At 43.3% G+C, this 71,878-nt stretch overlaps 1 protein-coding gene and 1 pseudogene across 2 annotated transcripts; one reads left to right on the top strand and one right to left on the bottom strand.

The window, feature by feature from the left end:
- The first annotated feature begins 43,293 nt into the window (after positions 1 to 43,293).
- Positions 43,294 to 55,711, top strand: Nek2 (NIMA related kinase 2). 2 transcript variants are annotated; one of them, XM_040277663.2, is made up of 8 exons: positions 43,294 to 43,540; positions 44,385 to 44,602; positions 44,989 to 45,229; positions 48,009 to 48,091; positions 49,022 to 49,148; positions 50,148 to 50,367; positions 51,736 to 51,933; positions 54,832 to 54,955. In XM_040277663.2, the coding sequence occupies exons 1-7, from the start codon at positions 43,445 to 43,447 to the stop codon at positions 51,903 to 51,905; spliced, it is 1,155 nt and encodes a 384-aa protein (XP_040133597.1). In that variant the 5' UTR covers positions 43,294 to 43,444; the 3' UTR covers positions 51,906 to 51,933; positions 54,832 to 54,955. The 2 variants fall into 2 exon arrangements, with proteins under 2 accessions (XP_040133597.1, XP_005329500.1); XM_005329443.4 differs by having other exon boundaries at positions 43,296 to 43,540; positions 51,736 to 51,861; positions 54,832 to 55,711.
- A 10,924-nt stretch (positions 55,712 to 66,635) lies between these two features.
- Positions 66,636 to 71,878, bottom strand: part of LOC144367604 (small ribosomal subunit protein uS12-like) — an 18,516-nt pseudogene continuing 13,273 nt past the window's right edge.

Below are 71,878 nucleotides of genomic sequence, written 5' to 3'. Positions count from 1 at the left end.
GGCAAACAAAATCGTATCACCATCCACAATGGCAATGTGCCAACTGTCAGAGTTCCTGGGTTTTTCTTTTCCCTGTCCCTTAAATCTTTACCATGATGGTCCCATTGTGATATATTTAACAACTTTTCTTAAAAAGCCATGGGCTACATTTTTGTATTGTATCAACATATGTCCTGACTCTTTTTGGTTTTACTGGGGTGTCTCCTTTTTCTAACAATTTACTCAACATTTTTTTGGTTTGTTTTTTGTTAATTTTTGACCCCATATTTCTGCTACAAGGGTAACGCAACTCAAACAGATAACTCAAAACAAAGCCGAAGCAAAATGAAACAAAAACGGAACAAAAAAAATTGTTGTATCAATTTTTTTTTTCAGGGCCAAACAACTTTAAACCTTGAGCCAACCATTTTTCCCAGTTTGCCTGAGAAATTTTAGGGATAGGCAGCTTGAAACAAAAACAAAATAAATCAAAACAAGAACACATTGTTTTTTGAAATGGTCACCCATTCTCTCGCTCTCCCTCAGGGGCGAGCAATTTCACTTACCCCCAAGATTCAGGCATTCCCCGTACGGGCCACCAATTGCCGCAGTCTGGCTGGGCACAAAATCATGAGCCACTCAAGCAGGAACAAACTTTATTTCCAAAACTCCCGCGAATGCCACACACGCGGCCTTCTCCTGGGACACACCACACCAACTGGGAATCCCTCCTCAGGAAATCCCTCCTACCGCACTTCCCCAACCAATGGGAACTCTCCGGGAATCCCCACAAGAGCTCCAAAGTAGCAGGCTAAGGCAGACAGCAGGGGTCTAATATCCAATTGAATACACATCTTAACATAACCATTATCATCTCAATGGCTTGCTGGCGTCACCTTTCAACCAAAAATGCCATGCGTCATTCCTACTCGACTATGGCTCTCAACACTGGGAGAGACTGAAATCCCTGAAGCTAAACAGAAAGATACGTGAATAGTTCAGATAGCTAAAATCAAAGGCCAAGGAAAGTTCTCTCTAATATGCAGGTGCTAACACACAATTGGGGGTGGGGATGGGACTAGAAGTTCATTGGATTCAGCTATGGGGTATGAATGGAAAGGAGGGAGGATGGGAATAGGAAAGAAGGGAGAATGAATCAGACATAACTTTCCTACGTTCACATATGATTACATGACCAGTGGAACTTATGCTCCACGTATATATGATACGTCAAAACCCATGATACAGTGGGTATACTGTCATGTGTATCTAAAAAGAACGAGTCAAAAAATAAAATTAGGGCTGGGGTTGTGGCTCAGTGGTAGAGCGCTTGCCTAGCATGTGTGAGGCACTGGGTTCAATTCTCAGCATTGCTTATAAATAAATGAATAAATAAAGTCCATCAATAACTAATAAACACATTTAAAAATTAAATTAAATTAAAGGACAGACAAGCTCCCTACTTTCCTTCTCAGAGGAGGTTCAGGATCAGGGAGATGGATAAAGAAGAATCATAAACTACTAGTTAGCCTTAGCTGGGAATCAGTCCCAGAGTACAGCTATGCTCTGGGGACCAGACAGCACAAGAGCAGGAAGGAGGACAGATGATGGAGGTGGCCTGGTCCCACACCTTCCCACCAGGAAGCTCACAGAAGAAGAGTAAGATGAGAAAGTATAAAGCGAAGACTGGCAGTCTCTCCAAATCATGGCTCCAACTGACTTCCTGCAGTGTGCAGGCAAGCACCGATCTGGGAAGCAAGAAGGGAGGACATGGGTTTCCCCTTCCATGGAGGAAACAAAGAACCCTGGGGAGTTTTGAGGGAATGCAATGAAAGTGTGTGGAAGAACAAGGAAGGGAGTAGCCCTGTGGTCTCTCTGAAGCTGAAGGTCCCCACAGATGTCAGGAGTGGAGAGAAGCTGGACTTTATTATTTTTCTCCTTTCCTCCCTCCCTCCCTCACTTTCTTCCTTTCTTTCCCACCCCCACTTTGGTCACTATGTTCTGAGTCCCTACTACATACTAGGTACTCTGCCAAGTGCTGGGTACAACAAATAATGTAACCAACAAGGCCTCCCAGAACTTACATGCTGGTCAGGAGAAACAGAAACCTGCACCCAGTGTGTCTGTTCTCCTCTGGGAGGACATTGTTCCTGTGGCCACCAGCAGCTTGATCTCTCAGCTTTGCCACTAGAATGAGCCTAAGACTGGTGTTGTCGGGCTCAAGTCTACACTGCAAAGAGGCAGCTCTGTTTTTCTCAGCTGCCTCTTTTTTCTCACATGCCCATTTCTAAATCTGTGGAGGTCAGTCAGGGGTGTCCATTGTGGGCCCCAGGTGAATTCCTGGGCCTGGGAAGGGGCCCTGTTGGAGCCGGGTGCCTCTGCAGAACACACAAGTGGGAAGGTCCAGAGCCAGTTCTCTAGAAGGTGAGAGAGAAGAGCTGGACAGATAAGGACCAAAGCTCCTCTGCCCTCATTGTTTGCCTGTCTCCCACGTAATGTCCCCATAAGGTATATGTGCAATAACACTTGGATGGCGAAAGGATGCCGGAGAAGGAATTTCAACCTGGGATCCACTCCCACCACCTGGTTACATGACCTTTGCCTCATTCCCATTAGTACTCAATGTATAAAATGGAATGTATAAAAGGGAATGACAGAACTTATCTTTCTTTCTCCAGAGGCCACTGTGAAGATAAAGTATAGTGGGCTGAGCAGTGCTCCCTTCCCTGAAGTTCAAGTTTACTCCGAATGTGACCTTACTGGGAAATAGGGTCATTACTTAAGGATCTTCAGATGAAGTCACTCTGGGTTCAGGCTGGGCCCTAAATCCAGTGATTGGTGTCCATGTCTTTGTAAGAGGAAGAGAAGGCACTGAGAGACTCAGAGAAAAAAATGGAACGGAAGAGGGAGTTAGAGATGCCAGTGTGTGTCAAGCCAAGGATTATTAGAAATCACCAGAAGTGAGGAGACAGGCATGACTTGGATCCTTCCTTATAACACTCAGTAGATTTCACCCTTCCTGATCCCTTGACTTCTGGCCTCCTGATCTGTGAGAATAAATTCCTGTTGTTTTATGTCACCTGCTTTGTAGCAATTTGTTATGGCAGCCCCAGGAGACTTATGCATTGGGTCGAATAAAAAGTGAAAAATACAGAGTGTCTTGGGATGAAGGATGTTATTGTAAGAAGCCCAGTGATTATACAGAACCTATTAAACGCAGTTATTTTGTCTAGTTCAGGCTGCTCAGATCTGTCCCCAAAGCTGTTCCCATGGCGTGGTTATTTGAGCCAATGTATTTCCCCTATTGCCTAAACAGGTTCATACTTGTTTTTTGTCATAGGCAACCAAGGAAATCTGAATTATCATCCCAGCAACAAAAGCAAACATCAGCTCACTCTGGCAATCAGGAGTTCAGTAAACAAAGTGAGAAATCATGTTTGGTTTTCTATTTAATGTTTGAGAATAAACTATTTAAGTAAATCGGTATGCTTTTAATCAGGGGATTAACACCAAAGTATTGATGGAGCTCTGTTTTATTCAATGTAAAAGATATCAAAGGTGACATTTAAATACAGCAGTTTCACTTTTTAATGACCCTACTTTGTGGTAGGCTGACTTCTAAGATGGTCTCCAGGGACCCTCACTTCCTGGTTCTTACACCTTTGTGAAATCTCTTCCTGTCAATGGAGCCAGTAACTTGTCAAATAGAATACAGCAAAAGTGGTGGAATGTAACTTCTGTGATTATGTTACAAAGGACTGTAATGTGGAAGCTCTCTCTTGGTGGCTTTGATGAAGCAAACGGCCATATTGGAGAGGCCCATATGGCAAGGAACTGGGGGTCACCTCTGGCTAACAGCCAGTTAGGAACTGAGTCCCTCAGTGTATCAGCCCACAAGGAATTGGATCCCGCCACAAACTACATAAGAGAGCTTAAGGGAATCAGGCCCCAGATGAACCTTGGCTGCACCTGGGTAAGAAGACCTGAGACAGAGGATCCAGCGAAGCCACGCCCAGATGCCAGACACGTAGAAAGTGGGTAATAAGACATGTTGATTGAGGGCTGGGGATAAAGCTCAGTTGGTAGAGTGCTTGCCTTGCACGTTTAAGGCCCTGGGTTCAATCTCCAGCACCACAAAGAAAAAAGAAAAGACATGTTGGTTGAAGCCCCTAAATGCTGGGGTAATCTGTTACTTTGACAGATAACTAATATAACTTAAGTAATAAAAAGTCTTGTATAAAAACTTCCTTTAAAAATCAACATAATAAACAAATAGAAGTAAAGTCAAGGAATTGCTCTGTGTAACTTCCTTGATGCTGGTGTTAATTAGCTTTGACTGGGACATTCTCAGAATAACTCTCCTCTATAGTTCAATCCTCAAGAAGCAATTTCTAGGGTAGACTTGGAACATGCTCTTTATATGATCAAATGGGTTATTAGTAGTGACATTAGTCATAGAGTCCTGAAGTGTGGAAATTATTTCTTTTTTAAAAATGAAATGCATTGAAGACTACCCCTATAATTTAATTCCATGTGGTTACCCTTTGAAAAAAGAATGGAATGTGTTAAATGCATTAGTGCTCATAAATGTCATAGTTCCATGTGCTGCAAAGGAAAGATTCTGAGAACATCTTTTCTTTTTTCTTTTTTCTGTTTGTGTGTGTGTGTGTGTGTGTGTGTGTGTGTGTGTGTGGTGCTGGGGTGGAACCAGGGCCTTGCATGTGCTAAGCAATAACTCTACCACTCTAAATCCCTGAGAAAATGTTTTCCTGTTATACACTATTGAGTTCATAGGGTTCAATTTAGTATATCCTTAGAAAAATACTTGAAGGGCCTTATATCAGTACCTGTATCATGGATTACTGTGTGTGTGTCTCTGTGTGTGTGAGTTTGTGCATCTAGTTTGAAGGTATTTTTACACCTCTGTGTTAGGAATGCAAAACCTCAAGGGATAAAACTCTACCAAGGGCTTCTATAGTATGAAAAGTAAAACTCAAACTCACAATTCAGAAAAAATCACATGACCATTCACTCTTAAATTAAAACACAATAACAAAGTATTTCATGTACACATACATGACATACACACTGCAGATTTCAGTTCCATGTTATGTATGGCTAGATAGGTAGAGAGAGAATATAAAGAGTAGAGAAAAAGAGCATGAACATTGGAAATTAAGACCGTAAACATTTTCTATTTTTCAGTTATGGGTGTGCTTATATTTATCAGTCTTAGTGGCAGGAAGTGGGGCTCATTTACTCACATATCCAGTGTCTACAGTATTCTGGGGACTCTCCCTGCAGTTGGGGTCAGAAATGCCCTGGGATAGCCACAGGGCACATGCACACACAGCATCTGGTGCAGAGCCAGATGCAACACCATTGCAGTGCTCAGTGATGACTGCTAAGAGGGATGTGTGCTATGGAAGCAGAGAAAACCAGGTCAAACCCAACCTGGAATGAAGCACAGAAAACTCCCTGGAAGAGCAGATGCCTTGATTTTAATTAGGAGAGACCAACACAGGGGCAAGCACAGACACAGGCCTGCACTCGAGGTAGTGCCACAAAATAGGGAGAAATGGTTAATTGGGAGGGTCTAGGAAGGACTTGGTTAAGGAAGATGACTCCAAGATGCCCCTAATTTCTGGCATTGGCAGCATGGGTGTACCATTAATTGAAATAAAGTAGAAAGGAAAAGAGCAAGTCTATGGGCAAAAATAATTTTTCCCAGATTGTATAAATATCTGACATAACATTTTTCAAAGATTCCCCATAGCTTTCAGGATAATTTTCAAACTCTTGTTTAACACATATAGTCTTGCAAATTCTTTCTTCTCTAGGTTAGTTTCTTGTCTCTCGCCCAAGTTCATCCTTAGATCCAGCTATATAAAACTACTAGTAATTCCCATGCACCATGGCTAGTGCATATGTGGTTCTTTTTGTCTAGAAAGTTCTCTATGATGCACAGCTGTTGTTGTTGTATTCTCAGTGCATTACTATTGCTCTAACTCCATGTGGTCCTGGTGGAGTTTCCAATCACAGTGTCCTGCTTCCTGGCTCCAGTGCTGGGTAGGAGGTCCAGGCCTGGTCAAACACAGTATCTCATCCTCTAGTCACACTGCTTGGCCCAGGATTGGCACGTGACCCACACTGGGCCAATCAGAGCCCTTCTGTGAAATTTTATATGTGAGGTACTGGGAGAGTTCTTTCTTTCTCCTAGGACTGAAAACCTGAAGTGACATAAGCCTGGAACTGCTTACGGCCATGCTATTTCTGCTCCGTAACCTCGGAGGGAGTTTGACTGATGAGGACAGATTGAATCCAGTGCAGAGGCAGAAGCAGCAGAGATGAGTGGGAGAAAAAGATCAGTTCCAAAAATGACTTGCATGAGTCTGAAGCCACTTTCACCTAGTTACCCCAGCTGTGTGGATCTCTGGTTTGCACTGTTTTTTTTTTTTTTTTTTTAAGACAGAGAGAGAATTTTTAACATTCATTTTTTTCTTAGTTTTCGGCAGACACAACATCTTTGTTTGTATGTAGTGCTGAGGATCGAACCCGGGCCGCACGTATGCCAGGCGAGCGTGCTACAGCTTGAGCCACATCCCCAGCCCTTTTTCTTTCTTTCTTTTTTTTATATATAACTTAAAATTGAAGGAGTCTCACAGCTGAAAATTTCAATTTCTTCTTATTTCCCTCACATCACTCAAAACTCAGTTCTAGCCTCACTCCTTCCCTGATCAGTTGCTCCTTCTCTTCCAGTTTGATGCTTTTCCTTGGGCTCCCATAACATCTGGACGTATCTCAGTTGAATCCCTTAGCAATCAAACTGGTAATGGTTGGTTTGTGTCTCTCTTCACCATCAAATCATAAGCTCTTTGACCCTGATTGTTCTCACTTTACAGTGCCATGTCTGCACAGAGAAGGTATTCAAACAATTTTTGATGCATACTAAGTTCAGAATTTGCCTGTGGAATATTAAGCTGTCCAGGACGTATTTGGGGGTCTATCAATCACCATGGAGCTTCTGCTTCAGTGGAGCAGAGGGTGGTGGGGAGCCAGTGGGCAGTGTGGTGAGAAAATGGGTCATTCCCTCTGTGGCTTTCAGTGACTTAGCCAAGTAGCACAGAAGTAGATCAGGCCCTGGAAGGGAAAGATGGGTGTGGGTGTTTTAAGATGCCAAAGACCTAAGTATGTTTCTATGTGGAGGGAATGGAGCTGGCAGAGGGAGTCCGGGTGTAAAGGTAGGAGGACCAAGAACACAGGAAAAGGACAGGGGTGGGCCTGGAGCCCAGGTGAAGGAACACAAATAAGAACGACCAGCAAAGGCTGCGGTGTAGATATATGCTAGAGAGGAGGTGGGGGATGGGCATCCAGGCTACTTAAACTCATTCTGCATCCCCAAAGGCTAATGAGAAACAGGTTAGTGAGAAAAATCAGGTCTTTATTGTTTTCCTAAGGTTCCCAAAGCATTTGGCTTCCTTCTTCTTAATTATCCTCCACCTCCCAACAAGTGAAGGCCATTGGTAAACTGAAGCAGCCTTTCCAGGTCCCTGGAGCTAGGTCCAGCTCTCCCGGGTAGCTGGCCAGAGTTCAGAAGAATTCTTGGTATTATGCCCCTTGTTGTTGTTACCTGACCCAGGAGATGAGATTACCGGTTACCACAGGATAATGTTCATTGACTTTGTTCAGGGTCATGGGATCCTGTAAAGGGAGGAGAACGATGTAAATTATTAAGGAAATCTCAGGTTCTCAACAATTCCCCAGTGGTTCCAATATGCCAAGAAACCCGAGAGGATTCAGTCCTTGGGGTGCTGTGGCTTGTGTTGAGCAGGTAATCACTTCCCAGCCTCTGGGCCTGCCACCAATTGAAATACAAAGGTCTGGTGGCTCACTAGAGCCCCAAGTGGAAAGTTCTCTGCAGACAGTTTCCCAAAAGATCTGTAGGAAGGGGAGAGAACACCAGCCCACTGAGAGAAACCCAGCTCAGAAGCCACACTCATTCAGGGCCCTCAGTGCATGAAGACAAGGAGAAAGCAATGCCTGTTTCTCACTGGAAGGGCCCAGGGGAGGCATGGTCTCTCTAAAGAGATGCTCAGTCTAATTGTGAGATGAATGATCCTTATCCTCAGAGAGCTTCTTGCCAGACAGAGGACACGTGGGTGGGCATGCACATAATCCCCGTGATTATAATTGATATCAGCTGGAAAAGGTATCAGGAAGGTATAAACACTGAGCAGGAAGCCAAAGCTCACCAGACCTCTGTGAGGCTATAGCTCACAGGATAAGATTAGTATGGAAGTTGCTGACTCTCCTGTGGCCTCCCTCCCATCCAGTGCCGAGGTGTGCAGAGAAAGTTCTGAACTGGCTTGATGCCTATTGGGCATTGTCACAGGATGCAGGATGCTGTGGTTCATTATAGAAGATAGTGCCTGCAGTGATCTTGCTTGCCTATTGCCTTAAGTCCTAAATTACAGGTGGGCACAGTGGCACAGGCCTAAAGTCCCAGTGGCTTGGGAGGCTGAGGCAGGAGGATAGTTAGTGCAAAGCCAGCCTCAGCAACTTCAATCCTAGATTACTTTCTGGAAAAGAGAAGAAGAAGGTGGAGAGAAGGGCGAGGGCAATTCAAGATTCAGCGACTGCAGCTTTCTTTGACTTTGGTTATCAAACCTAAGTGTTTGCTCAGGGCTGCTTGCCTGCCCTTTAACTTTTATCACAACCAGTTGTTTTACTTGGACCACAAAGATTGTTGAGTGTGTGTATGAGTGTGTGTTCAATTAACAAGTATTCTACATTCAACTCTATGTGCCCAGATATCCAAGTGTATATTTGCACATCTCCATATGGGCGTGTCCACCTATGCTAACTCCTGTGTTTGCCTAAGTTGTCTGTGTGCATATGAGTGTGTGTATTTGTGTGTGCTCCAGATCCTCTTTAGCAAGCACACTGATGCTTTATCCTCCAGGTTTTAAAGTTCAGTGGCATGATGACATTGACACAGCAGGCTGCACATTGAACTTAGTCTCACCACCCCTCTGGCTTTGCCAAGAGCTGACCCATACATCTTAATGTCCAAATTATCCTCCTCCCTGTCAGTCTATCCTGAGTCCCTGAGGAACTTTTGCATGCAATACCCAAGATGTCCCCCACAGGCTGAGAATGCCTGCTTTTTTGGTTTTTCCACTGAATCTCAGTTCATTTGTTTTTTTCACTCCTCAAACCATCACTGAGCTTCTGCCAGGCTAAGCCTCATGTCCACAGTCAGAGATACAGAGTAAGACGTGGCTTCTGCCTTCATGAAATGTGACATTTGTCAGAAAAAAAAAAGGCCTGGTCACCACTAATCAAGTTCAAAGGCCGACTCTGATAAACTGTGAAAATTCAGAGAAAGAGGGTAGCAATGTCCCCTGAGCAACCTGAGAAGACTTAATGAGGTCACATTTGACTAGGACATGAAGGTTGAATAGAATTGTGATAAGCAAATGGGCAAAATAGCCTTCCACGCAGAGCAATGGTGTGGCCAGAGATCTAGAAATGACAACGCCTGTGGGGTGTCAATTTGCAAGCTCTTCCTTGCAACACCAGGGGAATGCCTGTCATAGAGACCGCAGCGGGTAGGGAGCCCCTGAAGCTGTGCAGACTGTGGTCCTGTCCTTCATCTGTGATCTTGTCAGTCTGTGCAGACAGCCTTACTTTTTACATTAATCCAATTCCAAATAGGAGATCTAAACTAAAGAGGAGTTCAAAGAACATGAGGTGTGGGGGCAACTGAACAAGCAGTAGGAGAGGACTTTCAAAAGTGGAGGCAGTGATTGGACTCAATATTGTAAACACATCAATTCTCCCCTGGTAGATTCAACATAATCTCAAAAAAAAAAATTCAACAGCGTCTTTTCAGAAATGGACATACTGATTCTAAAATTTTATGGAAAATATAAAGAACCTAGAATGGCCAGAACAACTTTGAAAAAGAGCAAAGTTAGAGGACTAATACGACTTGATTTTTAAGACTTAATATAAAGCTATAGTAACCAACACTGTGTGTTGGTGTTGGCAAAAATAGACCAATAGATCAATGGACTAAAGACAGCCCAGAAACAGACCCACACATAGATGCATATTTTGGGTTGATTTGTGTCCCTTTGCCCAAAGCACATTCACTGCGACCTCTGAATATCTTTTGGAAAAAGATTCTTGGCTGATGTGATTAAGTTAAGATCCTCACATGAGATCATCCTGGATTTAGAACAGCCCTTAGATACAATGACAGATGTCTTTATGAGAAAGGGAGATGACATGAAGGGACACCTGGAGGCCTTTTAAAAATGGAGACAGAGATTGGAATGATGCCACCACAAGCCAAGAAATGTCTGGAGCCACAGAAGCAAGAGGCAAGAAAGTGTTCACCCCCAAGCCTACAGAGGGACCACCGCCTACCCGGCACCTTGATTTCAGACATCTGCCCTCTAGACTATGAGAGATTATAATTTTCTGTTGTCTTAAGCCATCAAACTTGTGGTAATTGGTTATGGCAGCCCTAGGAAATGAATACAATGCACACGACTGATTTTTTTTTTTGAACCAAGTTATAAAGTCAGTGCAAAAAAATAGTCTTTTGACAAAAAATGCTGATACATATACAAATAAATACATATTTTTTTATTTATACCTCTCAACACATAAAAAATGGATCAAGGAGCTGGGGTTGTGGATCAGTGGCAGAGTAATTGCCTAGCATGGGTGGGACCGGGTTTGATTCTCAGCACCACATAAAAAATAAATAAATAAATAAAGGCATTGTGTTGTATCCATCTACAAAATAAATTCTCTCTCTCTCTCTCTCTCTCTCTCTCTCTCTCTCTCTCTCTAAAAAAAAAAAAAAACACCTAAATGTAAAACCAAAGTTATGAAATATCTGGAAGAATTCCTAAGAAAAAAACTTGGTGCCCCATCTGCTAAGCAAAGATTTCTTAGGCATGACAGTAGAGCATGATTCATATAATTTTAAAAAACCCTGAGAGCTGGGAAGGGTGATGTGTTCCAATAATCTCAGCGATTCAGAGGTGGAGGTAGGAGGATTGCACGTTCAAGTCTAGACTGAATAACTTAGTTAGACCCTGTCTCAAAATAAAAAAGGTTTGGGGATGTAGCTCAGTGGTAGAGCACTAGCACGTGTGAAGGCCTCAATCTCCCGGGCTGCCTCCAAAATAATAAATACATAAATAAATTAATCAGTTAATTACTTAATTATAAAAATGATTGGGGATATAGCCTAGTGGTAGACCACCTTTGGGTAAAATCACCAGTACAAAAAAAATTGTACTTCTTGAAATAAAAATCTTCTGTTACTCATGAGACACAAAAGAATAAAAAGTCACAGATTGCAAGGCATATATTCAAGAAAGTATTGTTGAACCCTGACACAAAGAAAAGACTACCAACTCCAATTTTAAATCAAATTAAAGCAAGCTTGTATTCGTATACACAAAGAGAGCTGATCAGCAGCTGTCTCTCCTAAAGCAGGCTAGAGATCAGCACCCCCAGCTCTCCAGGAACAAGATTTTATAGCACAAAAAGTTGCAAAGGGGTGTTCTTGAGAACTTACAGATATCAGGATTTTGACAAGCATAATACAAAGGCAGATAGTAGGTTAATGATCTACATGGCATGATATTTCAAGATAGGGAATAAATTCAGATCCCAACAACAGAATTTATGAGGCACCGCTGAGGTTTCAGAGAGGGTTGCTATCTGGTCAGGGAGAGCCAGGCATGGGTGAGTTCGAGGCATGAGCAGGAATTCCAAACAAGTTTAGAAATTGCAGTAATTTATAGTAAAACAGAAATTAACTTTTCAAGACTTTGTGATGAGATGGCTCTCAATCTTAAGATGGAATGAGGCTGGGTTCATCGGTATCTGTTTTAAAAAAATTCTCAAAACTCATCAACAACCCATTTTTTATTATTTATTTTTTTTACACAAATGGAGCACAACTTTTCATTTTTCTGGTGGTACATGATGTAGTCACACCATTCATGCAATCATACCTATGTATAGGAATAATAATGTCCATCTCATTCCATCACTCCTCCCACACACCCCTTCCCTTCTTCTCCCTCCCCTCTGCTCAATCCAAAGTTCCTCCATTCTTCCCTTGCCTCCCCCTCCCCCCCCCCCCCCCCCCCCCCGTTTATGGATCAACATCCACTTATCAGAGAAACCATTCAGCCTTTGGCTTTTTTGAGATTGGCTTACTTTGCTTAGCATGACATTCTTCAACTCCAGCCATTTACCTGCAAATGCCATGATTTTAATCACTTTTAATGCTGAGTAATATTCCACTGTGTATATAAACCACAGTTTCTTTATCCATTCATCTATTGAAGGGCTTCTAGGCTGTTTTTACAGTTTAGCTATTATGAATTGAGCTGCTATGAACATTGAGGTGGCTGCATCACTGTAGCGTGCTGCTTTTAAGTCCTTTGGGTATAGCCCTAGGAGTGAGATAGCTGGGTCAAATGGTAGTTCCATTCCAAGTTTTCTAAGGTATCTTCATACTGCTTTCCAAAGTGGTTGTCCCATTTGCAGTCCCATCAGCAATGAATCAGTGTACCTTTTCCCCCACACCCTCACCAGCCCTTATTGTTACTTGGTTTTTTGATAATTGACATTCTGACTAGAGTGAGATGAAATCTTGGTTTTGATTTGCATTTCTCTAATTGCTAGTGATTGTTGAACCATGACCCAAAGAAAAGACCGCCAATTCCAATTTTAAATCAAATTAAAGCAAGTTTGTATTGTGTACACAAGAGCTGGCCAGAACTGTCTCTACCAAACCTGGGCCCTCCAGGAATGAGGTTTTATAGAACAAACAGTTGCAAAGGGAAGTTTTTTAAGATCCTTACAGCTAACAGGATTTTGATAAGCATAATACAAAGGCAGACAGTAGGTAATGATCTACATGGCTTAATATTTCAAGGTAGCGAATAGATTTAGATCCCAACATCAGAATTTATGAGGCACCGCAGAGGTTTCAGAGAGGGTTGCTATCTGGTCAGGGGGAGCCAGGTGTGGGTGAGTTCAAGGCACAGGCAGGAATTCCAAACAAGTTTAGAAATCTCAGTAATTTATGGTAAAACAGATATTAACTTTCCATGAATTTGTGATAAGATGGCTCCCAATCTTAAAATGGAATTAGGCTGGTTTTATCAGCGATGTTGAATAATTTTTCATAAATTTGTTGATTGCTTGTTTATCTTCTTCTGTGAAGTGTCTGCTCATTTCCTTAGCCCATTTATTAATTGGATTATTTGGGTGCTCTTTGTGTGTGTGTTAATTTTTTTGTGTTCTTTATATATCCTGGAGATGTGTGTGTGATAAAAACTTGCTCCCATTCTGTAGGTTCTCTCTTCACTTTATTAATTGTTTCTTTTGCTGAAAAGAAGCTTTTTAATTTGAATCCATACCATTTATTGATTCTTTTTTTTTTTTTAGGTGTAGATGGACACAACACAATGCCTTTATTTTTATGTGGTGCTGAGGGTCGAACCCAGGTCCCGCCCATTCTAGGCGAGCACTCTACCGCTGAGCCACAATTCCAGCCCTCCATTTATTGATTCTTGATTTTACTTCTTTTGTTTTAGGAGTCTTGTTAAGGAAGTCAAGTCCTAAGCCGACATGATGAAGAATTAGACTTGATTTTTTTTTTTCTATTAGGTCTAAAGTCTCTGGCCTAATTCCTAAGTCCTTGATCCACTTTGAGTTGAGTCTTGTGAAGGGTGAGAGATAGGGGTTTAATTTCATTTTGCTGAATATGAATTTCCAGTTTTCCCTTCATCCATTTGTTGAAGAGGCTATCTTTTCTCCAATGTATGTTTGTAAGAGATAACTGTATTTATGTGTGTTTTTTTTCCATATCCTCTATTCTGTACCATTGGTCTACATGTCTGTTTTGGTGCCGATACCATGGTGTTTTTGTTACTATAGCTCTGTAGTATACTTAAGGTCTGTAATGCCTCCTGCTTCACACTTCTTGCTAATAATTGCTTTGGCTATTTTTTTTTAAATTGTCAAATGATTTTGGTAGACTTTTCATCAAATAAGATAAACAGATGGCAATATGCCCATGAAAAGATACTCAAAATCATTAGTTGGTAGGGAAATTTAAATCCAAAACCACAGTAAGATCCTATTAACACAAATCAGAGAATCTACATTAAAGACCAGCAGTGACAAAAGCTAGCAAGGATACAGAACAACTGGAAATCTCCTGCACTGCTGATGGGAACTGCAAAATGGCACAATGACATTGGAAAGAAGTGGACTAGTTTCTTAAAAATGCATGTACATGAGGGGTAGGAAATGTATAATTTTTTCTCCTCAATCTTCCTAAATTCTTAACCAGGACAGGTTCCTGGCTTATAAAAGATAAATTAACAGGAGAAAAACAAGTCAGTTTTTGTGCATACAGTACCTATCACATGAGATAGAAGTCAGTCTCTTAAGAAAGAAATTCTCTCAACAGTGTTTTGGGAACTTTGCTTCAACTGTGTTGTAAAAAAAAAAAACCAAACAAACAAAAAAACATACACTTTAGAGGAATGAGAAGACAAAGGAGAGACCAGTCCCAGGGTTTCTAAAGGTGGGAAAACTGTAATGAAGAAACTAAGTTGAAATCTGCTCGTATCTTTCTTTGGTCTCTGGGGTTCGCTGGTGTGTGTGTGTGTGTGCTTGGACTGGGTAAGCGGCTCTCAGAGGATTTATGTCCTGCCTTTAGGTAGACTTCTGAGAGCAGAAAGTCCCTGTATTTTCTAACCTTTTTCAGCTAAACAATCCTCAATAATTAGGGACACAAACCAAAACATTTTGGTTTCCTTCACATTTATCATATGGTCCAGCTATTCCACTCCTAAGTACTTACCAAGAGAAACGAAAGCACATGTTTATACAAAGACTCCAATACAAAAGTTCAAAGCGCCTCCCTCTGTAATAGCTCCCAAACTTAAGATAACCCAAATGTCCATCAGTAGTTGTTTGGACAAATCATGGTATATTAATACAATGGAATACTACTCAGTTATAAATTGAATTATCTATTGTTACAAGATTTATACAATAATGGATAAATCTCAGAAGAATCAAGCTGTGTGAAAAAAAAATATGATCCAAAAAGCGTACATTGTACCATACATAAAAAAATTATAAAATGAAATTTATCCATAGTGGCAAAAAAAAAAGGCAGATAAGTAGTTACTTGAGAGTTGGTGGTAGGGGTTCAAGGGTTGATGGGTACTACCAGAGGAGGAGGAAAAAATTAGAAAGAGGGTCTTGGAGACTTTGGGGTCAGATGTATATGCACACTATTTTGCAGGGACAGTTTCACAAGTGTGCACAGACATGAAAACTTATCAAAGTGTTTACATATATGCAGTTTATTGAATGTCAATTATACTTCAGTAAAGCTATAAAACAAACAAACAAACAAAAAAAGATAAAAGAAAAGATAATATCCCCAGCATCCCCAGCATTGATGCTGCACACTGATGAGGCAGAGGGGCGCTTCTGGTCCTCAGTCCCAGGCACATACCCTGAGGCCTGGATGAACCAACAGCAGGCAGACCCTCCATGCCCCTCTCAGTGCCCTCTGGATTTGCCAGTCCTTCACCTTTGGGACAGTGCCCTGTGCTTGCCTGAGGGTTAGCTGCAGGGGAAATGAGGCTATTAGATTTCTCAGAGCAAGATCCCAGGAGAGTCCGTGCAAATGTCAGAAACCATTTGATCCAACAGATGTTGTAAAAGCCCTTAGAGTAATCTTCTTTCTTTGCTTCATTTATTTTTTGCTGCCCATCAACAGCCAGATCTTTCCTTAGAACTCAGTTCATTTGCTGTCCCTCCCAGTCACAGTGGGGGCTATTGGGAGGAGGAAAGTTCAGGCCCAGGGCTCCTGGCTTCATGAGAGTTGGATCCCAATTTGGGGTTTATACTTCCTAGAATTTCAAGAGCGGGATTCTTTTCTTTTAGTGCATTTTTAACTAAAGGTGATTGCACTTTATGGTTTCATCAGACTTTTTTAAAAGCACATTTTCAAAAATTGCACATTATGAATATAAAAATTACTCAGTACTTATTACTACTGAGTTGCACACTTAAAATGATTAAGATAGTAAATTTAACATTATGTGTATTTTACCAAAATCAAAAATACAAAAGATTTTGAGGAATTAATTAACTAAAAAAAAAAATGCTACAAGAGTCTGCTTGCAGAAGATGAGAAGATTTCCAATGCTATTCCTGGAACCCCTTGCTAAAGACTTTAGAAGCAGATTATTCTTTTTTAAGAAATCTCTGTTGTAACCAATATTGATGAACTCCTCCATCTTGCAGGGTAGACGCGAGGGTCAGGGAACAGAGCTGCTTCCCAATATGCCACCCCTCCACATGTCATCCTGGTCCCCTTTCTCAGAAAAGTCAATCACTAATACACCTCCTTTGTGCCCTGCTTGACATGAAATAGTCACAATAATAATAGTGTCAAGAGAACACTTAGATGGCCAAGCACCACTGTGAATTATTATGCAGTGAATTCTCCTATTTTATTAATAAGGAAATTGAGATGAACTTAAGAGTAGGGTATCAGGGCTTTCTATTTTGTTTATTTATTTAGTGGTGCTAAGGGTTGAAACCAGGGCCTCATACATACTAGGCAAGCATTCTTCCACTGAGCCACATCACCAGCCCTTACAATCTTTTAATTGTGGAAAAATACACATAACATGCAATTTATTATCTTAACAGTTTTTAACTGAACAGTTCAGTAGTATTGAGGACAGCCATACTGCTGTGTATCCAAGCCCTAAACTCTTTTCAACTTCCCAAACAGAAACTCTATATCCATTAAACAGCAACTCTCTATTGTCGCTTCTACTCAGCCCTTGACTGCTGAGGGCCATTACCAAGTAGGAATGACGCATCGAAATTTCCTTGCCAAGCGTACCCCATGCTGCTTAGAGGACATTCGATGGGACATTGCATGCATGCTTTAATAAGGTGACCTTGCTCAAGGACCAAGGCGGATCCGGGTTTAGAGCTGATCAGGTTTGAGGAAGTAACCAGGCTCCTTGAGTTTAAGGTGTTGCCAGTTTAAGATAATGGGTTTTAGGGAAGTTGAAGATTATTGCTGGGATTAGGGTGTTCCTGCTGCTTGTTCCCGTTGAGTTCTCGTGAGATTAAAATGAGATTTGGAGATAGCCTCAGTGGAGTAGGTGAATTGTGCGGGAGACGGCAGAACGGGATTGCCACTGGACCTGTGTGGAGGCGGTGTCAGAGCGGGAATAAAGAATTGCTGTTTGAACCTACAAAGCTGTGTGGTGGCTCGTGATTCTGGTGCCAAGCCGAGACCTTGGCACTTGACAATTGCAATTCTACTCTCTTTTGCTTTAATTTGATGACTGTAGCTAGCTAGGTACCTTATACAAGTGGATTCATATAATATTTTTCTTTCTGTGACTGGAGCTAACATAATTCTTCAAGTTTCATCCATGTTGGCCTACATATCGGCATTCCCCAGAGTTGTAGTTTTGCAAGACGACAAAGATTTCTACAGATGGATAGTGGCAATCTGCACAACACTGTGAATGTACTTTTCTTTTTGTTCAGATATTCAAAACTTTATATCTAAAAATGGCCTTTAATACAAATTTAAGTCTGGGTAGCTCCTTCCCCTCTCCCCCATGCAAAACTTCATATATATGTACAGCAAAGCAAACTCGTTTTTTTTTAAAAGGGGACACTCCCCAATCCCACTGTTCTTTTTTTTTTAATATTTATTTATTTATTAGTTATTGGCGAACACAACATCTTTATTTGTATGTGGTGCTGGATGATCGAACCTGGGCCGCACGCCTGCCAGGCGAGTGCGCTACCACTTGAGCCACATCCCCAGCCCCGCAAACTCATTTTTAAAAGAACGTTTTTAAAAAGGTAAAAGAACATCCATAGGCATTGGTCCATCTTCTAAGAGGCAGTGCAATCCTCGGATCACTGGAGTCCCAGGGCTTGTCGGCTTGTCTTCACCACCAGAATCTATAGCTTAATTCCTCCACTTTACACCAAGCAATAAAAATTAGACAGTCCAAGGAAAAACTAGTCCAATTTGATGTTCCTGGGGGAATCCCCAAATTTTCCACTTCAGATGTTGAGTCTTTGGTTTTCACTGGCCCTTGGGTTTTTTCCCCAGACGCAGTACTATTATTTTGTACCCATTTTTTGTGCAAAGGTGAATGAAAACTTTCTTGAAATCGTGCATGATATTGGAGTGTCACCTCTGATATTTAAAAACACTGGTTTGTATGTAATAAAACTTTCAAGGAGAATGCCCCATGGGCGTTCATATTTCCTGATGCCACAGGAGGTGAGAGCAAAAATGAATTTGAAGAAGTCAGACAGCACTCTGCGTACTGGACAACCCGTTCCTAGACAGAACTCAGAGACTGTGGCAGCATCTCTTTCGCAAAAGCTATCCATCTAATTTTGACGAGGAGCCAGAATTCAGAATGGTTCGTAGAACAAATGATCAAGGTCACAAAAACAGGAGGAGCAGAAAGCAGGAGAAGCCCTCCTCGTGTGACAGAGACCTTCATCACTTCAGATGGCAGATCAAGGTGTCACAGAAAACAGGAAATAACACTGTGAACGGACTTAATGCCACTAAACTGTGCACTTAAAAGTAGTGAAAATGGTAAATTTTATTTTGTGTATTTTACCTTTTAGTAACAACAACAAAAAAAGACAAATAAGATGATTTGCTCAAGTGACCAAAAAAAGTGAGTAGCAGATTCAAGCCCAAATAGTGGGCTCCTGGGCCAACTGCTTTCAGCACTGTGCTGTGGGGGGGGGGGCTTCCATGGCTATGAGTTCTGCATCCACTGATTGGCAAACAGAGGGTAGAAATATTTTTAAAATGTTACCTTGTTGCTGACATGACAGGCCTAGGTGGTTGGGTCTAAACCCAACATGTAGAGATTTAGTTTTCCTTTTCATTATTCCCTAACAGTGCAGTAAGACTATTAACATAGCATTTATACTATATTAGGTATTGTGAGTAATCTAGCGATGACTTAAAATATATAGAAGAATAGTTTATCTAAGGACTTGATATTCCTGTGGCCGGAGTCCTGGAATCCATCCCCTGAGGGTAGTGAAGGACGACTGCACAGCCTTTCCAAACAGCAGTTACACAGATGTAGAGCCTGAAGGGCTAAGTTCATCCATGATGTGCCTGCACAGGTATCTGCCTGGCTGTAGAGTCAGGATTAGGGGCCTCATCCCAGCAGGCAGAGACCCTAAACTGGCCTGTGCCTCTTCCTCTGGGAAAGAATGTCCCTGATGGTTCACCCAGTGATTCACCTAGCCCCTGGGGAATTCCTGGAAGGAGTGAGGAAAACCTGCTCCAACCTCCACCAACAAGGCTGAGCAATAGTGTGGGAGGAGGAAGAAAAGTCTGGCCCATTGCCGTAAAGCAGTCCTAGGAGTTTAATGACATCGAAGCCACCTCCAGTATCACCCAGTTGAAAGTATTAGAACAGGATGCACAAGTTCTGAAAATCAGCCCAGTGTGTTTGCAAATCTCCCTTGGCCTTTCTCACCTGTGTGGGGTGGCTGTCCACAGCAACGACGGGGCTCAGACCTTTATTACAATTTAGCACAACCTCCTATTTGTGTAGACAAGTCAGGTTGCTTAAAGGGACAAGTGAGTGAAAGAGGCAACATGAACACTAAGATTGCACTCCTGCTCACTGGCACAGAAAGCCCGTAGGTGTCTGGCCTTCTCTTTGGAAAACCTCTTGGAACCACTGTTCACATGCACTGATTTAACCTTACCCTCCAAGGCCCTCTTTGCCTCAACATCAACGCCCTTCCTTGTTTAGAAGACAGGGAGGAGGTTACATTGCCTCCAGTCATGATGACAATTTGCATATGTAACCTGACTCCTGGGCTTTGGTTCCTGAGGCAAGTTGAGGCCCAGATTTCAGACAACCTTTGTCCCACAGGCCCTCTGGGCCAGAAAGCACAGAGCCAGGCAGCCTCTCAGGCTTCACCAGTGCTCAGAGTGCAGAGCCAGCCAGCCCAGGCCAGTCGGAGAGGGGGCTCTGGTTACACTGAGGGTTTTTTTGACGACTTCCTAACTAACACTCTGACAGTCTGGATAGGTAGGCCTGCTTCCCACAAGCTCATAGGAGAATTCTTATTCCAGTAGAGTATTAATGTTTATGTACCAGGGCCCTAGCATTTGGCATGTGTCATTTAATATAATCTTCACAACGTTAGAAGTTGGTACTAGGAGTTAGGTGCTATTTTTACCCCCTTATTAAGGATAAGAGCACTAAGCCTCATAAGCCAGGAGAACAGTTGTCAAACAAAGATCTTTCTGTCTCCAGAACCATGCCTGTACCCTCTTCCAGTGTTCTCAGCTTCCAGGAGCATCCCTCCTTCATCAGAATCCCCCCCACAATGACAATGGCATGCTGCAGTTGAGTGACAGTTGGGCCCCACCCTTGGGTTCCAGAGTCCCCAGTTCTAGATGGAGCCTGAATCTGTATTTCTCATAAGCTCCCTCGAAGGACTGTTGGCGGGGACCCACCCTCTAAGTACCATTGCCATGCACCATCCTCAGGCCCCAAACCTCCTGCAGGCATCTGGGTCTCTCACACTTTATTGGTGTTGTCACCTCTTGGTTTTTATCCAAGAAGTTCAGCCACTAAGGAGTGTCATACATCACTGCCACCTCGGCCAGAGAGCCCCTCAGTCCCATGCAGAAAGCAGGGCTGCAGAGGAGGCAGAAACTGACACCCACAGCTGTGATCAAGATGCCACGGCTTTCACAGTGGCAAAGCACTCGGCATTCTCTACAGAACTTGACCGTCCTTGTCCTCACAGGAAGCACGGGCGTCACAAACAGGCTGGGGTCTGTATCAGGGTTAGCTGGGAGATAAGGTCCCAGCTAATGGCTCCCTGGCTCTGGGCACCCTGTTTCTGTTGTTGCGCTCACCGCCAGCATCATTTTACCCTGATTTCAGCATTGTTGAAACAATGACCTTGCTCCCACGGTAATGATTACACCAGGAGGACAGGCTCTTTCAGGTCTGTTTCCGTCCCCACTGTGCCCGGCACCTCGACAGCACGCAGGATAGGGGCAAGAAAGTTGTGTTGGCTGAACAAAAAACCAAATGGACAGATGGACATGTGGACAAATAAGAGAAGAAACAAGGGCCAAGAGAGTCCTGGGCAGGCCATGGAACAGGGATAGAAATGACTCGTTGAGGTGGATCTGGAATAATTTCCCTGGATAGAGACCAGGAGGAAGACCCAGTGGTGACATTCACCTCCCTCCTTTCTGAAAGAAACCACCCTTCATTGGGGTGAAAGATGTGGCCTTGTGTGTCCCTCCCTCCCAGGAATGTGGGCAGAATGTCCGCGAGGGTGGTCCTAACAAAACACCACAAATTGACTTACATAATGGAACTTACTGTCTCGCAGTTCTGGAGGCTGGAAGTCTGAGATTAAGGGGTCAGCAAGGTGGGTTCCATCTGAAGGCTGTAACAGAATCTCTCCCAGGCCTCTTCCCTGGCTTCTAGTGGCTTGCTGGTGATCTTTGCCCTTCTCTGATTTTGTGGATAACAGCTTGTCAGTCAATCCTGTCTCCATCGTCACATGGCCCTCTCCCTGTGCAGTGCATGTGGCCGCCTCTAAACCACCTCCTCTTTTCATAAAGACACATTAGATTAATAAAGATCTATTTTAATGTCCATTAAAATGACCTCATTCTTAAATAAATATGGCTGCAATGACCCTATTTCTGATTAAGCTCACATGCTGAGATACTAAGGTTAGGGGTTATGAAGTGGCACCCCCTTTCTCCACAGAAAAGCCCTCTTCACCATGACTCATTTTAGGACTGTTAGCAAAAGAGTCTCTGAGAAAGAGTCCAATGTAGATAGACTTCCTACTTTTGTGTTGCCCTGTTTTACTTGGCCACTGGCAGGGAAGATACCAGCACTCCAGGTGCTGGACACCCCTTTACTAGGTTTTCACAAACGTATCCAGTATAGTACTTTGTAGAAATGTGCAAACAAGGCCTCTGGCCTTGAGCTGGGCTTCACAGAGATGTGTACATTTTTTAAGATAAGTTACCAACTGGACTCCATGGTAACAACTGGCAGGGGGAGGAAATAAGGGGAGAAGAAGCTCTCCCCTTCTCAGGTTTGAAAGGTTAACTTGCCCAAAACAGTGAAAGAAAAAGCTGCTTTTATGTGAACTTCTGCAGACTGTGAACTTCTGAGCCCCTCCCCTTACATACTGGTATAAAACTGAAACTACTTGAACTCGGGGTTCAGGGGATTAATTGATTACAGCAAAAGCTGTGCCCTCTGAACCTGGCTGCAGCCAAATAAAACTGTTTCCTGGCTGGGGATGTGGCTCAAGCGGTAGCGCGCTCGCCTGACATGCATGCGGCCCGAGTTCGATCCTCAGCACCACATACCAACAAAGATGTTGTGTCTGCCGAGAACTAAACAATAAAACATTAAAAATTCTCTCTCTCTCTCTCTCTCTCTCTCCTCTCTCTCTCTAAAAAAACAAACAAACAAAAAAAAAACACTGTTTCCTGCTATCTTCAGTGCCTTGCCTCTTTTGTCCCTACAACAGTTAGGACTCCAATATACCTTTTTTGGGGGGAGGGGACACAATTCAGCCCGTGACAGGGGTGGTTGGCAGCAATGCTTGCTGGCACAATTTGCAGCAGCAGATCTTCCTCATTCATTCCTATGGGTCATCTGTCAACAGTGCATTTAGGTCTATGAGGAAATCACACTAGAAGTGTCTGGAAAGGAAGCTGGTGAGAAGAGCTGCTGAGGTGAGAAGGTGGTCAAAGGTGCTGGCTTCCTGAGGCGATGGGAGAAGCGGAGGGTAATGCCCAGGTGGTGGACTTGCCCACACGCTTTCTTCCGCAGCTGCTTCCTGGGGCTGGTGGAGAAGAGCCAAGGGCATGTGGGTGGGGGTGAAGCCCCGCAGGCAGGGCTGCAGGTTCTGGGACAGCTCTCCTCTCAGGGTCCGTCTCAGTGGACCTGCCAGCTTGCATCCCTGGTGACCAGCCAAAGTCACCAGAGGACCAGCTGGGGCTTGAATTTCCAACTTCCTTTTCTGGAGTTTCCTATTGTGGGTGCAAGTTACAACACCTGCCACCTCCGCCCTGCCACCTCTTCCTGTGGCACAAGAAACGAAGGTCATCTGGGGGCACAGGCCCACTGGCCCAGGCTGAGAAGGGGCAGTTCTGACACTTCCACTTCCCCTTGGGCCTCAGCTGTGTTCTTATCGACCCCCTTCCCCACCCCATCCTTCGCTCCAGGGCCCATCACCATCTGAGTGTTTATCCTAGTACATGCAGAATGGGGAAGGGCAGGGAGACACCTCAAACTTGCTTCTATAATATCTCTGTGTTTTTTTTTGGGGGGGGGCACCAGGAATTGAACTCAGGAGCACTGAACCACTGAGCCACTTCCCAGCCCTATTTTTTTTTTTTTTGTATTTTATTTAGAGAAAGGGTCTCACTGAGCTACTAAGCACTTGGCATTTGCTGAGGCTGCCTTTGAACTAGTGATCTTCCTGTCTCAGCCTCCGGAGCCTCTGGTATTACAGGCATGCGCCACCATGCCCAGCTAATTTTTTTATTCAATCGTGCTTCTAATGAAAGGAGCTGGCAATAAATACATAGATCACCTACTTTGCCAAATCCCTGTTATGTTCAACAGAACAGTGATTTGGCAAAGTCCTTAAAGACAGGGATCTTTCTCCCCATGAACGCTGCTTGGCTGGTCTGTCTCCTGTGACCCTCTGCTCACCTCACACAGTCCCCCCACAGTCTCCTCCCCGTAGCCCGCATTATCCATGCCCCATCTGTGGCTTCCACTATCATTCACCTGCGGATGACCCAGGTGTCCAGTCTCTCCTTCCCAGATCATCTATCCACTGCTGCAGGGATTCTCTGGCAGAGGGCTGCAGGACCCAACCCTCCTCCCAGACCTGCTCCCCTCCTCCTCATATCAGGTGCCACCATTCCAAGAACCTGGACATTGGCCTCGGTACCTCCCTCCCATTTATGGGCCACATTCTTATCACCAAGTCCCAAGTCATTCTACTTTCTAACTGTGCCTTGATGGCTGCCTCACCTCTCTAAACCCATCTCCATGGCCGTGGTTTAGGGGCCTTCCTGTGCCTGGTGGTAACGTCTTATCTGGATACCCTGCCTCCAGCCATAAGATCTCTTTTGGTCTTTGTGGCTGTATATCTGACTGTGCCGACACCCTTTGCTGAGAACGCTTCATTGCCTCCCTGTCTCCCCCAGGGTGCAGCACCCCTCCTCAGCCAAGATCCAAAGACCCAGAAGCCTGGATCAGACTCCAGGAGCTTCTTGGCTGGCACCCAGGGCTCCCCAGTTCCCTCTGTTGTAACATTGTCCCTGAGACAGGAATTTAGGGATACAGAGAGAACACTGAGTCTCAAAAGAGAATTACCCATAATTGTCGAGAATTACCTATAATCTGTTGCATGTAGAACGACCCTTGAGCAACCCAGGCCATGTCCTTGCCATGGCTTGGAATTGGCTGGTGAAAAAAAACAGCAAAACCTCCAAGATAACCAGGAGGCATCTGGGGGAACCACTCCTGTAGGGAGCATGCACATTAGAGGCTTTGGTGACCGAGAAATGACCCTAACCTCATTATACTAATAAGATGCGCTCCTCCCCCAGCCACTCCCTGGGAGATTGAAGATGCTAAAGAGATACATGATGCTAATGAGATACGTGATGCATAGAGCGAGCTGGGTCCTGCGCAATCACAGGGAAATTGCATAACCCCACCCTGACTCCTCCTCTAGTCCTGCCCCCTAGGTACTATCCCTCTATAAATGTGAAAATAACAGACTGTGAGGAGGAAACTCCCCGCCACCTCCCTGCGCCCCCCCCCCCCCCCCCCGTGTGTACTTTCTCTCTATAATAAAACTCTTGCTCTGTTGCTGAAAAACCTGGAAGTTCTGGAAGTTTCTTCCCCTCCCAGAGACCTCCGAAGTCCCCTATATGGTGACACCCCCACTGTCTTTTAAGTGTGCGTGGTTTTTGTCCCATTCCTTGAACAAGGCTCCCTAAACCCTTGGAATTTCCTGAGGTGTAGGGATGTCTGTTATTCATAAAAATCCCTTTTGATCCTGTTTATGCTAATGAGGTGGGTTAGGTAGAGGAGAGGCTAGTAGCCTCAGGCCAGGACTAATCACCACAAAGACCAGAGATTAAGGGGTCTGAACTCCCAGCCTCTCCAGCCAATCTCTGGGAAGGGAAGATTCAGATCTATAAAATGAGAGTGAGCATGAGATTTGACCAGCTTCTAGCTGGCATCTGTCTGCCTGAGACCTTCTGCTCACTTCACTTTGGCTGGTGTCTGGGCTGGTGAACACGTAATAGCAAGAACTTGGATTCTTCATTTGGGCCTACACATGCCCAAAGGGTAACTAAAAGCAAGATAAAATACTTGGCATCTCTGCCTCCATTTTTAAAAAATATTTATTTATTTTTTAGTTGTAGGTGGTGAACATAATATCTTTATTTCATTTTTATGTGGTTCTGAGGATTGAACCCAGTGCCTCACGTGAGCTAGGACAGCACTCTATCACTGAGCCACAAGCCCAACCCCTCTGCCTCCATTTTTTAAAATGTATTTCCTTTGTTTATTTTTATGTGGTGTTGAGGATGGAACCCAGTGCCTCACATGTGCGAAACAAGTGCTCTATTGCTGAGCTACAGCCCCAGCCTCTGCCTCCATTTTGTGCCCGTCTCTCTTGCTCTGAGTCACCTTGGACTTCAGAAACCTCTTGTGATGAGTGGAAACCACTTCCTACCCCTACCCAAAACAGCAACATCCTAATTGCTGACAAGTCCCCTACTGACCAATCCTGAGTGAAGGACAGGCCAAAGGGTGCAAATCCCCAACCCCTGCACTCATCCCCCTTTCTAAAAGACCTCAGAGTCATTGTCAGCCCCTCAAAAACAGGGCTAAGGATGTGGGTCCCCTTATTTTTCTGGTGTGCCTATACCAATTAAAGTTCCTTTCTTGATTTTCACCATTACTTTTTCCATTTGGTTTTGGGGTGCATGGTCAGACCTGATTTGTTGGAACCCCTAGATTCAGGACTCTGGCCTGAGACTTGAGTAACACACAGAAAGAAATGCTGGGAGGGTGGGGTGCCCAAAGAGGACATGGAAGCTCCACTCCCTACTACCCAGTCCCTCTCGGACTCACCTGGTTCTTTCTTGGTTGCATCCTCTATAATAAACCCAGCCATACATGGACAGTTTTTCCTTGAGATCAGTGAGCCTGTCTAGCATGGACTTCAAGGAGGGAATTTGGGAAGAAGTGTAACTGGTTGATCAGAAGTCTGGGCTTCTGACTGGCATCTAAAACCAGGACAGTTTGTGGATCTGAGTTCTTAACCTATGGAATCTGATGCCACATGGTAGGCTAAAATGAAATACATTATAGGATACCCAGCTGGTATCAGAGAATTAGTCAGTATAGGAAAAAATCAGTAACCCTAGTGTCAGAGATTATATATAGCCGGGTTTGGTGGCACATGACTGTAATCCCAGTGGCTCAGGAGGCTGAGGCAGGAGGAAAGCAAGTTCAAAGCAAACCTCAGTGACTTAGTGAGGCCCTAAGCAACTCAGTGAGACCCTGTTGCTGAATAAAATACAAAAAAAAGGGGGGGGGCTGGGGAATGTGGCTCAGTGGTTAAGTGAGTTCAGTCTGTGGGGAAAAAAATAATTACTAAATTGACACAAAAATTAGTGAATTCCTTAAGAGACATAATTTTGAAACTGACGGGGTTTTGCACCCCTAGTTTCAATCCCAGGTTTTTTTTTTTAAATAAATGTAAAGAAACTTTCTCACCTACTCTAAACTTTGTTTCCTGGCTAACTCCTACTTGGCTTTCAAAACCCAGCTGAAGGGGAGCCTTCTCTACGTGGGAGGCAGGTGTTTGCTTTTGCACATTCACTGAGCACAGAGGCTGACTCTGTCAGAGTGCTTAAGATATTTTTATCGTGATGATTGATTTTGCTTTCCTCAGCTCAAACTGAGTCTTAGAGAGCAAGAGCTATGCCTTGGGCATTGTGGGATCCCCAACAGCCAAGACACAGCCTGGTACCTCAAAAACAGATAGTTTTGGTTTATCCGTGCATGGGATTCTATCATTTTGGCCCAAAGTAAGGCATGGGCATGGGATCACCTCATTGCTGACATGGGCATGGTGCACTGGTACTGGCATATGCTCTGAGAACAGCCAGAACAGCCAGAATCTTCACAATTCACTAACTGCATGACTCTGAACAAATGTCTTAACCTCTCTGAGCTTCAGCTGCCTAATGTGTAAAATGAGAATAAATGATGATGTGGGGTGGGAAAGGAGTGGGATCTGGAATATATGTTGATGGCTCTCCAGCAGTTTTATCTGTGCTGATTATGCTCCAGAATTTTAAAAATAAATAAATAAATAAATAAACACAATCAATGATGACAATGTCAGAAACCCCAATGTGCCTAGTGTTCCAGAAGAGCTCAACTCACTCTCAAGATAATCAGTTATATGACAAAGAAGTGTCAAATATTTTGTTAGTGTCAAAAATATTGATTTAAAAGCCAATCTAAATTTTGTTCCATATTGAGATGTTAGTTCTCAATGGACACATACTTCATGTATTATGAGCCAAAAGTGATACAATTGGCCCATGCTAGGGTTTGAATGTCCCCTCAAAAACTCATGTTGGAATTTAATTGCCATGGTGATGGAATTAAGAGGCAGGACCTTTAAGAGGTGATGAGAGCCCTTTTCTCGGGAGTAGGCGCCTGGCAGAGGAGAAGTCTGGCCCTACCCCATCTGTCACACTAGCTTGCCCTTCTGACTCCTGTCAAGGAATGACAGGCCCTCACCAGGTGTGGTCTCTTGATTTTGAGCTCTCCAGTCCCCAGCACTGTGAGCCAGGTAAACTTCTATTGTTTCCTATTTACAGAGTCTGTGATATTCTGTTAGAGCCACGGAAAAGTACTGAGATAGCCCATTTTTAGTTCAACAGGGAATAGCTCCCAGCTATTTGGTACATCTGATAGTTTCAACTGACATTAAACTTTCTTCCAACACTGAAATAAAACCAAATGGGATAAATTCTACTTCCTCATAAGCTCATGGAAGGATAGAAAGAGATAAATGTGCAGGGCCCTGGTGTGTGACAGTCCTCATTCCCCAGTATCAAGACCATTGCTGGGTTGGGGGCAGCCTGCATCTGCAACAGGGAAGAAGACACAGTGAATCTTCCCCACCAGATCCCTCAGAACTCATATCCTAAGAGGATGCTCCCATGGATGTGTCCTGTTAGAGTTCCCCACTGGTGCATTGGTGCACGGGGAGCTTGTCCACATATAACCTCTCACATAGTCATGGCTGTGAAAAGCTGGGCTATATCCCAGAAACCAAATGGACTGACTCACATCACATAAAGAGGAAAATTGAGGCCTGGACAGAGGAAGGGATGACCTGTGGCCACACATTTCACAACCTTTTGGGCAAACTTAGGCTAGAAGGCAGGATTCCTGGTTTCCCATCAGTGGAAACCCCTTCGAGTCTCCTTCTCGTGCTGCCCAGGCCAGCTCCTTCAGTCTACAGCTGGCCTCGGGGAAGTGGTGTGTGGGGCTCACTGTTCACTTGTAGAGTCCCTGAAGGCGGTGAGAATGGTCTGTCTGCAAAGACTTCTGGGAGGAGCTTTTGTGGCACATCCAGAGAAAAAAGTCTCACAGTTAGGGACTGCACCTGGGCCCTTCTCAAAGTCAAGTCACAGCAGGTGGGTACAAGTGAAGAGAGATAAGGGCTCAGAACAAGCCGCTCTCAGTTTGGGCAAACAGGTCCCGAGGCCCCTTCAGGAACATCTCTGCCCATGAAACACAGCAGTTTGCTATTACTGTCGCAGTAACGGGGTCAGCATTTCTATATTCAGACACTGCAGTCTCTAGGCCTCCCGAGGGTTTTGGATTCTCTAGAGTGCAGTCTCTCATAATCCACACTCCCTCAACCATACCCCCACCCCCAAGGATGTGCCAGTCAGAAGAGACAAGGGGTGGGTTGTTCCATTTCCTTCAGTGATAGTAGGACAAGGGCGCCCCCATCCAGTGACAGGCAGGATGGCAGAGAGGGCAGGGCTGATTAGGAGCACAGATCATCTACTGACACTCTTTTTTTAGATGTCCCCCAAATGACAGAAGCCCAGCCCTTCACCAGAGAATCTGGAAGAGAAGCTCCCAGGCTTGGCACAGGCATTAAAAATAAAACCATAAAATAAAAAAATGAACTCCATGGGACTTCTGATCAACACCCAAGTTGAGAACTGCAAGGTCAAGGTGCTAATATTTTCAGATCATTTGTTGTTGTTTGTATTACAAATGAGAGCAGATTGGAGGCTGTCCTTCTAACACTCCCTTTCCCTTGTAGTCCCAGAGAGAAAAGGCTGGCCTGGTGGCTCTGCCAGGCACCCTGCAAACATGCAGCCCTCTAGAGTCTTCCCTGAGATCACTGCTGACACCTGCTCACAGTTGGGATGGCTTCAAATGGCTAGTGCTTGACTGGTCTCCCAAAATCTTTGGACCAAGTTGAATCGTGGGAGTCCCTTGGAAGAAGTGACTTGAAAGCAGATGGTGGCCATGTGGAGCTTCTCAGCAGGAACTCACCCCTTGAGGGCAGAGGAATCCCTCTGGGACTGTGTGAAGAGCAGGTTCTGACTCAGGAGAGCTGGGCAGGGCGCCAAACTGCATTTCTGACAAGCACCCAGGGATGCTGGTGCTGCTGCAGAAGTTGAGGATGATTCACTCTCAAATAGGACAAATTGGTATCCTGACTATTCAAGATAAAATTGCTTGAGCAACTATGATTGCAGAAAGGACGGCTTGACCTATCCTTTTCCACATGTTGCAAGCTTGTACAAATCCCTGCATCCCTGTACCAACACAAGGAGATAACCCTGTTTCTAGGGACTAGGAATTGATGCTGCAATGGATCTGTAAAGATAAACCTACTTAAATAACCCTTGTCTTCCACTAGCTTCACAGCCTCCGGATATTTCCTGTGACCACTCTGGAATTTATGCTCCCTAGCTCAGACTCTTCTGCCTCGTTACTTCTTCACAAAAGTAATCATTGTCCAAAATATAAAAACTTTCTGCTTTGGCCATTTCTTCAGACTTTCTTTCAAGTAAGTCAAGTAAAGACTTTCTTGTCAGAATCCCCAGGTACATGAATTTATTTCTATTAATCTGGCTTGTGTCGATTTGGTTCCTAACTCCAGAGATCCCACTTAAAAACTGTATTTGTCTGTTTTCTGTTGCTAAAAACACCATACACAGACTGGGTGAGTTTAAAAACAGAGAGGCTTATTTTTCTTATTTTGGTTATAGTTCTGGTCCAAGGTTGAGGAACCATGGCTGGAGATGATCTTCTTGCTGCAGGGTCCCAACATGGTGCAGAGCATCACATGAGAAGGGACAGGGAGACAGAGTGTATGTGTGTATGCACGTGTGTGTGTGTGTGTGTGTGCGCACACACGCGTGTGTTCTGGTCTCCCTCCCTCTATGTTATAAAATCACCACATCGAATCATGAAACTTTGCCCTCGTGATCTTATCAAATCCCTACCTCTAAACACCATAGATTGTTTTTGCCCTCTCATACCTCACCATGGTGATTAGACTTCAACATCACCATAGCAAGGACAGAGATGGGTAGAGGTGAAGGTTAGCCCCCCCCACACACTGCTGCCCTCCAAAGGCCACACGTGAGGACCCATGCCACACACTACCAACGCTGACCTAGCTATGACTGGGCTGGGGTGCTTCCCATGAGGGAGCTCCATAACTAACATGACCAGCTGTCCTCATCAGCCTGAGGCCCAGGGGTTTCAGACAGTCCTAGGCCAACCAGGATGCTTGGTCACTGGTACACAGCCAGTACAATTGATGGAGGTGAACTTTTGACAAAGACATCTGGGAAAGTCTCGCAAAAGAACAGATAAGTTGTTGTAAGTTTTCCTAGTTTAGGAAACATACTTTCAAAGTACCAAGGGAAGGTAGATTCAACTCCTGATCATCATGAAGTGGGCCCTAGATTGCAGAGCTCTGAGCAGGCTAGGGGCAGGGAAATGAACCAGAGTGCTGAGAGCCATAGCCAAGTAGGAATGACGCATGGCAATTTCCTTGTCAGCCTACCCAATGTTGCTTAGAGGGAGGACTCTCCATTGTGGAAATGGGCTTGCCTTGGACCCAGGTCATTTGCAGTGACATTGCATGAATGTTTGAGAGTTTTGGATTGAAAGGTGACCTTGCTCAGGGATTAGGGCGGCTCTGGGGGTTTAGGGTGGATCCTGCTGGGAATAGGGTGTATCCTGCTGCCTCAGGCGCCTGCTCCTTGAGTTCCCGTGGAGTTCTCACAGGGTTCAGAGGGTATTTGGGATGCAGAGCCCAGTGGGGGGTGTGTATTTTCCCCAGAACGTGCATGTAGAGTGCAGGTGAGAGTTCAGGAATAAAGAGTTGCTGTTGGAATCTACAAGGCTTTTGTGGTGGCTCGGTTATTTTGTGCCCAGCCAGACTGCGGCACCAGAGAATGATCCAGGCTTCAATGATGGGAAGGAATCCTATTCCTCCATAAGCCAGCTTGGTGAGCCTTGATTTCATGTGAAGCCCTTCCATCTGCGTGTCAGAACCTACTAGACCATTAACATCATATTCAAGTGCATGCTGATATATTTATATTAAATACTCTTATTTATTTGTGTGTTTTTTGTGGTGCTGGGAATTGAACCCAAGGCCCCACCCAAGAGGCAAGTGCTTTCCCATTGAGCCACCTCCCCAACCCTTTTAGGTCATTTTCTCTCCCTTTATGTCCATGGCAATCGACCTGAGCTGCATGTAGGTTGCCCTGGTCTCCCTGCCCAGGTGGCTTCTAGAGAATGCCACACAATGTGGTAATCTAATGGCCTCACCTGGTAACCACAACTCTGGTCTGCATCCTGCCACACGCTGAGTGATTTGAGTAGCAAAGGAGTCATTGTCTCCTGGCCATGCTTGTCCTCTTCCCCTTACAGGAATAATTAAAGGATAGGGACTTTGACAGTCCCTGGAGACACACAGGACCTTGCCAAAATTTTAAGAGTCTGGGAAAACTTTCCATTTGCTCCGTGAAGATACTTTACTACGAAGACTGCCACAATATTTTTTTGGAGTACAACCATACTCTGGCCTACTCTGGTTAAGTCCTAGAACTTAGAGTGTGTGGATTTCCTGAGTATGTAGAATCCTGAGATGTGGCAATAAACTGTACCCTCTGGAACAAGGAGACTTCTTAATTATAGCACATATCAAAATAAGCACAGCTTTATTTCCTTAGAAATGGTGAAGACTTGAGCTTTTGGGGATATAGCTAAATTAATAGAGTGCTTGCCTCTCATGAACAAGGCCCTGGGTTCGATCCCCAGCACCACACACACACACACACACACACACACACAAAGACTTGAGCTTTGGAGTCAAGGGTGTAAGCCCAGCTGACATTTTCTAATGGTCTGATCTTGGCAAATTACCCTCCAGAGCTTTGGTTTTCTCATCTGTAACACAAAGATAGGCATAGCACCTTCTGGGCAGGGATGCTGTGCCTTGGTTGACACACAGTCAATGCCCTGGGACAGTGACCACATTAGCATTACGGTTACATTTCACAGACTGCAGGAGGATGATCACCTAGCAGGAGCCCCACAGGGCCCACTTTAAGGAACCAGTTGTTATGAGCACGTGGCTAGCAATTGCAAGCTCCAAGATGCTGCTAACTACTTCTTTTTTTTTTTTTTTAAAGAGAGAGAGGAGAGAGAGAGAGTGAGAGAGAATTTTTTTTAATATTTATTTTTTAGTTCTCGGCGGACACAACATCTTTGTTGGTATGTGGTGCTGAGGATGGAACCCGGGCCGCACGCATGCCAGGCGAGCGCGCTACCGCTTGAGCCACATCCCCAGCCCTGCTAACTACTTCTTGAAAATAAGTATTAGGTATCTACATTTGGTAAAGAACAAAATTCTCACATCACAGAGCTAAGCCATAAGTCCACTCTTCTCCCTCCTCCTTTTCTTTTTTGTTTTTTAGTAAATTATTAATTTTTGGTGCTGAGAATTGAACCTAGGGCCTCCTGCATGCTAAGCATGGGCTCTACCACTGAACATCTCTAGTCTCAAATAATGTTTTTCCTTTTGAAGAATTTTAGATTTACAGAAAAGTTGTAAAGAGAATACAGAGAGCTTCCATTCTTTTTTCAGAGAGTTCTGCTCTGGCTTCCTGCCGGGGCAGGGCTTGTTGCTGTCCCGTTTCTTTGGTTTTCGTCTGGCTTCCCCTTTTTTGGTGGTGAGCATTCAACCTCCAAACCAAACCATGGGGAGGCTGCAGCTTTTCTGTTAAAACGACCCATGTCCCCACCTGCACCCTTTCCTTGAGTGTGCGCAAACACCTGCGCACACAGCCCACTCAGTGTGAGAAGCACACGCACAGAGCCAGGCTCAGGGCCTGTCCTCCTACAGATCCTCTGGGTGGTCTGGATTTGGGGGTGAGGACTGGGTTGGGGGGGCTTTCCCAAGGGATGATTGACCCAGACCTCCAAGAATATGGAGGGTAGGTGGGCACATTGGTGCTTTCTCTGTTTCAGGCCATAAGTAGTCATAGGGGCCTGAGACTTGAGGCTTAACCTCTATGGGCCTTGATTATCTTTCCTGGAAAATGGGAATAAACTTCATTTATGGGATGTGGTGAAGAGCGAAGAAGAGAGACTAGCATGGGCTTGGCCTGGATGAGTGGGTGCTTTCCTCTTCTGAGCTCTGTGGGCCACATTAACCATGCCAGATGCGCCTGTGACCTCAACTCACTCCTTCTGCAACTCTGGGGCTGCCCAGGTGGAGGACAGTGCCAGGCAACTCCATGGTGCCTCAGTCCAGCAGGAGCCTGAATTGTTGGCTATATGTTTGAAAATCATCAAGATCTCCTCAAATTAGACCTTCCCAATTCCTCCAGGAAACAAAACAAAATAAAAAGGGTGCAAAGAACCTCTTCTCTTATAATTTAAAACATGTTTTGAGAGTACTTTGGAACACCGGTATTTTAATTGAATTAATTAGTTAATTAATTATTTTGGAACCAAGGGTGCTTGCTTAACCACTGAGTCACATCCCCAGCCTTTTTTATTTATTTTCCCATTTATTTATTAATTTATTTATTCTAATTTGGTGTATAATACAGCAGAATGCATTTTAATTTCTATTACACATACAGAGCACAATTTTTCATGCCTCTGGCTGTACACAAAGTAGAGTCACACCATTCATGTCTTCATACATGTTCACAGGGTAATGATGTCCATCTCATTCCACTCTCTTTCCTACCCTCATGCCCACTCCCTTCCCCTCCCTCCCCTTTGCCCTATCTAAAGTTCCTCCATTCCTCCCATGCTCCCCATCATCCCCATTATGGATCAGCATCCTCATATCAGAGGAAACATTTGGCATTTGGTTTTTTGGGATTGGCTTACTTCACTTAGCATGATATTCTCCAACTCATCCATTTACCTGCAAATGCCATGATTTTATTGTCTTTTAATGCTGAGTAGTATTCCATTATGTATATATACCACATTTTCTTTATCCATTCATCTATTGAAGGGCATCTATGTTGGTTCCACAATTTAGCTCTTGTGAAGTGTGCTGCTATTAACATCGATGTGGCTGCATTACTATAGTAACAGGTTTTAAGTCCTTTGGGTATAAACCAAGGAATGGGATAGCTGGGTCAGATGGTGGTTCCATTCCAAGTTTTCCAAGGCCCTTTTTATTTTTTATTTTGAGATATGGTCTACTAGGTTGCTTACAGCCTTGCTAAGTTGCTGAAGCTGGTTTCAAAACTGAGATCTTCTTGCCTCAGCCTCAGGAGCCGCTGGGATTACAGGCAAGTGCTACCACATCCAACTGGAAGACTGGTATTTAAATTATTCAACAGCAAATATTCAAGATGATGAGTGCTTTGTGTCACACAAGGTCCCCTTCCCAGAATTACTCTGCATGGTTAATTTTGATTGCATTGTACTATGGGTTCAGTGTACTACATATTTGGGAGAAAGATATGCATGTCCTTTCTTATAATGTCCCCAAAATGAAGAACTTAGAGAATAGACAGGAATCTAAAGTGCTGTGCAGGCCTTGTGGCAGATCTATCCCAAGAAGGTTCCAGATATTGCCAGATATTTCTTGAAAAATAAGAGGAAGAGGGAGCTTTTTAATAGGGTGCCTCAGACCTGACTGAGGTCAGTTCTGAAACCTGAGGCTTGTGAAGGAAGGAATTAGGTCTGAAGGGCCAGGGAGCTGGGCCTCTCTTCTCACCAGCTGCAGCTCAGCCACCTCTCTGTCACAGATGAATAGCTGAGAATGATGTAGGAGAGAGGAGGAGGCAGAGGGCAGAGGCGGAGACAGACAGAGGTGGCAAGGGCAGCAGAGGAGGGGTGTGGCCTCTCAGAAGCAGTTTGCACCTGCTCAGTGGGAAGTAGATCTGACATCACCCAGGAGCACCTCACTCTCCCTGTCAGGTTACCTAAAGAAACAAATATACATTTGCATGCTCCTGAATGCAGGCTTGAGAATCCATCCACCCAGGTGCTTGGGGACAGGTAGAGCAGAAGCCAGGTGAAGCCAGGCAGTCAGCTGGGGCAGTATTTGCCCTAAGAAATGCTGGCCTGGAGGTTGTGTAAGGTCTCCCTGGTGGAGCCTCAGCAGGCAGTGGAAAGTCAGCACACTGGGCTTTCCTCTAGGACTCCACCTGGTAAGAGAATCATCCTAAAAACCATAGTAGCTGTCGTGTCTGGAGCCTCTAAGCAGATCAAACACTGCATACTGCATTTCCTTCAACCCTCCAGGACCTGGGCAGTAGGTGTTAACTCCAGTACACAGGGAGGTACTATGGGCTCAGGGGTAACTGCTCCTGGTCTCAGCTGCCTTGTGCACCCAGGGCTGAGCATCAGGCTCAGGTCGGTGTGACTCAGGAGCAGGAGCTCAGAACTCCTGCCCTCTCATGAGTCCTCACTCTCCACACCGTTGCAGGGAGCCAGCTCCCTGGGGCCCAGCAAGGATGGTGACCTCTGATCAGAGGGCACTTGCCAGGTGTCATGGCAAAGCTGCTAAAATGGACCCTAAAGTAGAAATTGATTTCTGTTTTAACCCCTCTACCCTAAAACAAACTAGACAAGTCACATGAACCTGCTTCTAAGATCTTGGACCCCCAGCTGGCGTTTAATTTGTATCTGTCACTCACATCCTGTGTCAATTATTTTAGGTCTTTGGGGCCTCCAGATCCTCACTGGGAGGTTTCCGTGTGGGCTCTTTTGAGGGGGAAGGAGTTGGTCTGGCCTAGCACCTGGCCTGAGAGCAGTAATCCAGTTCTGAGAACTGGAGGGAACAGGCTATAGCTTCAGGCTTTCGTCTGCCTTTGCCCAGGGACGTCCTCCCAGCCAACAGCAGCACAGAGATTGTGGTCCCTGCCAGGCCACATCAAAGGGCCATCAAGAGGCAACACCAAAAGCAGGCGAGGAGCTCTTCCAGCTGGGCTGACTCTCTGCTCCACAGTGTTGCTGATGGGAGGCTGCTGGGGGCTCGCCACCCGCCTTGTCTGTGGAACAGGCTCATGCTGGTGCCAAAGACTCTCAGTTCTGTCCCCCTGAGTCAAAACAAAAAATTCCGCCTCTCACATCCTTTGGAACCCTCCTTCCACAGAGCAAATGCCCGCCACACCTCCCGTGATGCCCCCTTGGCCACCCACTGCCCTGTCCTCTCTCACCTAGCCCTTCCTGAGACCTAGGCTGGGCTGCACTTGGATCAACCGTGGTCACAGCCTTGCCCGTGGCCCAGCCAACTGGGGCCCTTGCTGACAGCTGACATGGGGGAGGTGCACGCAGCCCTGAGAGGTGACACAAGTGTGTCATGTGAAGTCAGCCACGGCTGATGCCAGGAAAGGGGTGCCAATGAGGGCAGGAGGCCTCTGGGGCAGGATACTCATTCTTGGGGGACACAGAAACAAGGGACAAACAGGCAGAAAGGCGGGGCCTTTCTGGAAGGCTGCCTAGGGTTGTCCACACACACACTCCATCAACCCTCCCTCACCATCTGGTCCTGCTGCAGGCTGGCTTCTGTCTCGCTCAGATTGTAGATGCTCTTAGGGATGTCACTAGATTCTCCAAAAGACAAATGCAGTGTTCACATGTCTTCTGGTGCCTTATTTGCTACAATGTCAGGCACTAGGGACCACCTCTCCGTCCTTGAAGTCATCTCCTCTGTTGGAACCTGGGCTATGAATTATTTCCGTGTTCTCTTCTAGCCCTCTGGTCACTTTCCTTGGTCTCCTTGGCCGACTTTCTTCTTCCTCCTATACAGAATAACCTCTGGGCTCTTCCCATCTTCCTACTTACTCTGCCATTTGTTGGGTACATTCATCTCCAAACCTGGTTCTTGTCACCACTTGCTTTCTGTGTCACCTAGCTTTCTGTGTCCAGCCTGGAGTGTTCTGTTGAGATCTTGTATCCAGCTGCCACTAGTCAGCTCCCATCAGGCCTTGGGCTCAACTGAACTGAGCACCACACACTTGCTCCAGGTTTTGCTCTGGTAGCACCGTGCAACCCATCACGTAAGCCAGGATTTATCCTCCCCAGAAACTATCCCCAAGCATCTCAGGATGCCTCCCTCCTCTGTCCCCCTGCATTGCCTTAGTTCAGTCAGTACCACTCCCTCTGAGCCTGGATTTCTGGGCCTGAGGGCTCACTGCTCTCAGGCCCAGAAATCCAGTGTTGCCCCAGTGGAATAATTTAAGGTATTATTTAAAAGTCATAAATACATTAAAGCTGTTTCTTAGGTTTTTCATGTTACTATAACAAAATGCCTCAGACTGGGAATTTATAAATAACAGAAATTTATTGCATACAATTATGAAGTCTGGAAAGTCCATGATGAAGGTGTCAGCAGATTCTGGCGAGGGCCTTTGACTCATAGATGACACCTTCTATGTGTCCTTACCTGGCAGAAGGGGTGAACAAGCCCCCTCAGGCTTCTTTCATAAGAACTTCAATCCCATTCCAAATCACCTCCCAAAGGCCCACCTTTTAATGGCATTACCTTGGGGATTTGGTTTCAACGTAAAAAATTTGCGACACAAACATTCAGGCCATTATCTGTAACTCATTTTTAACGTTCTTCTAATCAATTTATATGATTAATATTCTTAGATGCAACAAATATCCTGAATTTGCCTATAACATGAAAAACCATGTACATTTTGTGAATGGCTCTTTGAAAGTGTATTCTTGTATCGAACAGAAATCTGCTTTTCCTTAATTTGTACCCTCAGGTACAAGTTTAAAATCATCCCTCTTTAAAATGTGGTACATAAAAAAAAAAATGTGGTGGAACTCTAAACTAAACACTGTCTGGTTTCAAAGATAAATTTCTTCTCATCATACTTTTCCATCAGTTGCCTATCATTAAGTCCCAAACTCACTTGGCCTGCATCTTGTCCTTGTTATATCTAGTGGAACGTCGTTATTAGGACCTGCCTCCATTGTATCTTTCTTTCTTCTAGAATATGATCTTTTTATTAAGCATTTACTATACTATGCACCTTAAAAAAATCTTTTAACTTTTGATTATTACGAAAATGTAATTTTTTTCTTTCTTGAAATCTTTATTAACCACCTCAAAGAATTTCCGTAATTATTGACTTCAGATTGCTCCAAGGAACTGTGGAGATAAAACTTATATACAAAATATCTAATTTTAGATCTTCAAATATGTAAATCTTGGGGGTTTCCTGTAAGGATAGGCCTCTCTACAGGTGGCCCAGCGCCCATCGACTGCCTCCTGGTTTATTTCACAGCGATGTACTGCCCTCTAGTGGACCTTTCTTGTCACATCAAAAGGAAGGCTGAGAGCAAGGAGATGTCTTCATGTAATGTACACATGCTCATTGAGTGCACTTTAAAGAATTTCCACAATAGTTGCTGGGAATACCGAAGTGAAAAAAACAAAATACAATAAAATAAAATGCACTATTTGTTTAAGACAAAGGAGACAGCTGAAAAATTGGGGGCAACTATCATAAACCCCAGATTTGTCCGAACCTATTAAGTTAGAAATGTCGTCCATAAGTGTGAGGGTTCTTGTGGGTAGAGTACAAATCTCTTATTTGAGATCTCACCAATTTAAATGAAAACTGACAGAAGCAACACATTTGGAAAAAAATAAAAATAAAAAGAGTAAAGTATGAGGACAATGAATTCATTAACGGCTGACTTGGGGAGAGTGGATATGGGGGAGTTTTAAGGTTGGTCCCACCCAGGTGGAGCTCTTCATCCCTTAGCTGTCTGTTGAAGTGTAATCAGCTCTTTCTCAATCCACCACACAATTCATAATGGTTGAATTTCTCCACACATTTTTTTTTTTTTTGGTACCAGGATTGAACCTAGGATGTTTAATCATTGAGCTTCATCTCTAATCCTTTTTATGCTTTATTTTTTTATATTTATTTTTTAGTTGTAGTTGGACACATATCTTTATTTCATTTTATTTTATTTTTTTATGTGGTGCTGAGGATTGAACCCAGGGCCTCTCGCATGTGCTAGGCAAGTGCTCTACCGCTGAGCTACAATCCAAGCCCATAAAGCATAAGCTGAGCCTGGCTTTGAACTTTCCTCCTGCTTGTGCCACCGCTCCCTGCCTCTCCATGCATATGTTCTTTCTCTCCGGGACTACATGTCTGTCCTTATTGCAGAGTTCTCAACACCTGACACTGCCAGGGCCTCAGTTCATATTTGTTGAAGGATGACTTTTTGATTTAGTGGGGCAGATAGGATAGATATACATGAGAGGCTAATAATGTAGCTTCATCTGTGGCAAATGTACAGTTAGCTGCTTTGGGGAGTAAACAGGAGATGACAATAAGTTGAGGTCCATTAGGGAAAAACCAAGGAAGAAACTGGATCTGAGCTGAGTCTTAAGGACGAATGGAAGAAGCCAGGCACCATGGTGCACAGCTGTATTCCCAGGTACCCTGAGTTCAAACCCCAGGACTGAGAAAAACAAGAGAGAGGGAGAGAGATAGAGGGAAGGAGAGGGAGGGAGGGAGAGAGGGAGGGGGAGAGAGAGAGAGGGAGGGAGGGAGGGAGAGAGGGAGGGAGGGAGAGGGAGAAAGAGAGAGGAAGAGAGAGAGGGACAGGGAGGGAAGGAGAGAGAGGGAGGAAGGAGGGAGAGAGAGGGAGGAAGGAGGGAGGGAGGGGGAGATGGGAGAGAGAGAGAAAGAGAGAGAGAGAGAGAGAGAGAGAGAGAGAGAGAGAGAGAGAGAGAGAGAGAATATAGATGGGATAATAAAGGGAGGGGTAAGGAGTGATGGGGAGAAGTGCCGCAGTTTGGCTGGGCACAAATAACCAAGCCGCCACGAAGCACTTGTAGGTTCAAACAGCAACTCTTTATTCCTGAACTCTCACCGGCACTCCACACACGCTCCCTGGGAACACCCACCTCCCTCCACTGGGCTCCATGTGTACTCTCTCTGAACCCTCGAGAGCTCCAAAGTAGGGCAGCAAGAGCCGCCCTATTGCCGGACAGCAAAGGTCTATATATAACTGAATACACAGCTTATCTTAACCATCAACATCTCAATGGCTCGCTGGCATCACCTCTCAACCACTCCCTTCTGGCAAAATGTCATGCTTCATCCCAACTTGGCTGTGGCCCTCAACAGAGAAGTGTTTCCTGTAACATGTCCCCAGTTGATTTCCACATGCTCCTGAGTCTCCAGTGTCTGCTGTGGAATCTACTGGTTTCCGCTGAGCTATCTTGTATGCTCCTTCCCACAAAGATGTGGTTAACTCTGGGCAGTAATTAAGTTTGTCATGCCATGTCTATACCACTTTTTTCATTATTATTGTCATTATGGCTTCATTGTCTCTTTCTCTACCCCCTCCCCTTTGGTACTAGGGATTGAGCCCAGGGGTGCTTAACTCTGAGCCATATGCCCAGCCCCTTTTTAATGTTTTGAGACAGGGTCTCCTTAAGTCCTTAAGGCTGCCTCAAGTTGTGGCCTTGAAATTGCAATCCTCCTGCTTCAGTCTCCTGAGTTGCTGGGAGTCTGAATCAATTTTTTTCTTTCCTCCCTCCCTCTCTTTGCTTCCTTCCCTGCTCCCTCTTTCTCTGTTCTTCATGAACACATAGCATATCAATGCCTATCATTATACCTGGATCATAGTAGGTGCTCAGTACTAGCTGAATGAACACATATACCTAGGAGCTGCTTTCCATACTCCTGGGATGGCTTTTTCCAGATATTTCGTCTCTGCCACGGAGCCATTGGCATTTGAAAACTAAGTAATTGAGGGTTCACTCCAAATCCTTGCATAATTATTAGTAAGCAGATTTCTCAGAGTTTTCACTTAACAAAACTTTATTTCATGCCTTCTTTATTCCAGGACTTATGCTGGCTACAAGGAGCTTGGGGTTTAGCTACTGTGAAACCAATAATGCCAAAAATAAGTTAGTGTTGATTTATGTACAAAGTGGTCACTGAATACTGTAGATGGAGGAATTGACTGTCCAGGAGGATTCTCAGAGTAGAGGAGAAAAAGGTGGAATTGAATCTTGAAAGACAAGTTGTGCCTGTGGACAGACATGATGGGGGTTGGGGAGTGAAGAATAGTAGATGCAAAGGTGGTGATGGTGATGTGCATCCCAGGTAAATTATTTGAGAAAGTGCTGGATTTGGGGCAGAATAAGAGCATAAGAGTGGCCAGAAAGAAGGCATAGGACTGGATTTGGGACAAGCCAACAAAAGAATACCATGGATACCAATCTGTAAAGAGGCACTGAAAAAAATATGATGCCCATGACCTCAGTCATTTGTAACTCCTTACATAACTTTCAAAACCTAAATGGGTCTTATTCCTCTGAGGTAAGACGGTGCCCTCGAATGTTAATTTAATAATTCTCCTGGCTAACAATTCCAATTATGTTGTATTTGGTGCATGTAATAAATTATTTATTTTTAACATAAAGAGGTTTGTAATTCTTATTAATAGAAAGTCAGGTTCCCTTCAATCCCATGCTGAACAGATATTTAAAGAAAATTGACCTATTTACTCATTACCAAATTATTAGCTTTCTGACAATGCATGTATTTCTTCAACAAGTTCCAGATGGAAGCCTCTAGGTCCCCTCTCCCAGGTAAAAATGGGACTGTTCTATTTGGCTGTGTGAGCTATGAGTACGATGATTTCTGTGGATGCCCAAAGGAGACTGTATTCAATGAAGTTACGTGTCAGGCATCCCAGATACATTATTTGGATTATTTGGTAGTCTTGACTTTCCCTGCCTTAGGGCCACCATATTCTCCTGAATATTTCCATACATCAGGGACTTCCACATTCTATACCTCCTTTGTAGGTTGAACAGGCCTGTAAATCTGGTGTTCAGAAATAATGTATGATGACTGACCTCAAAGTTATGTGTAAACTTTAAATCACTGCTATGAGTATTGACTATTTTTGCAGCAATTCTTCTCTTCTTGGCTGTTGGACCTGAAGCGAATGATTAAACCTTTCTGTGCCTCCCTTTCCTCATGGGAAATAGTAATAACATTCATTTCTTCTTTATAGCTTTGAGTTGATGAATACATAATAAAGATGTAGTGTTTAGTACAGCCCTGATAGCATAGTAAACACTGGTCCACGCATCCTTCGGTGAGGGTTCTAAGTTTTCACCTATACTTATCTCAGGTTCAGGGTTCCGGAACTTGCTAGAGGCGGGCGTTGTGCAGAGGAAGGCAGGTAGTGCGAGCTGTCAGAGTGGAAAAGTCTGAAGGCAGTTGGATCTGGTGGTGTGCAACGGGGGCTGAGAGGCCTTCGGACCTCAGTTAGCTCGGCGACCTCAATCAAGGGACAGAACTGTCCAAGGCTCCCTGCGGCGATTGCTTTTCTTCTCCTAGATTCCCGCTTTGGCTTAGCTCCGCCCTCTTCTCCTAGGGGTTGAAGGCCGGACACTGACGCCGACGCGGTTGCTTAGCGACACCCTTTTCCCAAGATGCCTAGGGTGTTGTTTTTCTTAGCCAATCAGAGAGGCGAAGATACCTCCCCGTCTGCCAATAGGTTGCGAGGCCGGGGCTGGCGACGGTTAAACGCTGCCCGCGGCCTGGGTGGCGGGTCGGTTCCCTTTCCGGGACTCTGGGCTGCCGTGGCTGTGGCGCGACCTGCCGGGTCAGCGCGAGTCCCGCGGCGGCCCGGCCATGCCGTCCCGGGTGGAGGACTACGAAGTGCTGTACACCATCGGCACGGGCTCCTATGGCCGCTGCCAAAAGATCCGGAGGAAGAGCGACGGCAAGGTGAGCGCGGGGCCCCGGCGTGTCCCGGCTCCAGCTGAGGTTTCGGTAGCCCGGGGCGAGGGCCCTGCGCGAAGGAACCGACGGGCTTCTGGTGGTGGGTGCCGGAAAGTCTCGGCTGTCGGTCTCCCCGGGGTCTGCGATTGACAGATTGACAGCTTGTCCTGGATCGTTCAAGAGATGGGAGGCCTTTTCTTTTTATATAATACATATATCCGGTTTTTGTTCGTTATTTTCTGTCCCGTTTCCTCCCTTTCTCCAGCTTTGGCTTGCTCCTGGTTTTCCGTCGGTGGCAGCTAACTCAGTCCTGAGCTATTCTTAGAGATGAGAGTAGGACCCACGTGCCATGGAGGGGCAGGACCACCAGGCCTGAAGCTTTGTATCTGCAGCCAAAACTCATTTAAAACACCCATCAGTCCGGTTAGCAGACTCCTCTTTCCCCATGCGTTTAGGTAGAGCTTGGGCAGAAAGAAACATTGGAGAGGAAGCTGCCTGACCGATTGGAATAGTCAGGGACTTTGGATACCCGTCCTCTGACTGTGACCAAAGTACTTTTTGGCCAATTTCCTATTAAGCAACTGAGAATAAGGGGTTGAGGGAGTCCCCTTGTGCCTCATCCGCCTCCCTCCCCCTGTAGCATCATTTACTGCTTAAAAAGTAGAGGAAGATTATGGCAATAATCTGGGCTCATGAAGTTTATTTAACTACATAACATGATCATGACTTTGGATTGTGGAATATGTTTAAAAAGGAGGCAATTTTTTTTTTTTTTTTAGTTTTTGGAACTTCCATTCTTTGTTTTGAGCATAACAAATTCATTCATACCTCGGACATTTTCTTATTTCAGATATTAGTTTGGAAAGAACTTGACTATGGCTCTATGACAGAAGCTGAGAAACAGATGCTTGTTTCTGAAGTGAATTTGCTTCGTGAACTGAAACATCCAAACATTGTCCGCTATTATGATCGAATTATTGACAGAACCAATACAACGCTGTACATTGTAATGGAATACTGTGAAGGAGGGGACCTGGCTAGTGTGATTACAAAGGGAACCAAGGAAAGGTAATTATAATCTTCCATTTTTTAAATGTCAGCTCTGCCATTTATTGCCTATATAATCATTTTAAATTAATTCTTTTTTTCCTCATAATTATAAATAATAGTGGGAAATATAATATTAGATGTAAGCTGAAAAGGGGTCTAGTTTTGTTGCTGTTAAGAATCTTATGTTAGGATCAGGGGCAAAGTACTTAGTAACATAGAAGAGTGTTCTTGTATTTGGTGGGTTCATGATACTTTAGAAAAATCACTCGTGAATCAATACCCATATTTTGCATCAAGTAATTATTTCTCTATTAGTATACAAGAAAAACTAGATAATTCACATCATTCCTTATTTGTAATGATTTATTCAGACATTATATGCTGTAAAAATGTTTTGGTTTCAGACAATACTTAGATGAAGATTTTGTTCTTCGAGTGATGGCTCAGTTGACTCTAGCCCTGAAGGAGTGTCACAGAAGAAGTGATGGTGGTCATACTGTGTTACATCGGGATCTGAAACCAGCCAATGTTTTCCTGGATGGCAAGCAAAATGTCAAACTTGGAGATTTTGGGCTAGCTAGAATATTAAACCATGATACGAGTTTTGCAAAAACATTTGTTGGTACACCTTATTACATGTCTCCTGTAAGTATTTCAGAATTTAGATGCTTTTTAATTCCTTAATGCTAAACATTCAAATGCAAGGTTTATTATTGGTTTCTTTGCATTTAGCCAAGAATTAATAATACTGTTTCATTTTAAGTTCCAAACTAACCACCTGACCCTTATATTCCTCTGTATCAACAATTCAATTTTTATTGAATTCAGTTTTTATTGAACTATTACCATGTTCAAAGCTCTGGAATTAACAAAGATGAAATGGGTTTTGTCCCTGCCTTCAAGAGCAACAATGCTTTCCAAAGCATGGGTCCTGGGCACACCTACATCACACTCATTCTGAAGTTTTGTTAGTCCTGGGTCCTGAGTTCATACCCAGTGAATATGGATCTCTGGAAAGGTCCTTGGACACTGTATTTTATCCCTAGTTGGATTCTTGTACTTGGATATATGGGACTCACAAAGCTCACTTACTTCAGATAACATGTTTTTACAATTTCAAAAAATTTCCAAAAAATTTTTCTTATTGCCTTTTCCTGAAATTCATTTATAGAAAGTCTATCACTTTACTTTATCCATTGCCTCTATTGATGGATATTTTATTTCTAAAGGAGCACTGTATGCATATCCTTGTATGTATTATATCTTTCTTCCTTTTTGATTATTTCTTTGGAGTGTTTGTGGCTGTCATTAGATATTATCTAATGGCTTTTATTTATTTTCCCTATTTTTTTATTGGTGCATCATAGATGTACATAATGTTGGAATTTGTTGTTACATATTCACATAACATAAGATTTAGCTAATATTGTTCCTCAGTATTTCCCCTTTCCCTCCTTCCAGCCTCCCTCCTGTCCCTTTCCTCTACAATGTTGTTCTCTCTTTGATTTTCACGATGGTCTGATGGCTTTTAAAGACCTTAAATCAATAAGGAACAGCATCAATGTATTAATATATGAAATCTGAGCAGATATTGATGAAAAGGTTTTTTCTTTTTTTATTAGCTTACAAACATTTCTGGAATTTTCCAATATTTTATAAATTATGCTAACATCTGACTGCAGTATAAAACTGCAAGTTTATTTTATTATTTTTTTTTATTAAGATCAGACATAGCCAGAACAGTGCCATTTTCTCACTGTATCAAATTCCAAATTGAAAGGCTTTAACATAGAGAAAGATTATCCAAAAATGGTGGAAAATTTGAAACCTATGCAATTCTTTTGTTCCCTTTTTTTTCCTGTCCTTGTAATTAGATAAGTTTGGTTCCTCTAAGTCATTAATTGTCAAGGAGTGATATCAGACTCACCAGCTGGGTTTTAAAACACTAATCGGCCTCCTGGAGATTTTGGTACTTGCCCTCAGTCCCTCCTCAGCTATGGTAGACTATTGTTACTATAGGTATAGAAGAAGGGCAAACAATTAAAATAGGTAATGAGAATATTAGTGATTGCTTTGACTTATACAGTGGATTAAGGAAAAATATATAAATGAATATATAAATCCAGTTAGCTATTTATGTATGCACTTAAATGTGGGCTAAATAATATGTTTTGGTTATTCTGGAATTTCTCTGTTTCTTTTAAATTGAAGTTTGTGGCTGGACACGGTAGCACTTGTAATCCCAGCTACTTAGGAGGCTAAGGCGGGAGGATCACAAGTTGGAGACCATGTTGGGCAACTTAGTGAGATCCTGTCTCAAAAAATAAGGGGTTAGGGTTGTGGCTCAGTAGTAGTAACGCTTGCCTAGCATGTGTGAGGCACTGGATTCTATTCTCAGCATTGCTTATAAGTAAATAAAAATAAAGGTCCATGAACAACTAATAAAAAAAATAAAAAATAAATAAAAAATAAAAGGGACTGGAGAGGTTGGTAGCTCAGTGGTAGAGAGTGCCCCTGGATTCAATTTCCAGCATTGTAATCAATCATTCAATAAAATAAATGAGGTTTCTAATTAGACTCAATGGTACACACCTATACTAGTAGTCCTAGCTACTCAGGAGGCTGAGGTAAGATGATTTGGGGGGGCCTTGGAGTTCGAGTTTAGCTTGAACAACCTAACAAAACCCTTTCTCAAAAAAATAGAGTTTCTAGATTATGAATGCCTTGAGGATAGAGATCTTTTATATTCAATTTTGAATGGTTAATATCTATCCAACAGTAAACATTTTCACTTGTGAATGGAAAATAAGAGAATGAATTATATATGACAAAGTATATTGGGACAAGATTGTTGTTCTTTTCCCCTTATAAATTTTGCTTTTTTGGTGTTAGGGATTGAAACCAAGGCCCTGTACATGCTAGGCAAGCACTCTGCCATTGAGCCACATCCCTAGCCTTTCCATTATAAATGTGAGGATAAAGTATACACTTTTGTTATTGTCTCATAAACTGAATTAGTCTTTTGTATTTGAAGTTATTGCTATAAATAAAATATTTATAACATTTTTCTCCTCTCAAGTAAATACTACCAAGCTTTGAGTTTCGTTTTCTACTCAGGTATAATTTTTAAAAGTTTTATAAAATTTTAAAAACCAAATAAACTTTTTTTTTTTTTTGTATAGGGGATTGAACCCAAGGATGCTTAACCATTGAGCCACATCTTCATCCCTTTTAAAAAAATATTTTATTTAGAGACAGAGTCTCACTGAGTTGTTTAGGCCTTGCTAAGTTGCTAAGGCTGGCTTTGAATTCTTGATCTTCCCACCTTAGCCTTCTGAGCCAGTGGTATTACAGTCATGCATGTGCCACCATGCCTGGCCAACAAGAACTTTTATTTAACTTTTTTACCTTTTCCCCCTTCTAGGAACAAATGAATCGCATGTCCTATAATGAGAAATCAGATATATGGTCACTGGGTTGTTTGCTGTATGAATTATGTGCATTAATGTAAGTATAATAAAGTCAGATTCCTAGTCTAAGGTTTACACTGTCACTTTTCATTGGGTCCAGCTTTTTGAGCATCTATGCTAATTAAAACATATTCACATCTGAAGAACTATCAAATTCTTTTTAGTAAAGTAGATAAACATTTTTTTAAAAAAGATATCATCCATGAAGCTGGGTTCTGACTTACTTTTTAAAATGTTTTTTTCTTAGTTGTAGATGGACACAATACCTTTATTTATTTATTTATTTTTAAGGATCGAACCCAGTGTCTCACATGTGTGAGGCAAGCCCTCTACTGCTGAGCCACAACTGCAGCCCCTGGGTCCTGACTTTATTAAAGGTCTTGACTATTAGATGCTTTCTTGTTAGACTTATGCTTATTCAAGGTCAGGCAGATAATGTAAAGCTATTACAAGGACAGGAAGAAATAAAACAGATCAAGAGGAGAGGTCTGGGGATTTGGAGGATAGGAAAGAGGTCCAGTTCTTTTCCTTTTAAACTATTCTATAGCACAGTGGTTCTTCTACAGGATTTGTGGGGAAGCAGTTTTTGTCCCCCATGGAACATTTGGCAATATCTAGACATTTTTGGTTGTCACAATTAGAGTGTGCTAGTGGGTAGAGAGAGGCCAGGGATACCACAAAATATCCTACAAAGCACAGGATAACCCCCACCCCCGCCAGCATGACTTAACAACCCAAGGGGTCAATAGTACGAAGGTAGTACTATTAAAGTTATCTGTAGAAGGAAGTCCCAGAAGTAAAAAGAAATACAATGGTGCTTATGCTTTTGATTCAGTTACTATTATCTATTTTCTTTTAAAAATTTTTCTTCTTTCCTTCCTTCTTTTCTTTCTCTTCCTTCCTTTCCATCATTCGTTTTTTTTTTTTTTTTTTCATCATTCGTTTTTACTTATATTTTTTACCCCAGGCCTCCATTTACTGCTTTCAACCAAAAAGAACTAGCCGGGAAGATCAGAGAAGGCAAATTCAGGAGAATTCCATATCGTTATTCTGATGAATTGAATGACATTATTACGAGGATGTTAAATTTAAAGGTAAAGGCTATAAGATTTTATATCGTCTGATTTTATCTCTCAATTAAAATTTGGAGTATATATTCTCTCTTTTAAAGTGATAGAGACTAAAGAAAATATTTCCTTAGCTAAATATACTCTGTTAACACAAGTGAAAACATGTAAATCTGGTAAATCACAGGTGCTTGCCAGCCTACCTTTTGTGCTTGCTTTCTTTTTCCTCCACTCTCTTCCTTGCTAACAGATGGTCTGTGGTGAGGAAAGATTACAGAAAGGATCCAAATCCTCAGTTCCCCTGGTTGTTGCCTACATGAATGTAACAGGTGGTCAGGAAAGGGGCTAGAAATAATTAGAGTAGAAGAAAAAGAACTTGAATAAAGAGATTTTGTGGAAAAACTCAGACCGTGGGATGGTGAAAGATATGTTCTGAGACTAGGCTGATGTGAAGAGTGGAAGGGAAGTGCTATAACAGGGATACAGAGGAAGTGAAGGTTGGTGGGAAGGGATCCTGTTACCTGTGGTTTAGACATTCAAAGGTGGTGCTTCTTCTACAGCAGACCCAGCCGTGCTGTGAAGCACCAGCACCAGTGTACCAAAGGGACTGAGCCTTCTTACAAAGGGGGAGGGTAAAAGGGGAATAAATTAAAAATCTGCATTACCTTATGGACTCAGAACTTCAAGACGAGTGAACTTATTTTTTCAGATGTTTAAGACCTATTTCTGTAGCTGGGCACAGTGGCTTGAGAGGCTGAGGCAGGAGGATCACAAGTTCAAAGCCAGACCCAGCAACTTAGTGAGATCCTAAGCAACTGAAGACCTGTCTCAAAATGAAAATGGGCTGGAGATTTGGTTCAGTTGTTAAGTACTCGTGGGTTCAATTCCTGGTTAAAAAAAAAAGACCTGTCTCTTTGAACAATCTTCCCTTTTGCCTTGGAAATATATACCCTTTTAGTGTAACTACTTTCTCAGGACAAATATTCTGTTATGCAGTCTGACTGTATCATTGATATTTTTCCCTAGGATTACCATCGACCTTCTGTGGAAGAAATTCTTGAGAACCCTTTGATAGCAGACTTGGTTGCAGAAGAACAAAGAAAACATCTTGAAAGGAGAGGGCGACGATTAGGAGAGCCTGAAAAGTCACAGGAGTCTACTCCTGTCCTGAACGAGCTGAAACTAAAAGAAATACAGTTACAGGAGCGAGAGCGAGCCCTCAAAGCCAGAGAGGAAAGGCTGGAGCGTAAGTCCACGTGGTGTGGGAGGAGCAGAGTAGCGCTATGAGTGGGTTGCTCTGATGTGTGTACATAACACAATAGTTTCTATGTATAGGTCCTACTAGAACCTTCTATCAACCAGAACATTTAACTAAATAACCAAGCTTGATGACGCTTTCATGTTGGACTTCTTTCTCTGGAGACAGTTGTTAGTCATATATTTCTTGGGTATTAACTGGGTTGGACCTAACACAACAGTCATTGTACTTTATTGTGCAATTACTTATTTTTTTCATCTTTGCTATAAACATCTTAAGGTTTGTTCCATTGTAAAGGAAGGTCTTCCAATGTGCTGCCTTCTGTCAAAACGGTCTAAAATGCGACAGTATTAGACTGGGTATGTTTAGGCAATTCTGTGGAGAATATAGGTGCAAGATATTCTAGAATTATAAATATTACTGTGATGAGTGTTAATATTGATGTGATTAGTATTAACTGATTTGATGCTAATTAGTTTTTGAGGTTGGAAGTCTATCTATTCCACTAGGATGAAAGTTAACTACCAGCGCCTTAGAATCACACCAGGTAGCAATAGCAGTGAGTCTCCATTTTAACATTCAGAGACAGGGATGGAACTATGTGCGTCTCCTGCTATCCTCATGACACCCCTGATTTCACTTCTGTGGCCTTATGCCCTATGCAGACTTCAAATGCTTTTCTATTTAAATATTCTTATCAAGCATTCAGTGTGTTCATTAATGTTTTGCTTCCTAATGATAATAACATTGTATAGTGCTGTGAGATATGCTCACTGTATAGGGATAGCTTGTGCTTATCTGGAGACTTTTTATTGACTCTCTTGTCAAAAGAACTCTTTAAACACACACACACACACCTCTTTCTCTGAAGTCTGGGCCATGAATGAAAGTAGGCTTTGTTTCTAACCTAAAGAGTCGCCCCTTAACTCAGTTATGTTTTTTCCCCTTCCAGTTTGGTGCTACCGCTGAACCAGAAGAAAGAGATTTTGTGCTATAAGACCAGGGAGTGCCCTGGAAACTAGCTTTTGCCTATTTGCCTTGGAGAGCAGAAATGGCTTTTGTTTTTGTGTTCCCAAATGAATTATTTCCACACAACTTGACCAAGTAAAAACTTTGTATTTGTACTTAAACAAGTTCCTAACAAGAAAACATACAATAACTTATGACCTACTATTACACTAAATTAAAAATGCAGGATCTGGTTGATTAGGTTAAGAAACCAGTAAGAAACCTTTCACAAAACATTACTCTGCCGTGGTCAGGCATGCTAATTAGAATGATAAGAAAAGATTACCAAATGTAAATTGTTTTATAGCCAAAGCTCTTTGTTCATTTTTTCCTATTGCATTTTTAAAGAGAAGGAACGTGAACTTTGTGTTCGGGAGAGACTAGCAGAGGACAAACTGGCTAGAGCAGAAAATCTGGTGAAGAACTACAGCTTGCTGAAGGAGCAGAAGTTCCTCTCTCTGGCGAGTACTCCAGGTATGAGAGTCAGCTCGGTGTGCAGAAGTTGGTGCTACAAATGAAGATGTGCACATCAGTGATACCCTCAAGGTGGCCTTGGTAGCTCTTTTTCATTTTACAAAGTCTCAAATCTTAAGATAAATTTCACTGAATATATATGCTTCAATGGAAATAAAATTCTATTATAGTAGTGATTTATTTACTGGGTTCATAGACTTGAGGCAGTGAGTCATATGCTTTCATCTTCAATTTTATTTACCTTATTAAACTACATGTTTAGTATTTGATATTCATTTTTTAGTATGAAGACATTTTTACAACAGTATGTTTCAAATTTTTCTTTGGTTATATTATCAAAATTCTATTTCTATTTTCAAGCAAAAACCCTAACACTTTAATACTGCCACACCTCAACAATAGAGTGTGGCTTAAAAGACATAGAAGTCAAGTGCAGAATTGACCATGACTTTTGAATCTTTGCTTTAGACCCTTTCAAATTGAGACATGTATTTGTTGAAATATGATTAATGTGTGCACAACTGTGCGAGCCGCCCCACTTCAGAGCTTGGGTGCAGACAGCCTGCTCACTGCGCTGCCTTCGTGTAGCGTTGTCCCTGCTCTGTCCTTGTGATAATTGGCTACACCGACGGATCCTCTCACTTGCCTTTTTCCATTTCATTTTTTACAGATCTAATTTAGTCTGCTGTCTAGAATTTTGGAAAATGCAGAATGCTAGATGTCTTTTCTTTTAATTTCTTTATGACACAAATTATGTATTCAAAGTTTTGTGTTGGTTTTAAAAATTTAGCATCTGCATGTTCAATGAAACTTCATCAGAGTTCTTATGACTCCCTTATTCCATGTAGAATAGCATGCATATATGAAGGCTGCCATTTGCATCTTTAATAATTTGGGAGAGAATCAGATCAGTTTAGTGTGACAGCATTTTGTAAATGAGGCAAATAAAAAACTTGCTTAAGTTAGTCTGATGATTGCAATAACTTTAGTGACTAAGTGATAGATAAACTCTTGATAGAAGTAAATGAAATAGATTATATGAAATATGGGCTTCATCCCTTAAAATGTTTCTTTTTTCTAACTATCACTCATTTCACAGTACGCAGTTGCATCTTTGCTAAAGCTATCCTTTGTTTAATAAAATACTCATTTTTTTCTATTGAACAAAATAGTATTCTTTTTCTAACTATTCTCTTGTAAACCCTATGTTAATTTACAAATGTGTAAGTATTTGTGGTTATAACAGGTGGATGCACATGCTTATCATCCCAACTGCTGGCCTGTAATCTCAGCCATCTGCGAGGCCGAGGCACAAGCAAAGATTGCAAGTTTGAGGCCAGCCAGGGCAACTTAGTGAAACTGTTTCAGAACTAAAAAAGGACTGAGAATGTAGCTCAATGGTAGAGCTCCTCTAAGTTCAATCCCCAGTACTTAAAAAAAAAAATTTTTTTTTTTTTTGAGCCCATGGAGTTAAAGTCTGAAAGCAATTCCTTTGCTTTGAAGTAGAAACAATACATGGAGGAAGTCAGGGGACTGGGGAAGGAAGGGCTCTGTGTAGCAACCTTTCTGTCTCTTCTTTATCCAGACAGCTCTGTGGTTTCTTTCTTCCTCACCCTTGTCCTGTTTTTTGCTCAGCATTCACCTGAAGTTTTCTCTCAATATTGCCACCACCACCCAGCAGGCCATGTTGGTATTATCTTCCTTATAGCACACCGATCACATCGCTCCGCACTTGTTTGTTTGTTTGTTTGTTTATCATTTGTCTCCTCCTACTAGAATAGGGCCTTTGTTTGGTTCACAATGGCCCATTCTATGAACTCAGTAAATATTTAAACATATTTCCTTTAAGTGACTACAAAGGAGAAATAAGAAGCCTCTTGAATTGAAACCTGCAAGCCTCTAATCCCCACCAAATTCTGTCAGTGGTTAATAGTGTTACTTTTCTAAGTAAATACGATTATTTTTCCATAAGAAAAGCACAGGTTGCATTTTTTAGTGCACCATTACTTGATTTACCTTGTCCATACAGCATTTTAGGTTCTTTTTGAAACAAATTTCTGGGTAGTTGATCTACTTTGAACTACACACTTGACCCAAATTGCAGGTTTCCCCACAAGCAAGAGCCTCTGCTTCTGTGCTTTTCTGAAAGTAAGGTATCCTACCTAGAATGGCACTGGTTTTCCAGAGCAGAGATAAAAACACTGATTTCCAGAAGTATTATACTGTGCGCATCATCCCCAGTGGTTATAACCCTAAGAGGAAAGTTGACTATTGTGGGAATAAAACAGGCTGAGCTTAGCTTGGTGGTAGAGTACTTGCCTGGCACACACTGCATTCCTAGCACTGCAAAATGAATGAATGAATGAAATGTTTGTTCCTTATGTTTGGTTTGTTTTTAGTCATATAGATTAAAAGGCTAATTGGTACTGGGAGTGATGACATACCTGAAATCCTAGCTACTCAGGAGGCTGAGGCAGGAGGACAGCAAGTTCAAGGCTAGCCTGGACAACCTAGTGAGACCATGTCTCAAAAAGGGGATGTAGCTCAATTGTAGAGTGTCCCTGGGTTTGATCCCAGTACCGAGGAAAAACAGCAACAACAGCAAAAAAGACTGGCTGGTTTCTGTCCATGCCCTTAACCTCTTATCCCAGAGAAAATCAGACAGGTACCCACATTTCAAATGTGAGCCAGAACAGTAAATTTTATTTAATTTTTTTTTGAATACCGGGGATTGAACACAGGGACACTCAACCACTGAGCCACACCCTCAGCCCTATTTTGTATTTTATTCAGAGACATGGTCTCTCACTGAGTTGCTTAGCACCTTACCGTTGCTGAGGCTGGCTTTGAACTCACACTCCTCCTGCCTCAGCCTCCTGAGAGTAAATATTTTTTGAAAATTATGATTCATGTATAGGAGTTGAACTCCCATTCAAGTAACTCAAACCTGTTTTCTTTTCCTTTCTAAAGAACTTCTTGACTTCCCATCCTCAATAATTAAGAAGAAAGTTCATTTCAGTGGAGAAAGTAAAGAGAACATCATGAGAAATGAGAATTCGGAGAGTCAGCTCACCTCCAAATCCAAGTGCAAGGATCTGAAGAAAAGGCTTCATGCTGCCCAGCTGCGGGCTCAAGCTCTGTCAGATATTGAAAAAAATTACCAACTAAAAAGCAGACAGATCTTGGGCATGCGCTAACTTGGCAGAGAGACAGAGCTGTGTGCATTACTTAATAGAGCCAACCCTTTAAAGATTGATATTCAACTGCTGTAGCTTGATATACTTGGTTCCATGAGCCACGCCTTTTTGTATAGTAAGCATGGTATTTTGGGATTAATATTGCTGTTTTTCAGCAACAATTGTATAAGATGTCTATGTCTTTATTTTTATTTTTTTTCTCTTAGGAACAACTTTATAGAAATGATACTTTCTTGGTTGGGCTTTTAATCCTGTGTGTAATTACTTCTAGGAGTATGAGATGTGACCTTTGAGATCTTGGGGAAAACAATAATGTTAAGGGGGAAAAAGGTCTTTACTCAGGAATAGTAGTTATTAAGAAGTTTTAAATGAGGGGTGTGTGCTTACAATTGTCATGTATAGTTTTAAATTTAAAGTCTGAGGTTTTGAACGTTCTTGAACTTAGAAAAAGAGATTGAATATAAATTGGTCACTAATATCAAGACATCTTGTATATAAATATTCCATGTGGTGTAAATCTATTGTCTGTGGAAATTCATCACTGTGATGTCTGCAATCTTTTATTCCTTTTTATTCTATTTAATAGCATATGAGCTGGCTGTTGTTTGTCCACCTCTATCCCACTAATAAAACAATTCTTTAGTTTTCTTACATTTATGTCTCTTGTATTTGTTGATCTCAGTTGGAAGCGTGTGAGTTTATGATGATAGGTTTGTAAGGTAGGAAAGAGAATATGGATCTTTTATTCAAGGGAGCTACTCTAGAACCTTAACATCCATCTTGTTAGTCCATAGAAGCTAGCAGTTTTAAAGTGGGTGATTCTGTTCCCTGGGGGGACATTGGCAAATCTGGAGACCTTTTTGATAATCATGACTCAGGGAGCTTATGACCAGTGGGTAGGGTCCAGTGATACCACTCAACATTCTACAGTGCACAGGACAATTTCTGACAGCAGAATGCCAACAGTACCACTCATGAGAAACCTGACCTGTGTAAAAAAATTGCTGGGACATACCTCCCACCCTTGAAGGAAACTAATTTGGATTTTAATGAATTTTTTAAAGTTTGACTTTTAATATGAATTAGCAGTCTTTGCTGTACCTGTCACATTTTTTTTTTTCCTGGCAATGCTAATCCTTTTAGTGTATAATGAAATAAGATGAAGTCATCAAGAGTTAATAATAGACCAAAAAAAAAAAAAAAGTTTGGACAAGCAAGAAAGCAAAAATAAAACAAAATCACCCACACAAATAATTATAATAGTAGACAAGAGAAAATAGCTTCTTTTATATGTAGGTTTATTATATAGTTGGTATCATCATTCCATCAACGACAAGTGACACTAGCCAAACACAGTTGGAAACTGATTATTATGCCTTTGTGTTATATCCAGAGATTATCCTAACAGGATCATTTTGACATAAATGTTATGTATACTTCTGGCCAGCTATATAATTTGCAAGTCCTACTCCAAAGTGAAAATTGAGGCTTTTGTTCAAAACGTGGGAAACAAGTTATCATTAAAGGTACATACAAAGCTTTTCCCTTTCTTCTAAGGTCTCTCTCTGCTTAAGGTGGTATTATTTGCTGTTCAATGTTCTAAGAAGCATTAAAAGCAAACAACATGAAATTTGCCATTCATCTTTATTTTGTGCAATGACAGATTTAAGTATAAATGTGAGAGCATTTAACTTGTGGAATCACTGGGATTATCCAATTCATACTTTGTGCTTGTCCTTGAAGGGTGCCTTGAGCCAACCAGAAGGGGCACAATGCCAGATCTGGAGAAGTCTAGCCAGGCATCTACCTTTCCCATAGGCCTACTACCCCAACCCATGGCAGATAGGATCTCTGAGTCAGGGTACTCTTTTTAAGACATGGCCGCTGGCTAGCTGCTTGTCAGACATGTCATGGGGCTGCTCATGGACACCTGCTGCCATGCCCTGGGACCCAGATGCCCAGTCCAGAACTTGCCTTTGCCTGTGCCCAGGCCCCTGCTGAAAGGCAATGGTTGTGTGGTATGAAAAAAAGAGGTTAAATAAAAACCATCCTGGGGAGAACCATCCTGGGGAGAACCATCCTGGGGAGTCTAGAGAAGTAGAGGGAAGTAGCACCATATGTGAGCTGAGGCTCTACGCCTGCACACATGCTCCATTGTTTAGATTTTCTTACAGAACACATAATTAAGAACTTCAAGCTGGGCGTGCAGTTGCGCATGCATGTAATCCCAGTGGCTCACGGAGGTTGAGGCGGAGGATCATGAATTCAAAGCCAGCCTCAGTAACTTAGGCCCTAAACAACTCAGTGAGACCTTGTCTCTAAATAATAATAATAATAATAATAATAATAAAAGGCTGGGGATGTGACTTAGTGGTTAAATGCTCCTGAGTTCAAAACCCTGTACCAAACAAAAAACTTTGAGATAGCCTGGTGTGTTAGTGAACACCTATAATCCCAGCTGCCCAGGGAGCCGAGGCAGGATAGTTGCAAGTTCGAGTCCAGCCTCAGCAATTTAGGGAGACTCTGTCTCAAAAAATAAGAAAAATTGGGAATGTAGCTTAGTGACGAGCACCCATAGGTTCAATTCCCAGTATTTTTTTTGTCTCTTCTCTCTCTCTCTCTCTCTCTCTCTCTCTCTCTCTCTCACACACACACACACACACACACACACACACGCAACCACAGTCATTAGACCCCATGTTCTGGGTTCTTCGGCAGGTGAGGTCCTCCTAATGCGTGCAGCTATGTGAATGCACTGGTTAGTTGTCCATAAAACCTATCCTTTCTTTAGGAAATAACTTTCCTATCTTAAAAATAAGTTTTAATTTTGAAATTCATGGCATGCTGAATAGCTTCTCTAATCTTTTCCATCTCATTTAATTCAACAACAAACAACTATTAAGTACCTACTATGAATCAGCACTGTTTAAAGTGCTGAAGACAGAGCAATGGAGAGACACAAAATCCCTGCCCTTGTTATTGCCCATTCAAATGGGGCAAGACAATAAACAATGAGGACATGCTAGTGGTAAGTGCTACTGACCAGAATGAAGCAGGAAGAAGGGTAGAGAATAAAGCACAGAATGGGAGTGGGGGGTAGCTGTTTGCAATTTTGGAAGAGGTGGGGATTAAGGGTGCAGCAGGAAGAGGAAGAAGCTAACAATAGGAAGTTAGGGTAAAGGAGAAGAGGAAAGAAAGATTTTCCAGATGACATAGGAGAGCAAAAGAATAAAACTGCAGTGTGTGTGTGAACATGTGTGTGTGTGTGTGGGGGGGGATGTAGAGTGAAACTGGAAAAAGCTATAGGGCAGAGGCTTGGAGACCGAAGAGAGGCGATTTAAATTTTTTTATTATTATGCATCATCTTTCTCCATTCTAATGCCAACAAAACCCCTTCCCTGGGCTGGGGATGTTAACTGTAGCTCAGCAGTAGACTGCTTGTCTAGACTGCGAAAGGATCTGGGTTCCATCCTCAGCATTGCAAAAATGCAATAAACCCTGTTTCTTTTTCCCTGCTAAAGTTGGGAAGTTCTGGGCTAGTGGTTGTGGGTAACAAGTGTATTTCTTTGATGGGGAGTGAAAAGATCCCTTCAACGTCTCTTTCCTAGAACTTTCTAAGATCCAACACCTACTTAACCACTATAGATCTTACTTGTTTAAACAGTAGTGAGTTTAACCAAGCCTGGCTCCTATGGAAAGTCATTGGTTTTGAAGATTAATGAGGTGTTCAAGCAGAAAGAAACCGCAAGGCGGCGCTATTGTTCTGTGAGACCAGAAGTCCCAAGCAATTGGTCCTAGAGAGATGGCAAGCCAGACATTGGTTTAAGGCTTCCTGCCTTTTATTCCATTCAGTCTCACAACACCCCTGTGAAACAGGTATCATTATTTCCAACATTTTACACGGAGAAACTGAGAAACCCGGTGGTCACAGGAAGAGGCACAGGAGCCTTCTGAACTCACTTTTCAGACTCCAAAGTCGTGCTCTTAACAATAGCGTTTGTTGTTGTTTTCTGTTTTTTATTTTTTGCGGTGCTGGAGATTGAACCTAGGGTCTTTTGCATGCTAGGCAAGTGCCCTCCTCTGAGTTACATGCCCAGCCCCCAAATCATGTTCTTGACACTCACAGCCCTCCACTGGCTGCCTCCAACTGCCACAAACATTAGCTTTGCCCTCAGACCATGAGTTTACCATAATGATCATTAAGGCTTTACTTAGGACAGGTGAATGACTAAGGAGGGTGGATGCAGAGCCAGCATGGTTAGAACCTTGTGACCCTCAAGACTTGGTGCCAGGAGAGGTGAATGGCAGAGATATGGCTGCCAGGAAGTGTTTTACAGGTGATACCAGTAGGACCCCAGGCCTGAGCCTCTAGGGTGGTGTGTCACCCCTCCTCCTCTTCCTCAGCATTGTCCACCATGTGGCTTTACATTTCCTCAAAGGCCCAGCCCAGCTGCTCAGTACCCTCAGGCCTCCCAGGGCCACCTCCCTCAGGTGTGTCCTCCCAGGAGCATGCTATTTCCAGATGACATTTTCCTTGCAGAACAAAGCTCCTCCATTTAGGGAAATTAGCTCCCTAAAGACTCAACGCATGGAGGTCTTTCTAGAATGAACTTGGGATGAATGTCAAAGATGATACACAGCGGCTGCTTAAGAAAGAATGAAGAGTATTTCTATATACCAATAATGAATAAGAAAGGATTCTTGTTCATCGTGACTTGGTGACTATCAAAATAGGGATCCATATTGGATGGATGGGTTTCTCTGTGAGGAGGAGGTTGTGTGGCCCTCTGTGCATGCATGCTGAGGGCTAGTTGGTGGGATATGGGGCTTACTTTATCCCTCCTGCTCCCAGCAGATCTCTCCTTTCCTGAAAGAACAGATGTCAGTCCCTAGGAGCCTCCTGCACCAGGAAGTTTGGATTAAACACTATATTCAGAGGAGCCAGCAGGGTTATTCTTGCTAGGTTTCTTTTCTGTATTTCTTTTTCTTTCCAAGGACAGGAGTACTAGGAATCGAACCCAGAATCTCAAGCATGCCAGGATCTCAAGCATGGCAAGCTCTCTACCACTGAGCCATATCCCAGCCCCCTTGCCTGCATTTCTGACACCACAATACAAGCTTTGCCCAAGCTACTAAAATCCCAGACTACCAAGGCTGACCCCCACCTATCTCTCTCATGACTTCCCAGCCAAGAAACAAATTCCACTTCCTCTTGCCCACCCTGACTTTCTCTGAAACAAACACACTGGTCATCTTGATTCTGGAATTGTAGTCACATAGTCACAGGAAGTGTTAATAATGGCTGACTTATTTACTACATTTAAAAAATCAGTCTTTCAATTATGGTGTGATATCATTGTAAAAAAAATTCCAACAACATGGAAGTACATATTGTGAAAATTAAAAGGTAAACACTTTCTCCCTCATAATCCCACTTTATACCTCTCTTTCCTGAAGTAGCTGCTAACAGTTTGGTGTTTGGTGTGTGTGTGTGTGTGTGTGTGTGTGTGTGTGTGTGTGTGTGTGTGCAAGGGAGGGAGAAAGGCTATGTGTATGAAGATTTGTGTGTATTTTTTTATGTGACTGAGTATGTATATTTCAAACAGGGCTGGGGATGTGGCTCAAGCGGTAGCACGCTCGCCTGGCATGCGTGGGGCGCTGGGTTCAATCCTCAGCACCATATAAAAATAAAATAAAGATGTTGTGTCCACCGAAAACTAAAAAATAAATATATATATATTTTTTACTATAATGTTGCATTTAAAGAACTTCATGTATTATTTTTTTGAGAGAGAGAGAGAGAGAGAGAGAGAGAGAGAGAGAGAGAGAATGAATTTTAATATTTATTTTTTTTTTAGTTTTCGGTGGACACAACATCTTTGTTTGTATATGGTGCTGAGGATTGAACCCGGGCCGCACGCATGCCAGGCAAGTGCGCTACCGCTTGAGCCACATTCGCAGCCCCTAAAAATAAATATTAAGAAAAATTTTTTCTCTCTCCCTCGTGCTCTCTCTCTCTTAAAACACACACAGACACACAGACACACAGACACACACACACACACACACACTCACAAATGGGATCTTAATACAGATTGCTCTTTAACTTGCTTTATCAGTTAAAACTAATCCTTTCTTGTTGGTACTCAAACATTCTCCTCATTCTTTTTATAGACAGCTGTCTTGTGTCATCCTTTACATTTATCCTGAGTTCATTCCAGGAAGCAGCCTCTCCTTGAGTCTTGGAAGGAACTGGCTTGCCTGGAGTAGCCCACGTGGCAGGGAAGATAGCCCCTGCCTCAAGGTGGCAGCCTTGGGGGTAAGGTGAGCACAGGCCTTGAAACACTCCCACAGAGCTGTTCAGCTGCAGCACTGGCCCTACCTCTACCCTTAAGAACCTTGTGGACAATTAACTGGGGAAGTGGGCATCCCATAAAGAAGATTCCCAGCCAGGGTTTTGCTGCTCCACCGAGCATGTTGGGAAAATCTCTGTGGTGTCCAGTGGAGAGTCTCAGAGCTGGGTACAAATCCAATTCAGATCTCCCTCTGAGCATGGTGCTGGCCTGCATGCCATGGGGACAGCGTCCAAGTTGTTCCTGCTGACTCCAAACTATGAACAGAGTGCTGAGACACTGACTTAGACACCCAGCAGCTGCCCTGTTGGGCTGTTAGTTTAACCTCTCTGAGTTTTGTCTCCCCACTTGTAAAACAAGGACAGTAATGCTGGAAGAGACAAAGTGGGATAAACTGAAGTCAAGTCCCCCAAACAGTGCCAGTTCTTGCTCATAAATTTATTCCACCTGGCTTTAGGAAGGATTTAAAGTGGCTTTTAAGACACATGGGTTGTAATAAATGCAGATATAAAAAGTAGAGAAGAAGACACCGGGAAAGAGTCCAACATAAGCATGGTAAATAATTATATCAAGAACCAAGCCTTGCGAGGTGCTGGGACACACGTCTGTAATCCCAGAGGCTCAGGAGGCTAAAGCAGGAAGATCACAGGTTCAAAGCCAGTCTCAGCAATTTAGGGAGGCCCCAAGCGACTTAGTGAGACCCCGTCTTAAAATAAAAAAATTTAAAAAGAGCTGGGAATATATGGCTCAGTGGTTAAGTGCCCTGCGTTCAATCCCTGGTACCAAAACAAACAAGCAAACAAACAAACAAAAAAAACCACTACCACCAACAAAAACAAAAAACCCAACCAGGCCTAGAGAAGCAGATCACAGCATCTGAGAGCCTGAGGTGAGTGAGGGAGAAAGCCCCAGAATGTGACATAAGCCAGCACTGCTTCTCAGAGTTTAATACGCACAGAATCTCGTTAATATGCAAATCTGATTCAGAAGATGGTGAGTGGTGGCCTGAGAATCCACATTTCTAGCAAGCTCCCCGGTGGTGCTGATGCTGCTGGTGGGTGGACGGCTCTCTGGTAGCAATGATGTGGGGAGATTGTTGCTCTTTGGGCCCAATGGATTGTGGGGAAAAGATGGGTTGAGTTTGGGGACACAGGTCACACTTGTGCAATGTCTTTCCTGCTCCAGGCTGAAGTTCTAGAGCTGGGGGTAGGGTAGGACTATAGGAGTTAAGTTGAATAGATTGAGGAGAAAGGCAAAAGCAGAGGGACCTTTGTGTCTGACCCCCACTCAGAACACTCGCATGTGGGAGGGGCGGGCACAGGGGAGGGCTCTATTCAGAGAGTGCCTGGTTTGACACTCCCAAATTTCTTGGTACCGTGTGGTGTAGAAGAGACTGGAAGAGACCAGCTTCCCGCCTGTCCTGCAGGGGATTGTAATGAGAATCTGGCTGGGGATCTATGGCTACACATGGATCTTCGGCTGAATGAGGGTCGCAGCCATGCTTCAGGGGTTGGCAGAACTTTCAGGAATAGAGGAAGGAGCCACTGAGCTGTCCATACCAAGAGAACAAGCCAGAAGTTACGTTGGCCACGAACGTGCAGCTTAGATCCCAAGAATGGCCAGGGACCAGCTAGGTCAGCCGAGCTCATGGACCAGATAGACAGTCACCTAGAGCAGAGACTGTGCAAGGACCAGCCGCAGACACACCCCACCATTCCTGAGCAATGACATAAGGACATCTAGCTTTCCCAAGGCCACATTATTAAGAGGCCTGGGAAGGGTAAAAAGGCTCATTGGAGGTGAACTTTGGATTCACTGAACATTTACCCCAAACCAGTCAATTAATTAGTCTACTAAATGTTTCCCTCACTAACCAGGTCGAGATTATGACAATTAGATTTGTTCTAAGAAACAAAGCCACATCTTTGCTTATCTAGGCAGAGTGTGTACATTCTTTTTAGGCTTAGCAAAGCTAATCTGTAATGCTGCTCAGTAAAGAGTTGTCACCGTCACTGAACAGAGCTCCTATCCTGGCTGCTTCTTGGTGGATCTGCAGAGACCCAGGGACATGGCACATGACCCCTGGGTAGGGGGACTGGGGATTCAATTGGAGGCATCCTGGGGATGTGCAAATTGAGCAGTGGTCTGGAGAGATGCTCAAATTGGGAGGGTGGGGGAGATAGAGAAAAAGAAAGAGAGAAGAGAGAGAGAGAGAGGGCAGGCAGGGGGTGGATATGAGCAGAAGGTCATTTAAATAGGGTTGCCCCATGCCCTGGACAGTCTCAATGGTAGAGCATCTGTCTAGTTTGTATAAGGTCTTGGGTTTCATCTTTAGCACCAAAACCAAAACAAAACAAGGGTTAAAAAGCATTGGAGAAGGTCTACTTTATTTGTTCAAGAGTCTTACTAAGCTCCTATTGTGCACCTGCCCCCAAGCTAGGAACTGAGAAGTCAGAGACTCTCTCCATGCCCACTCTCCAAGCAGAGGTTGAAAGGACACTGCAGTTTTCCTGCCCTCCAAATGGGGGGCCTTATGGGGAGGTGGTTGGGTTACTCTGCTTTCTGTTGCTATAACAAACACTTGAGCTGGGGATGTGGCTCAAGCGGTAGCACGCTCGCCTGGCATGTGTGCGGCCCAAGTTCGATCCTCAGCACCACATACAAAGATGTTGTGTCCGCCGAAAATTAAAAAGTAAAATATTAAAATCCTCTGTTTCTTACTCTCTCTTAAAAAAAAAAACAAGGAAAAAAACACCTGAGAGAAATAAACTTATAAGGAAGAAAATTTTATTTTGATTCACGGTTTCAAAGGTTTCAGTCCACGGATGATTGACAGCGGTTTTATGCCTGTGGCAGCTTGGTACATCATGGTGGGAGCCCATGGCAGAGGAGGCCTGTTTGCCTCATGGCGGCCAGGAAGTTAAAGAGAGAGGAAGGACCTGGGGTCCTGATATCTACTTTGAGGACATGAACCCAATGACCTAACTTTTTTTTCCAGTAGGACTCACCTCTGAAAGGTTCCACTACCTCCCAATGGTGTCACAGGCTGGGGGCCATCCTTTTAACACATGGGCCTTTGGAGGGCAATTTATATTTTAACCATAGCAGTGGTTCTGAGAGTCAGTTGAAGAAAATGCTTCTGCTAATCCCCCTGTGGCCCTGTCCTGCCCTGTTCCCTGGAGTCTGAAGTTGAGGGTGTGGGTGGAAGACCAAAGCAGCAGGCCCCATCAGATATATCCCGGAGAGAGCATCATTTGTATTTGGGAAAGAGGTTCTCAGTGATGTGCTCTTCTACTCTCTTCTCCCAGTCCCACCCCTTCCCCAAACACACGCACACAAACACACGCACACAAACACACAGGGACACACGCTAGTGGACACATCTAGAGCCCTTGAGTCATGGAGGGGCCTGAGGACAGGTGTCTTTAGATGCTGGAAACTGGAAGGTCTTTGAAGCTCATGTAAAGACTCGGACTTTATTATTACAATTTGTAGAACTTTTTCAATTGCAAATTCACTTTCATCGAGTGTAGCCTCTCGTTTAAAGAGAGATGGTGGAACAGAGAATAGGGCAATATGTGGTCACAGAGCCAGGGTTCCCTAGGCATCTGATGGCCAATCCCTGCTCCCAATCACTCAGAGGTTCCTGGCCATCCGACTCCAGTATGAGGAAATGATTAATTATTAATGTTTATAACACCCCAGGGACAGGTATCTGTGAACCATAAGCAGCCACACTTCTTTCCAATATCCAGCCACTTAATCATGGTTTCAGCTGGGTCAGCATAACCGTGCCATAACCTTAGAAGTGGAGAGTGGTGAACGACTTAGCAGTCATTCCTGGGGGTGAAGGTCAAATTCGCAGGGTGCAGCTGGTGGCAGGACAGTTGATAAAAACTGCTCTCTAGGAATTCACGCAGATCAGAGCTGAGCCTTATTATGGCCCTTTCTAGGTGTGAGTCACCTCTTACCTTTGTGTTACTTAGCTCAGTTTTCAAGGATTTTCACAAACATGATCTCAGTCGATCCCCAAACAGTGCTATAGCTGGCCTAGGTGGATATTGTTCTCATGGGGAAAATAAAGATTCAGAGAGGGAAGTGACTCACCCAGAGCCACACAGACCCAGGGGCTTCTGTCCTCTCGTCTGGCCCTATCCCTCGGCGCTGCTCACCTGGAGGAATCCCAGGGCTGGACCACCATTTTACCTGGGCATTGACTTACAGGCCTTGGTGTGTTTGGGGGCTGTCCGTGATCCCTCTGGACGTGTTAGGAACATTTGGAACAGTTATTCTGAGTCCATAGAGGTCATCAGACTTTCACTCTGAACAGGAAGAAGAACTGCTTTTATATCAGTGTCCAGAGTCCTGTTGTGCCACCCCCTACACCTGTGATTACCTGATGGCGTCTCTTCTTGCTGGGTTCTGGGCTTTACTGGGCACAGTCAAGGTCAAGGTGGGGACCTTGCTGACCTCAAGGGTTTGGCTGCTCTTGAAACTGAAATTCTCCAACAAACATTAAGCCAGGAGACATGGATCTGAATAGGCATGGCCTTTGGGCACATAGGTGGCTTCCTTCTGAGGAGGTGACAGATACAACACTGAGGCAGGTTCTGACGCAGCTGGGCCTCTGGATAGTTCTAAGCGCTGCTATAGTCTCATGTGGAACTGTGCCCTTAATTTCTATTTCTTCACCTGTAAATGAGCAATGGGAATACCTCATTCATAACTTTCTTGTTCACCAGTGCTAACAAGTTAGAAAATGTAATGTGAGCAAAACCAAGGAATAGTGTGTAGGAAATGTGCAGTTCTCGTCATGAAAATCTATTAAATGACACCGAGGTCATTAACCTCAATGGCAAAATACATCATGCTGAGAACTTTTAGTACTGTAAAATGCCCTGTGCTCAGCTGGTACAGAAGTGCACGCCTGTAATCCCAGAGGCTGGGGAAGCTGAGACAGGAAGATGATGAGTTCAAAGCCAGCTTCAGCAATGGCAAGGCACTAAGCAACGCAGTGAGACCTTGTCTCTAAATAAAATACAAAATAGGGCTGGGAGATGGCTCAGTGGTCGAGTGCCCCTGAGTTCAGTCCCCAGTAGCCACCCACCTCTCAATGTCATGTGCTGAAATGGCTAAGCTTTATGTAATTCTAACAAAAATATATAAGACATTTTGCTGGCTTGGTGGCACATGCCTGTAAGTTCAGCTAATTGGGAAGCTGAGCTTATATGGCTCTTTTTTCAGTATGAAAATTTATCACTACTGTAGTAAATTTACATTTTGGTCTTTTCTTCTTGCCTTTGTGTAAGACCAAAAGAGAGACATAGGCTACTTTAACAACCTTAAATTGGGCTCTAGGAATGTCCCCAAGAGCATGATCTTTTTGACAACAACAAGAACTTCATCATTTTTCCTCAATAAAATCCAAGCAACCATAAGCCAATCCCACAAAACCAAAGGCTGAACGAATGTTTTCTTTAATATGTGGAAGCTAATTCACAATAAGGTGGGGGGCAGTAGGAAAGAATAGTGTTACCTTAGATTAGGTAGAGGGAAGTGATGGGAGGAGAGGGGAGGGGATGTGGGGATAGGAAAGATAGTAGAATGAAACAGACATGATTACTGTGTGTATATATGTGATTAACTACATGACCAATATGATTCTGCAACATGACACTCAGAAAAATGAGACATTATATCCCATCTATGTATGATATATCAAAGTGCATAAATGCATCTTGCTCTCATGAATAACTAATTCAAAAAATTAAAAGAAAAATTCAAGCAACCGGGGCTGGGGTTGTAGCCCAGTGGTAGAGTGCTTGCCTCCCATGCATGAGGCCCTGGGTTCGATCCTCAGCACCACATAAAAGTGAATAAATAAAATTAAAGATATTGGTTACATCTACAACTAAAAATATATTTTAAAAATTCAAGTAACCATTATTGAGTACAAAAACTGATTTTTCTTGCCATTCTTGATCAGCCTAACCCTGACACTTCCTGAGGGCAGAATTTGGCTATTTGGCTCTGCCTAAGTGGACTTTCTTGTATTTTTTACTGTGCCACTTCTGGTGCTGCCAGTGACTATAGAGCTTCCTGGCCATACAAAGACGAGGACACTTGCCCCTCCTGTCAGTGCCACCGTGCTGGGTGAGTGCAGGGGCTTTCACATGCTAGGCAAGCACTCTGCCACTGAGCTGCAGCCCCAGCCCTATAAGGCTTTTTTTTTTTCCAGTTGTTGATGAACCTTTATTTTATTCATTTATTTATATGTGGTGCTGAGGATTGAACCTAGTGCCTCACACATGCTAGGCAAACGCTCTACCACTGAGCCAGCCCCAAGGCTTAGTTTTTAATCTGACAAAATGGATTCTTCTTGAACAATTCACCGGGAAAAAAAATAAGTGTATGAAAAAAGTCATCAAATTTCTGGGGGAAAAAGGACAGGATGGCTCTACACTCTGATACTAAAATACATTATGAAGTTTCAGTGATAGAAATAGAACGAAATGGAAAAGGGAGAAGCCGCTCATGGAAAAGAAGAGGCAACTCAGGCACACATCGTGTGTAGAAAGATGAGTTGGTGGTATCTGATGACCGTGATAGAGAGTAGGGGAAAGGCTGGTTGTTAAGACAAGATGTTGGAATAATATGAGGAAATGAAGCTAGATTCCCACCTTGCCTCATGTATCAACAAGCTAAATGTAAAATCTTACTTTCTTTACATGGGAGATGGGGGTAAAGAGGGTTGTTCCCTCACAGCGTAATTGTAGGGGTAATGTTGTAGTGACTGTCTTTATGCTTTGAATATAGCCCTTGCTGCTCTGCCACTGCAATTTATTTTTAAAAAGGACTTTTTTTTTTCTGTTCTTTTCTCCCTCCTCCTCCTTAATCCTCCCCCTCCCTAATCTCAGAGAAAACAGGATTACCTTATTTTTTGGTACCTGCTATTGAATCCAGGGATGCTTAACCATTGAGCCACATCCCCAGCTTTTAAATATTTTATTTAGTGACAGTTTTAAGTTGTTGAGGCTGGCTTTGAACTTGAGATCTTCCTGCCTCAGCCTCCTAAACTGCTAGGATCACCGGCGTGCGTCACCATGCCCATCTCCGCATTACCTTTCTTCCTCATTCGAGGCAGAGTTATCTGTCCTTTAGCACACACCTACCACAGGAACAAAGTAATTCAGAATTTGGAGATGGCATCAGAAGATCTCAGAAATGACTATCTCCTAAATTAACAAGAGATTTACAACTGACAGACAACGCGTTGGAATGCACATTTGAATCTACCTCTTTAAAAGCTCCCTGCTCCCCATGATGGGCGGAAGCACAGTCTTTGGGGCAGAAGTCCCCTGTATTTCTACTTTACTAGCAAAGCAAAGAAACTTCTTTTTCCTTTTTCTCAAAACCATGTCTTTGTTATTGAATTGGCCCTGGGGGAAAGGACTGAGCTTTTGGTAACAAATTGGGCACCCCAGATGGGACCCAAGAGCAGCCACCACTCCAGTTTTCTTGGTCAGGCCTCACTTCCATGATGAGGATGCAAGGTGGCTGGTAAATGTGTTGAGAGCCAAGTGCTGGAGAGTTAAGAGACGGATAAGTTTGCTTCTGGTTGAAGCCGAGGAGCTATTCCTGTGTGTAAAGGGAGGGACTGAGGGACCGGTCCCAGCCGCTGCTGAAGATCCTTTTGCTTTGAGAAACTCCTGCCTTTTGTCCCTGAGCCGCACAGGTTGCTCCATCACGGTCCACTTTGAGATAAAGGTTAAGTTGCGACACCCCTCGGCTGTCTGGTAAGTCACCACCCATCTGGTCTTGGACACCAAGATCCTTGATTCCACACATCTGATTCCTTTTGGTGTGAACATCTGGTCCCTTTTCATGGAGACATCTGTGGTGCCACTAGTGTAAAAGTCAGAGTTAAGCAGAACTCAAGAACCTAGGGATATTCTGGTCTGTTCTAGGTTCTCATCTGTTTCTTGGGCTTGGGTTTTGAAATTTCCTCTGGTTGTCCATGTTTGCATCTGTGACTGACCCTTTGAGGACATGGGCAATACTGCAAGATAGTCTCTTGGGAAAGAACTTGGTCTGTTTTAAATGTTCCTGTCTGCAGCCATGGTTTTGGGGATCCTTTCTTGTTTTCTGTTTCTTTTTTGTACAAGAGTCAGTCTGTCAGAGGTGAAGTGGAAGAAAGGATCACCGATAGGTATAAGCCTATCTAAGAAAAATATAATGTTTTACTGTAATGATCTGGCCTTTGTATAGCTTTTGAATTATTATACAATCTTGTCGTAGGAGTTTGTTTGTCAGGGGCAAAGTAAGTGGAAGACATTTGTATGTGCAGGTCTGTCTCTTTTAAAGGTTCCCATCTGTCCATCATGATTTTGTTGTTGAAAGCTCTGTCCTTGTCCCCCATGCCAATCCAACAAGAGGACACAATTTTTGAGAAAAAGGAAAAAGACGGTTTATTGCTTTGCTAGTAAAGGAGAATCACAGGGAACACCTGTCCCAAAGGCTGTGTGATGCTGCCCATCCGCAAGAACAGGGGGCTTTTATAGAGGTGATTCAGAGAAAATGGGATCAGGGAGGAAAAGGTTAGGGAAAAGAAGATCAGAAAGGAGAAGATCAGGGAAAAGAAGATCAGAGAAGATAAGGGAGAAGATTAGGGAAAAGAAGATCAGAGACAAGAAGGTTGAGAAAAAGAAAAAAAAAACATGTAAGTTTCAAAGCCACAAGAGATACAGTCAAAGCATCAGGTGAGCCCCTATTACAATTTCAGGGATTCTTTCTGGTTTTTTTGTATCTATTTCTTTTTTTGTATGTGTTATTGGCTTTTTAAGTTATGGGCCATGCTGCATTGATCTTACTGGTACTCTCTTGGGAAGGAAGATCTTGGTTGAATGGGTCAAAGGTATAAGCCTGTCTAAGAAAAAGGTGTTTTACTGAAACACAGTTTGGCCTTTGAATGGTTTCCTGGATTATTATACAATCTTGCCTCTGGAGTTGGTCTGTAAAGTATATAAAGAGATTCTATATGTACAGGCATTTATGCAGTTGCATGATAAGAAGTCTGAACAGTCAGAAATTAAGTTAAGGATACAGAAAGGCACTGTCTCGGGTGTGTAGATGGAACAGTGGCCCACTTTTTGCCTCGAATATAGCCCTTGCTGCTCTGCCACTGCTGACTTATTTTTTAAATGAGCATCTTTCTTTCTTTTCTTCTCTCCCTGCTTCTCCTTGATCTCTCCCCCTTCCTAATCTCAGGGGTAACAGGATTACCTTCCTTCCCATCCCGGGCAGAGTTATCTGTGCCTGAGCACACACCCACCACAGGAACAAAGTCATCCAGACTTTGGGGATGGTACCAGAAGATCTCAGAAATGGCTGTCTCCCAAATTAACCAGTGAATGACAACTCCTAGAGAAAACACGTGGAATATAGCCTTTCAGTCACCTCTTTAAAAGGCCCCCTGTCCTGCTGATGGGCAGAATCACAGCCTCTGGGACAGGAGTCCCCTGTGTTTCTCCTTTGCTAGCAAAGCAATAACTCTTCTTTTTCCTTTTTCTCAAAACTGTATCCTCAATATTGGATTGACATCAGGGACAAGGACTGAGCTTTTGACAACACAAGGATAGTAGGAAACCAGGAGAAAGGGTTACAAAGATATTTAAATCCTTTTGGCCCAATGCTGGCACTGCTTCTCAGCATGGCCTCAGGCAGATGCTGATCATCTCTCTGTGGATCAGGAACACTAGCCCTGGGCTGGGAAAAAAAAAAATCTCAGGAAAACTGCCTGGGCTGTAGAAAAACAGGCAAAGAGAAACTGGCCTCTGCCCTGCCTTCCTGCCCCTTTTGCCCCATACGGGGGTGGAGACTGCTTGCTACAAGGCATTATGTTCTAGCACTGTTAGTTTGTGACCTGGTGTTGCTGAAATCTTGGTTCTTGTCCCAGATGCCAAACTAATAATGAGGACATGATTTTGAGAAAAAGGAAAAAGACAGTTTATTGCTTTGCTAGCTGAGGAGAAACACAGGGGACTCCTGTCCCAAAGGCTGTGATTCTGCCCGTGGGGAGGAACAAGGGGTTTTAAAAGAGGTGATTCAGAGAAAATGAGATTAGAGAGAAGAGATCAGGAAGGAGAAGGTTTGGAAAAAGAAAAAAGAGAAACATGTATGTTTTAAAGCCACAAGGGATTATTGTCAAAGCATCAAGTGAACCCCTGTTATACTGGGGACAGGAATAGTGCCCCTTTTTAAAATCTGACAGGTCACCCCATTTGGCCAGGGGATATCTATCACTAGAGCAGAGCAATTCTTTTTTTTTTTTTTTGTACTAGGGATTGAACCCAGGGGCGTTCAACAACTGAGCCACATCTCCAGCTCTTTTCATTTTATATTTTGAGTCAGAGTCTTGCTAAGTTAATTAGGGCCTCCCCAAGTTTCTGAGGCTGGCTTTGAACTTGT

Source organism: Ictidomys tridecemlineatus, chromosome 10 (genome assembly GCF_052094955.1).
Source record: "Ictidomys tridecemlineatus isolate mIctTri1 chromosome 10, mIctTri1.hap1, whole genome shotgun sequence".
Classification (NCBI taxonomy): domain Eukaryota; kingdom Metazoa; phylum Chordata; class Mammalia; order Rodentia; family Sciuridae; genus Ictidomys; species Ictidomys tridecemlineatus.
Note: the sequence above shows the minus strand (reverse complement) of the source record. Positions and strands in the feature narration are given on the sequence as shown.

Bases quoted from the DNA above. Each gene is read 5' to 3' on its own strand.
- Nek2 (XM_005329443.4), top strand. From the start codon at position 43,445: ATGCCGTCCCGGGTGGAGGACTACGAAGTGCTGTACACCATCGGCACG. The intron at 44,603-44,988 runs GTAATTATAATC...TTTTGGTTTCAG, and splicing joins ACAAAGGGAACCAAGGAAAG to ACAATACTTAGATGAAGATT. The intron at 45,230-48,008 runs GTAAGTATTTCA...TCCCCCTTCTAG, and splicing joins CACCTTATTACATGTCTCCT to GAACAAATGAATCGCATGTC.